General features: G+C 47.7%; 1 protein-coding gene across 1 annotated transcript; it reads right to left on the bottom strand.

The window, feature by feature from the left end:
- Positions 1 to 6,844: 6,844 nt before the first annotated feature.
- On the bottom strand, positions 6,845 to 42,660 carry LOC142563131 (uncharacterized). The gene is made up of 9 exons (XM_075673673.1): positions 42,630 to 42,660; positions 40,134 to 40,415; positions 25,089 to 25,405; positions 22,042 to 22,179; positions 20,443 to 20,650; positions 19,749 to 19,963; positions 16,235 to 16,376; positions 8,869 to 9,027; positions 6,845 to 7,528 (listed from the first exon to the last, which is right to left on the bottom strand). The coding sequence occupies exons 1-9, from the start codon at positions 42,648 to 42,650 to the stop codon at positions 7,154 to 7,156; spliced, it is 1,857 nt and encodes a 618-aa protein (XP_075529788.1). The 5' UTR covers positions 42,651 to 42,660; the 3' UTR covers positions 6,845 to 7,153.
- Between the last annotated feature and the right edge of the window lie 14,167 nt (positions 42,661 to 56,827).

The raw sequence follows: 56,827 nt of genomic DNA, 5'->3' as shown, positions 1-56,827 counted from the left end.
CGACTTTGCACCCGACATGTCGGGCGTCTGCGAGCAACAATTGCACATAGGCAAGCAAATGCTGTTGCACGTAGGCGCTGACGTGTCCAGAGCTTATACACGCGAAATATCGCGAGAAGGCTCGAAATTGGGCACGTGAGCATGCATGGTGCTATAGGTTCACGTGTACCTTCTCGCGTTCATTAAAAATTAAATTATGGGGTTTAACCTGCAATAACCACTTTATGATTATGAGGCACGCCGTAGTGGAGGACACGGGTGTCTTCGCCCCTATCAAGATGCGGCCGCCGTCGCCGGGATTTGATCCCGCGACCTCGTGCTCAGCAGCCCAACACCATACCCACTGAGCAACCACGGCGGGTTTGTCGCGTTTATAGAGCTTCGTCCGGGGTGAGAGCGAAATCCGCAACTAGCGGTTCTGTAACTTTTCATGCCAATTATATCTTAGCCGCGCGCAGTTGCTGTAGGTGCGAGTGAAACGAAAGGGTCACCCGACGATCGCGGCTCAACCTAATGCGCTCAAGGGAAGGGAAGCGAGAAGTAAGCGCCCAGTCTTCCGTCGCTCGAGTCACCGGGGCGGGGGTGTTACTCTCGCGGCTAAAGCGCACGGCGCGCATGCGCGTGCGCCTTGTCCTAAAAGCGATCTGCGATGTGGACAAAGTGCCCCGAGTGCTGCTTGCGGTGCTACCTACGTATGTGCTGTGCTTTCGACGCTTAGTTCGCGTTGACGCGGGACTCAGGAAAAAGGTATATTCACTCGCTCCTGCGGAGGACGCATTGTCATCTACAAAGGCGGACGCGCTCCGCATCGGCTCCGCACACAGACCTGTTCAGCGGTCAGCGAACCCGCCGTGGAACTCCACGGCCTACCTCAATCAACGCAGCAAGGTGAGAGCTTCCCGTGGACCCCACATTTTTGGAGATCCGACGCTCTCCGGCTGAGCCGTCAGCCTTCCTTTCTGGCAGCGGCGCAGCCGTCGCACTAGGCCTCTCCCGGCCACTTCCCGGACTCCAGTATGCAGGTCACAGTGTGCGCAGAGGACTTGAACGCGTCCGAATACAACCCTCGAGACTGGAAGCATGTCCTGTCCATGCACGCGTCCCGTCGGAACACGACCGGAGCCTCCAAACCGTCTCCCGCATGCCCAGGATCCAGCATGGCGACGCCACAGAACGCAAACGCCACGACGTCATCGCCGCCCGCGTTCCAGCCGCGCCAAGAACAGCTGCGCGCTGCGAGAGCAGCAGCGTTCAAAGGTCGCCAACTCGCGCCGTTGCCTGCCGACGCTTACGAAATTGTCTACAGATCGCAGGGAGGGCTCGCGCTTCTCGGCATCCCACCGCGCTCGCTACTCGCCACAATCATGCAAGCAGCGCAGCTACAAGGCCAACAAGACATCCAGATCCGAGTGCATCCCACAAACAACACGTGCACCATCGCCACCACGTGCCAAGAGACCGCCATCAAACTCGTCAATCTCAAGGAAATTACACTTCGCGACCGAAAATATACTATCACAGCCTACATCGCCCCACCTAGCCGGGGCGGTGCGCGGAGTGATCACGAACGCATTTTGGAATGAAACCTCCAGCGAGGTCACCGCAGACCTTCAGGCCCGAAATTCCGAAGTCCCCATCATTGATGCCCGAGGTATGGGGAAAACACGCTCAACCCTTACCACCTTCGCCTACGGACCAGTTCCGAGGAAAATCATCTACGGCGGCGGTGTCCACCTATGCACGATCTATAGATATACCGGGGACACATCGACGCCTGTGCGAACTGCAGAAAACCAGGACATCGAGCAGATGTATGTACCCTGACCCGCTCCCACAAATGCCCAAGATGTGGCGAAACTCATGAAAGAGTGGACCCCTCAACCTGTGCTCCACAATGCATTCTCTGCGGTGGAGTATACCTGACCGGAACAAATGGATGCAAAGCAAATCGAAGAAGTCCTACTACACGCCAGCCGCGGTCCACTTAAAAGAAGACAGAACATCATCAACATCATCGATCCAGTCCCAGCCCGTGTCGATGCTCCGGCAGCACAGCATCTCGCCCTTCGGACACTCGACATCTCACATGGGCCGACCTGGCCGCCGGAAGACATACCCTCCCGCTCAACCAGCCTCCCGAAGCGGTACAACAGGAAGGGGAGCTCCGGGCCCTCAGGGAAGAGGTAAGTCGCCTTGCTTCCCACGTCCATACCCAACCCCGACACATCAGGCCTCCCTAACTCTACTCGAACCCCGAGACGGAATCTCCCAGCACACCTCCCACGAAAAAACAGCGAACCACACAGGAAATACCACCACCTCAGTTGATAGATATAGATGCCAAACTCGCAGCGCTTGAGGCTACATTCGATCGTAAACTACAAGAACTCGAAACACGCCTCGAGACCAAACTCACCTCGTAGAAACCCTCACGGAGAAATTAGAGCAACGCATGGATGTTATACTTAACAAGATGCTCGAAAACATAGAACACCGTTTCACACAAATGCGCCCTTCCATACCCTCGCAACCCACCCCTCAGCCTACACAATTCACCCCTCCTGACCAACACATTCCAATGGACACGGAACTAACCCCACTCTCCCCAACCCCACGCTCCAGTATGGCGGCGCGGGGAAATAATAACCTACAAATTTTAACTTGGAATTGCCGTGGCCTCCGGGGCAAGCGTGCACCTCTGCAGCTTTTACTTCCCACTCTCACTCCTCAGCCCCAAACACTTTTACTCCAAGGCGCTGCACATTGCGCAACACTTCCCAGCTACACATCGGTACATTCGGACGCCACAGACAAACCCAGTGCGTCCACACTCATACTCCGTAGCATCACTCACAGGGTACACCATATCGCTTCAGAGACTCCCTGCGTGATCACTGAAATAATACGCCATAAACACACGTTACCATCCATATTCATTGTCAACATTTATCACCTCACATCACACCCGATGGCGTCTCTAGAGTCCCTACTTCGATCGGTCCACTGGCTGGTAGGAAAGCACCTCCTGTTAGTCGGCGGAGACTTCAACAGTCAACGTACAGACTGGGGATACAAAACAACAACACACCTAGGTCGCAGGCTCTGGCTGCTCCTCCAGAACCTCCACCTCACCATACACAACAATTTCCTGATGCCCACTCGGATCGGCAATGGCGTCAGTATGGACACCAGCCCGGACCTGGTGCTGACCCACTCCCTCCGAGGCGTCACCTGGACGAGAACACAATACACACTAGGCAGTGATCATTACATTATACAGGTCACTGTCCCAAACAAACAACCCCGTCACACTTACATGACACACAAACTCATAAACTGGGGCTCTCTCCGCACCACTTGGGCGGCCCGCTCTGATACCCCTATTTCCGATATCGACACCTGGGTGAAATCACTCCAGGATAACGTCCAACGCAACACAAAAATCATTGATACCCCTACAGAAACCCCTACATTAGTCACCCAACATCACAGCCTCTTAGAACGGTGGAAGAGGAATAAGCTAAACAGGACACTTATAAAGCCGCTGGCTACGCTGCAAACCCAAATCCAAAAACATTCTGAGGAGCTCTGCCGGTCCAACTGGGGCCAGATATGCGACGGCATTGCTGGGAACTTGTCCACCAAGCGGGCCTGGCAACTCCTCCGCCACCTTATAGATCCGACGCAGACAAAAACAGCAACACAACACCATGTGACAAGACTCATCCACGCACACATAGACAACCCTGACAGCCTTATAGACACACTTCAAAAAACCTACACCACCCCAGGCACACCGACTCGCTTGCCTCGCTAATAGGGCAGCCCAGCCCCACACTCGACACGGAAATAATGGAGACGGAAGTCAGAGCGGCCCTCCTGACTCTCTGTGCCAGCTCCGCACCTGGCGCCTACCAGGTAACCAAATTCATGCTTCGTAATCTGGATGATCAATCCATCACACAGATTACGGACTACTTCAATCAGTGTTGGAGGGAGGGCACCCTCCCCCAGTCCTGGCGTCATGCGAAGGTCATTTTCATACCCAGACCCAACAAACCACTTACACTCCAAAACCTTCGTCCGATCTCGCTAATCTCATGGCTCGGAAAGCTTTTCGAACATGTACTATTATCGAGACTCACACAACACATGGCGGAAAACGACCTGTACCCTCATAGCATGGTGGGCTTCCGCCCCGATTTATCCGCGCAGAATGCCATGCTACAACTAACGCACGACATTTTCGACCCCCTTATCCTGGGTCACACAAAAAGGCAGTCTTGGCTTTGGACCTTTCCAAAGCCTTTGATCGCGTAGAACACCAAGCGATCATGACTGCCCTCTCGCCACTGAATGTAGGTGCACGTACGTACACCTACATTCAAGCATTCCTGACCGACCATACGACTGAGATACACTTTGGTCCACTTACCTCCCTCTCTTTTACTTTGCGGAGTGCTGGCACCGCGCAAGGGTCCGTTCTGTCCCCCTTTCTATTGAATGTCACCCTAATCCCCCTGGCCCGACAATTGGCAATCATACCCCATCTCAAACACAACCTCTATGCCTACGACATCACGCTGTGGACTACCCACGGCAGCGACGGCGGCATAGAGGACACTCTCCAGTCTGAAGCCAGCCTGACCCAAAATTACGCTGCCAGTATCGGTCTTTCTTGCTCCCCAGAAAAATCCAGACTACTACTCATCAGACCTCGTAATCGCTTCTCCCCATGCTCCCCCATCCCGATCGAGCTGGACGGACGCCCAGTTCCGGATATTGAAACCCTCCGCATACTGGGACTCCATATCCAGAGTGATGGTAAAAACACCACCACCCTGAAGAAACTCAAGCAGATTGCAGGTGCGATTTCACACCTCATTCGCCGGGTTTCAGCCAATCACAGAGGCATGGAGGAGCGCGACCTATGTCGCCTCATCCATGCCTTCGTCCTCAGCCGTGTGCTTTACACAACCCCATATTTACACTTATCCCGACACGACACTAATGCCCTAGATACCTTAATACGCAAGGCGTACAATGTAGCACTAAAACTACCCATTAACACACCCACAGACCAATTACTCGGTCTGGGCCTCCACAACACTATCGGGGAACTTGTAGAAGCCCACGGACAGGCGCAATACATTTGCCTGACAAAGACATCGACTGGGCGGCACATCCTGGACTCCCTCGGGATCCGGATACCGGCCAACGACCCTACACTACTCGCCACTCCCCGCCACATCCACCGGGAGCTTCTTATTAAGCCGCTCCCGAGGAACATGCACCCACAACATCACGAGGAGCGCCGCCGAGCTCGAGCTAATGCGCTCCATCGCTATTACGGCCCCGAAGCGGACGCCGTGTGGGTGGACGCCGCATGCATGGGAGAGCAAGCGGTTGCCGCCGTGGTAGACTCCTCCCTCTTCCCACTCATCACACTAACCCTCCCCCCAAACACTTCCCCAGAAGCTGCAGGGGAAGCTGCGATTGCCATTGCCATCATCCATACGGAAGCCCGGTACATAATAACAGATTCAAAAACAGCTATACTAAATTTTGCATGGGGCCGAGTTCCGGCTTTTTGCATACTGGACTCGCCCGTTGCACCTCCACCCCGCCATGTGGAGCTGATATGGGTGCCTGCGCACTCCGGGAATCCCGGAAACGAGGCTGCCAACCTTTTAGCTCGAGGTTCTATTAACCGGGCTCAAGTGACCTCCGATCCGGGATTCACGAAGGAGCGCATGCACTCTTTCAGCAATGTGACGCAAGCTTATAGAGCCGCACGTCAGATCTACCCCCCCCCCCTCACCCATCCCTAGACAACAGACATGCGACACTTCGGAGGTGACTCCAGACCCACACACTCCCCTACCCTGTCACCCTATCCCATTACCATCCCTCTGTCCCCACCCCCGCCTGCGCCCTCTGTCCCGAATTGTTCGCATCCGCCATACACATACTCTCGCTTTGCGCCACGGACCTTCCCCCGCGGGGCCTGGAGCACCTGACATCGTGGGAGGACTGGGAGACCGTGCTCCGCTCTGAGGACCCGGCAACGCAGACCATCGCGACCAGCCGGGCTGCCAGTGTTATGGACCTACGGAACATAAACACTTGAGTGGAGTACGGTCGTGCGGGGGCCCAGGGGCCTGCGTGCCCCGAACACCTATGTTTGAATTAGGTTTTTAACATCATCGCTGCTGCTGTCGCGCTTCCTCTCTCCAGCATTTTCACAAGCAGTCTCTGCGGTCGAGTGAGATATGTTCATGTTTGCTTGTGCGTGCGTGACACCATGCTTGTTAATTTAGTGTGTCTATGATTACTAGTCTATACGGCCCATCAAGCTACTACACTTACTTCGTATCGCTAGCTGTCCACTAATGTGCTATCGCAACCGCTGCTTCGGCGAAACCTGACTTTTTGGGAGCAAACTAGGCGAAGCATTTGACCCCGTGTTTCACGCCAAGACGCAGTCTCGCTTAGACTTTAATACCTACGTTGTCACCACTTTGGGCGCTGGCGACTTGCTTTCTTATCTACCTCGTGCTGTCGCTTCACTTCACCTTACCTCCACGTGTCGTTCGGCCACCCAGCGCCCCTGCGCCGTGCACGGAGATGCCCACGTAATGGCATCGACGAGTGGTGTCGGTACAGTGTTGCCTGCAGCGAGCCGGGGCAAGTGCGCGGCTGCTAGTATTGGACATTGGTGAAACGTGTTTTTGCTTTTTGTGGCCGCTGTCGTTTGCAATTCATTATGGTCAGATTCCATTCGATAGCAGCTTGTGTTTTTATTTTCTAACCTTCCGAATCGTGGAGGGCGGCGTAGAATCAAGGCCGGCCTAGGTTCGATTAAATCCGGTAGGCATAGTTAAGAGCCTGAGTTATACTAAGGCAATCAATAGCGTATATTATAAGATCAATAATAACAGCAAATTTACTTTAAACAGTAAAGTTAGCTGATAATATTGCGCAGCCAATTCAAGTTTGCAGGGTCATGCAGCAGGACATTGTTTTTATTTTATGAAACAAAACTTTACGATTACACAAAGTAAACGGGAAGCGAGACTGGATAAAACGTGTAAGAAAGGGCTGACATTAAAGGGACACAGTACACATAACAAGCGGCACCGTGTCTTATTGGTCACCAGTAAACCCAGAAGTTGCACTTCCTTCTCTGATACATGGCGTCCTTGAGCCCGCAGTCGAAACTCCGCGTGAAACGTACAGAGTTCCTCAGCACCGCGTTCACCAAGTCGGCGCTCTGCGGGTCACCGCAGTGCGTCATGGTCCAGATGACGTAGAAGAGCTGCCAGTTGTCGTAGCGATCGTGCATGTAGACCTCCCCGTCGAAGGTCTCGAAGATGGTCTTGCGGTAGACGTCGAACAGTGGGCCGAGAAGCGCGGACTCGTAGATGAGCTCCTTGAGCAGAGTCGCGTTGCCGTCGACGTCCAAGGTGGCGTTGTGCACCGACCGGAAACACTCCGTGACGTAGGCAAGGTGCTGGTCGTGACCGTCCTGCGAGTCGCGGTTGCACGAAAAAATGCCCGGAAATCAATATTTGTCAATGTAACTCACAAAAATGCACTACTTGCATGGCTCGCTTGGTTAAAATGATCCAAGGCGCAAGAGGGAGCTTTAGTGCGAATGAGGCTGATTAGCGTAGATGCATAAAAGTTATTGTCATACTGAAAGCAAAGGCAATATTTGATAGCTTGCCAAGAAAACAATAATTCGTTATAAGTAGTCAGTCATTAGAACGTGTGAGAGAGCACGTTTAGCTAAGCTAAGCATAGTCAAAGAAGGAATCCGGATGATGGAAACAAACTTCTATGCAAATAAAAATGGTTTTGGCGCGTGTGGCAGATAGTGTCAAGTGATTACCGGGAGCTTGCCATTGCCAAAGAAAGAAAGAAAAAAAAACCCAGCAAACCATTGCATTCTTCCAGTGCTGACCTACGTGGTGGAAACTTGGAGGACAACACAGAAGCTTGAGAGGAAGTTAAAGGCCGAGAAATGAGCGACAGAATGGGAAATGACGGGCGCAATGTTAACATACAGGAAGAGAGCTCTAAGTATTCTAGTTAATATAAGGAGGTATAAATGAAGCTGGACAGGTCATGTGATACATAATGAAGATAACCAATGCTGTTATAAAGTTACGCAGCGGGTGAACAGAGAAGGGAAGCACCGTTGCGTGGCGTGATGAAATTCAACTTTCAGGCAGAAGATGGGGTAAGAACGCGCAAGAGAGGGGTAATCGGATATGGCTGGGAGTGTCCTTCATCCTGGAATCAACTTAACATAGGCTGTTGTAGCTTCTCCGGCTGCTTCTGGTGATTATGATCAGAAAAAAAATATGTCATACATGCAAGAAAAGCGAGTCAACAGCAGTTGACATCGAAAGAAGACGAAATCGTATTGGACGCATTAGCGTACCATGTGGTTTAAAGTGAGCTACATTGGAGATCCGCCCACACCGTTAGACTTCGCTATATCCGGCATCGTCCCACATATTTTGCTAAGTAAATCTACACTCCGGTTCCGGTTTTAGGCAGGCGCAGTTTGAAAGAGCAACCTGGGTTTAGTTTCGGTCTTCTTGCGCTAAATACCCCGCCGTATTATTGATCCGTACATAGCTCTACGCTGAAGTAGCGTATCTGTTTTATTCCAAGCTATTCTGGACGCCTTTCTCGTTGTCCTAAGGGCACTAGAATGGCTCAAGTCATCTTACTTGACGAAACGAAAGTTGCCAGATAGCCGATTTCCACGAACCCTAAATCAATCTGAAGAAGACTTTGCTTTCGATAATAAATGGCAGATGCCTCTGTGTGTAAGCTGCAGGCAACGGAGCTCACCTTCCAGGAGTACGGTCCCTCCGGATGTGGCAGCAGGAGACGCATAATGGGCGCCGAAACAGGGACCGCCAGCACAGGCTCTTCCACGTCACTCTCCACCATGGTCGCCATGAGACCGTGAGGCACGGTCAGCACGTTTCGATCATGGTCATACCTGGTCTGTTGCACCACCAGAAAAGCGACTGGTTAGACACGCAGAAAGAAATGACTACACTCCATTTCATACATAGCTGGCGACTCTACGAAGGCTAAATAGACTTGTTTCATTGTTCGCATCCGCGATCAAAAAGTAGTGTGTCGACACATGAAAGAACCTAATCAGGTAAGGAGGAGGAGGAATAAACTTTATTAGTTGAAATGAGCCGACGGTAAGCGCCATGAAAATAAATGAAAAATTACGTCTCGTAGCCATACGTCGCAAAATGTGACGTACTTATTGCATAAAAGGCCTTGGAAGTCTAAATCTATTTATCAGTAAGCGAGCGGGGTAACATGTTTCTGCGTCCAACGGCCCCAGAACTTCGCGTACGCTCGCGACCAAAACATAGTTTGTGACCTGCCAGATGCACAAATAAACACAATGAATGTGTATTTCGACGCAAACTTGTGTCCACAGTTAGCAATTGTAATAAGTGAAGTGGTTATATTCAAAAGAAAACGTTGCAGACCAATGAGGACTGGGCTTCGGACTACGCGGAGTAACACATATATGGCCGCACTACTTGTGTAGCTCCCTCAGCGTTGGTTGCTAAAGTTGAATCGGAGTAGACGTGCGCTATTTGGGAAACGAGAAATATTTCGGGTAGTCGAGTTTGGGAAATCTCTTGCGAGTGAATTTTTTTTTTACTGTAATGTCAATTATACGGACGCGGCAGGCGTGTTCATGCCATCACCGCAGCTCTGCTTGTCTCTTTATGGACGGAGCATGTGCGGTCCGTGCGCGGTTAGTTGGAAATCACGTGATTTGCTGTGAGCGAGAGAGTGAGGGCGAGGAGTTCAAGCGAGAGCTGCGGGTGCTCTGTTTGAAAAGCTCATTAGAAGGTCTTCCGAGGCGCCAGCCAGGTGCAGTTCGTTTGCCTGCAATAACGACGAAGCCACGGGCTTTCTGAGGAGCCGGAGCTCAATGTTAAATCTTGCTTGCGTTGTGAGTGCTTCAACTTTCTGGCGCAACTGCCATTCAAAAATTTTGTTGCTGCACCGTTGGTAGTAATTCGTCCACTTTGAAGGCTGTTATCGTGGGGGCTCGGCACGAAAGTCAAACGAGGAAACTTTGTTGCGTTTCAACGTGTTTCGGCCGTGACGTCACGGCGTGTCGCTACGTCGCTTCAATGCTGCTCGTATTAAGATCGACAGTCGTCCTGAGATGGTTTCTGCCATAATTTTTTTAAAGGGGGTTGCTAACCAGGCTTGGACATTGCAGACAGAAAGGCGTGGTGCATAGGTCACGCACTAATGGTCGTTTCTGCAAAATTTCAAAGCACCGCATGGCACGACAACAGCTGAAAGCTCTCCAGACAGATTTTACTTCCTGCTGAAGAATCGAGGTGACACGCATAGACGCCTCTGCGACTCGCGAAGTGTCGGGGATGCCGGCAATTATACCCCGATAACTTCCGTGAGTCGTCGGATGTGGAACGTGCAAAAGCGCTACGGGAAGTGCGCCACGCAGCAGCGAAGGAAGATAAGAGGACAGATAAGAGAAAAGAGGACGAAAGATAAGAAAAAGAGGAAAGTAGACGGGGCTCGTCATGTGACCCTGGCGTGTTCCGTCGGTTCTGGTATAAGAGAAAGGTAGGGAAGCAATGTCTCCTTGAGCGTGCCATATTCGAGCACCACTTTCTGGGGCGACAAAGAGAAGACTACGGAGACAAAGCGTTCCGAAATGAGATTCCATTCTCTGACCCCGTTGGTATATACTGGGGAGGAGAAGAATCGAGCGCCTTAATTTACGACAGCAAAACGAGACAAAATAGACGACTGAGCGTTGAGTAACTTATTTTCTTTCTTTTCTGTTCAGCGCTTGGACAACTGCGAAACTTTCCCACGTGGAAGCCATTGCTGCCGACCTCGGAAGCCAGTTTTTCCCTAACTTTCACGAAAATTTTCCCTAGATTTCCATAGATTTCTTACCAAAAGTGGTTGTTAATCATTTTGTCAATATGACTTCTGCAAATATAAATTTTTGTTTTTATTATGAAAAAAGACTAAATATTTTGTGGTTCAAATGTATTTCTAAACTCGTCTTAAAATGTTCGCATAAGAATCTCGCTCATGCACTCAAGCTTAACTGGTGTCGCAGTGCAAGTTTTAATGCTAACAAGAAGGCTGTCTGCTTAAGTAATAGCAACAGAACAAGACGTCAGCACGTATATATTTTGTTGTTGGCTAAGTCGTTTTTCACATGGAAGAAAGTGCGACAATTGCCTGCAACTTTACTTGAACTGCAAAGAAGTCGAGCGCCGGACCTCCCTTACATAATGTAACCATGTCAAAACAGTGTGCCATTTGACGACACCAATGTAAAAGAGGTGAATAATATTTTCGTTTGCTTGTCGTATGCCCATGCAGCAGCACCACACTTGCGCGCTTACACATCATTTGCAGTGAAGCACGCAGTGACGCTGTCCAAGGTTGATCTACGTATAGATGGTTCCCGGTGAACTTGAGTATTCGGGCTCATAGTTGGCTGTATTAGAGCTGCAACCGCCTAGCAGTGCTTATCGCTCGGTGTATGTGTGCGCTTAGGCCGATTCGCCAGCGTTGCTCTGTTTAGTGTTGCAGCATACGTTTGTTTCTTTGTTTACAGGCAAATATTTCATTCTGCCATATTCCCCCACTGACTTGTCTCCAGCCTGCTTCTTGCCTACCCTGGCATTGAAGTTGAAGGGGAGAGTTATTAGTAGAGTTTGCAGAACAGAATAATGTGCGGATAATTAATGCCTTCTTCCGCAAGCGGGTTAGCCGAAAGCGGACGTGGAGGAGCCGAAATGGCGAGTCTAGAAATGAAATAGACTTCATATTCTTCGCTAACCCTGGCATCATACGAGATGTGGACGTTCTCGGCAAGGTGCGCTGCAGTGACCATAGGATGGTAAGAACTCAAATTAGCCTACACTTGAGGAGGGAACGGAAGAAACTGGTACATAAGAAGCCAATCAATGAGTTATCAGTAAGAGGGAAACTAGAGGAATTCCGGATCAAGCTACAGAACAGGTATTCGGCTTTAACCCAGGAAAAGGACCTTAGTGTTGAAACAATGAACGACAATCTTATGGGCATCATTAAGGAATGTGCAATAGAAGTCAATGTTAACTCCGTTAGACACGATGCCAGTAAGCTATCGCAGGGGACGAAAGATCTGATCAAGAAACGCCAACGTATGAAAGCCTCTAACCCTACAGCTAGAATAGAACTGGCAGAACTTTCTAAGTTAATCAACAAGCGTAAGACAGCTGACATAAGGAACTAAAATATGGATAGAATTGAACATGCTCTCAGGAACGGAGGAAGCCTAAAAGCAGGGAAGAAGAAACTAGGAATAGGCAAAAATCAGAAGTATGCGTTAAGAGAAAAAGCCGGCAATATCATTACTAATATGGATGGGAGTTCAAGTGGCTGAGAAGTTCTATAGAGATTTATATAGTACCAGTAGCACCCACGACGATAATGTGAGAGAGAATAGTCTAGAGGAATTTGAAACCTCACCAGTAACGCCGGGAGAAGCAAATAACGCCTTGGGAGCTATGCAAAGGGGGAAGGCAGCTGGGGAGGATCAGGTAACAACAGATTTGTTGAAGGATGGTGGGAACATTGTTCTAGAAAGACTGGCCACCCTATATACACAATGCCTCATGACCTCGAGCGTACCGGAATCTTGGAAGAACGCTAACATAATCGTAATCCATAAGAAAGGCCGGGACGCCAAATTTAAAAATTATAGACCGATCAGCTTACTGTCCGTTGCCTACAAAGTATTTACTAAGGTAATCGCAAATAGAATCAGGAACACCTTAGACTTCTGTCAACCAAAGGACCAGGCAGGATTCCGTAAAGGCTACTCAACAATAGACCATATTCACACTATCAATCAGGTGATAGAGAAATGTACGGAATATAACCAACCCTTATATGTAGCTTTCATTGATTACGAAAAAGCGTTTTATTCAGTCGAAAGCTCAGCAGTCATGGAGGCATTACGGAATCAGGGTGTAGACGAGCCATTTGTAAAAATACTGAACGATAGCTGTAGCGGCTCCACAGCCACCGTAGTCCTCCATAAAGAAAGCAACAAAATCCCAATAAGGAAAGGCGTCAGACAGGGAGATGCGATCTGTCCAATGCTATTCACAGCGTGTTTACAGGAGGTATTCAGAGACCTGGAGTGGGAAGAATTGGGGATAAAAGTTAATGGAGAATACCTTAGTAACTTGCGATTCGCTGATGATATTGCCTTGCTTAGTAACTCAGGAGACCAATTGCAATGCATGCTCCCTGACCTGGAGAGGCAAAGCAGAAGCTTGGGTGTACAAATTAATCTGCAGAAAATTAAAGTAATGTTTAACAGTCTCGGAAGAGAACAGCAGTTTACGATAGGTAGCGAGGCACTGGAAGTGGTAAGGGCAGGTAGTGACCATGGATCCGGATCATGAGACTGAAATAATCGGAAGAATAAGAATGGGCTGGGGTGCGTTTGGCAGGCATTCTCAAATCATGAACCAGTACAAGTCTTACCAAGTCTTAACAAGTCTTACCAGTACTCACGTATGGCACAGAAACCTGGAGGCTTACGAAACGGGTTCTGCTTAAATTGAGGACGACGCAACGAGCTATGGAAAGAAGAATGATGGGTGTAACGTTAAGGGATAAGAAAAGAGCAGATTGGGCGAGGGAACAAACGCGGGTTATGGACATCTTAGTTGAAATCAAGAAAAAGACATGGGGGGCATGGGCAGGACATGTAATGAGGAGGGAAGATAACCGATGGTCATTAAGGGTTACGGACTGGATTCCAAGGGAAGGGAATTATAGCAGGGGGCGGCAGAAAGTTAGGTGCGTGGATGACAATAAGTTTGCAGGGACAACATGGCCACAATTAGTACATGACCCAGGCAGTTGGAGAAGTACGGGAGAGGCCTTTTTGCCCTGCAGTGGGCGTAACCAGGCTGATGATGATGGTGGTGATGATGATGATATCATTCTGAGTGCACAGAGATCGAAAACACAGTTAGAGGTACGAACGACCAAATAAAGTAGCCGCGCGTCGTTAATAGGGCAAGTATGTCGTTTACGTTCAATGTGCTGCTGTTCCTTCAAAATTCATGATTGGCATGGTAATGCGAAGGCAATTTGGAGTGACTGATATCAAAACATACTGGCATATCAGCCGCTCCGCTGTCTCATCGTCGAGTTCCGAAACGTCTCTAGATTTGGACAAATTTCCCAATATCTCGAAACAAGGCTTAAAATTTGTAGAGCTACAGAAATTTCCCTAGAAGTGGCAACAGTAGTCGAAGCTATAAACTGATTTAGTGCCTGTTTCAAGAAATTCAAACGAGCTGTGGAACGCTGCCAACATAGTGGTCGCGATAACACACGTGTAGAAGCGTGACCCCCGTAGCTTTCCTTTCAATGCCAAAGAACTTTGTGAGTGTGTGTAGTCTAGGCAATAGAAGAATGTGTCGTGGCTGTTGGTAGTGAAGCTCGCCTCCTGGTGCATCGTGGCAACGCAGCATTTACAGTGGTGTTAAATCACTCCTCGAACTTAGTGAAAAAACATTCCGCAGATAGCATATGCAGCGCTGAACATCTCAGCCAAATTTCGCACTCGTGGGCGGTGCGTGGGCCTCACAAGCGGAGTGCGAAGTCGCCTTTTTCTCAAACGCTCTCCTTTCAACAGAAGCCTTGCCATCTCCTTGCTGGTACTGACGGCGGCTGTCATATTTCACCATATAGCAGATTTGAAAGCGCGGCTGTTATTGGCCAATAGCCGAAATCAATCGAGCAGCGTGAGACGACTATCGTCTGCTCACGCTTGGCCTCGCCAGCGCTCGCAGGAGTCAAACTTCAGCCCCTCTGCTGATCGGGGTGTCGTACCCGTCAGTGCTCGCTAATTTCGATTAGTCTGACACGCTCAAATAGCCTCGAAGTACGCGAAATTTAAGCCCGGACCACACGTACGCTTTGTCTGCCGGGCCTCGCGTTGAATAGCGTTCGCATCTACAAGCGACGCGCCAGTAGGCGCTCACACCGGGCAACTCCTGGGTAGACCTGCTTTACGCTACAAAGTGCGTCTGTATTTGCCTACTTTCTGTGCAGGATAAAGCCGCTCCGCGCCGCGTAGCATGCCTAGGCTGGCGCACGCGACCGCGTGCGCCAGCCTAGGGGGCCGCGACGTGACCTTATCTAGTAAAGGTCCCTCAGAGACCTTATTATCTAGCACTAACGCCGTAGGCGAGGCACCGCTAATCTACCGCAGCTGGCGCTCCTCGCATGCTTCGGAACTGAGGACGTTGAAGGCAAATGAGAAAATTAATTAACGCGCTCAAAGTATTTACGCTCGTACTAGGTTTTCTTGAAAAACTATTTCGGTAATACATTCCTGGGAGCTACCATATTCGGAGATGCCAAGACGATATTGAGGATTCAAATGAATGTGGTCCAGGGTCCCCTCATGTTGCTCCTATCTCGTCTAATCACGAACTAGTTGGAAAACTTGTTGCGGTACAACAATCCCTAGATTAAACTTAACAGATTCCAGCGTGTAGTAGTAATTGCCGGTGGGGCCTGACGAGGAGTCCTTGAAGGCCGGCAGACACTGCGAACGGTATCAGTAGCGTTAAATATCAGCTGCAATGCTGTGTCCTGGTTAAAGAGGACCCAAGGCGGCGTGACAATTCCGACATACGGAATACTGTCAGAACTAAAGACCGGTCCAACTACTGGTGATAATTAAATCATTTTTTCGTATGTCGGCGCTGTCGCCTTGTGATCTTGCAAAGTTTTCGTGTACGTGAAACGCGCTGGAGGTTATTGGAGGCTACTGTACATTTTGTTCTGACGAAAGAAAAAACTGCGTTGTCTACGTTTCGCCACATGGGACACAAATTCGCACTTAGTATTGCGAAAACTAATTTTCTGTAAGAAATAGAAATGCTTTGAACTGACGAGCACATCTTTCAATTCCATGGTGCATGCACAGTATAGGCTTATGAGTGGCGCGGGGCACTAGTTCTGCAGGTCCACACAGTCAGGGAGTAATTCAAAAAGGTAATTTGCGGAGGACTATGTGTTGTTAGAACATTCAAAGTGTCTAAGAATGGGAAGTCAAATGTTCTCTAAGCATTCCGTGTATACCATGAGGTCGCACCTTCCAGGAGAAGACTGACGTTCCAAGGTCAGAAGCTGAAGGCTCGGATAGTCCTGCCAGCTCCACGTCCACTGCCTTCAGCTCGGCCAGGTATGCCGGTCTCCGCTTCTCCTGGTAGCGGAGAAGCTCGTCTTCTTCGTGTCTGGGTGCATAGAACGCAGCATTGTTGGTTCGCGTTTGCAAGCCACAGTATGTAGCATCTGAAACAGCATCAGGATTTTCGTACAGCTTAAATGCGAATGACGCTTAAATGGCTCGAAATCTTAAGGGAGGGGGGGGGGGAGAGCCTCGTCTTTAGTGTGGCGTGCAAAATTCAGTGTCATGATATAATCATATGGATTGTAGTATTCCATAACAAAAATCTATGGACACTTTGCTGAGCTGAACTGCGACAGGCTTTCGCCTATCGCAGGCTGCCTCTGTTGCTGTTGTCTGAACTGTTCTGCGAACAGACGCCGCTGTGGCCGCGAGCATGGGATCCTTAAACTTCGTAAAGTAGCGACACGCTTCGAAGAATGCCGCCTCCTCCTCGCGTGCTCTGGCTGAGGCCAAAGCCGCGTTGCTATTGGCCTAATAGCATCACGTGGCCCTCGCGCCTTGCTTCGGTGCCATTTTTGCTCGAGAAGCGCCTACGGAGTGGCGAGGAGCGCATGTTGCCGCCGTTGCTACGCTCGAGCAGTGTAGGTGGCGCCACGGGCGAGGAAAGAGCGTGAAAGAGAGGAGAAACGAGGAGGAATGAAGGCGGAGGAGGAGAGTGTAGCTACTTTACGAAGTTTAAGGGGCTTTAATATGGCTGCGAGGTTTGTCGCCGATGTGCGCGCACCCCCACGCGCATATCCGCGCTCTCCCACGTGCCCACTCGCGCAGCGCTACTGGCATGGCGCCTCCTCTCCTTGCTTCCCTCGCCGGTGATCACCGCTTTCCTGCGTCCACCACGGACTGCGCCCGGACACCCATGAGCCACTAAAGAGTTACGCCTTAATAGTGTCTTATACGAAACGTCTATACTTATAAGAACCGACTGTAGATGTAGGTTCGAGGTAGCCCTAATTCCCGCATAATTTTCAAGCTTTCATTATTAAGCGCCTTCACAGTGGCTGAAAATCCGCTGAGCAACAAGAATTTTGCATTTGAGAATACACTTTCGCATACCAAAAGAGACATAGTGATACAGCTGCAACGTTACATGGAAAACCCATGTCTACATCGGTTCTTTTCTAGCGTTATACCTTACAGTTCTTTCGGGGCGTTCGTTGTGTCCTTCATGAAGGAAATGTGCGAGCCTTAAATTCTTACAGAAAACGCAGTAGCCAGTAGCGATTGGAGTTTTCGTGCGTGCGTGATATCGCTGTAGCTACGTCACGGCTAGGCCATGGTTGCATTTCGAATGGAGATTCTGCCTTTGGTGCTTTGAAAGACCCTAGTTGCAGGCGGGAGCAAAGTGAGCTTGGCGAACCGGAATACGTTTGCTCGAGAGGCCGCGAAGGAGCGCAAAAGGCAAATTTACTGAAGAAAGGAACTCACGGCAGGCCGCGAGGTGGTCGTAAGAATGACGCCTAATAGGCACTCGTGAGTCCAACGCTAAAAGTGGAAAGCGAATGCAGTCGAACACGCTTTCAGCGACCAAGTTCGTGGGCTCGAAATAGTTCGATACGTCAGCCAACTCACCTGTAACGAACTTAAACGAATTTTTATGATGTGTTCCGTTATATACGGATTGTTTTCTCTAGTGTAGAGAATAATCAAAGAACCCATCTTCACTAAAAACGAAAGTACGCGTAGTAGCCACCAAGTTTTGCTTGTCATCTTGCCTTGCTGTAATTCTGCAGTGGTGCTCTCGATGATGTTGTAACTATACAGATAACAGGAGAAAAAAACAACAACTGACCGACGATTACGATACTCCATAATGTGAAATTTGAGCGTAGTTCCTATGCGTGTTTTCATTTCGCGATATATTAACTGCCGCATACCATGTCTCGTGCGGAACGTTGGAAATGAAGCCAAGTGCGGCCCGATTGCCTCGCTAATCGGGAGATCGCGAGAGCCAGCGCGTGGGTGTCGCGTGGGCTCGATTCAAAGAAGCCGCCGCCGGCATACCTCTCAGACGACGCACACTACTCTGGCGCCATCTCGCAGCCATCATTGCCATATTGATTTTTCCTTCTCACGCTTTCGCCACACCCTTCTCCACTTTCCGCCTCATAGTTGCGTTGCACCCTTCGCTCTACCTTCCTACTCGCCTCTTTCATCCCGCGTTGCGCTCCGCGTTCGCTTTAAAATCTCTCGCTGCGCTCGTTCGCTCGGTTACGCCGACGCTCACCGCAGGAACGGGTGCCTAAGAGCTGCGCTCTAATAACTCCCCTGAATGCTGTGTTCGCGGCCTCCTGGCAGCTTTATGGGGCTGAAAAAGAACAGCCCTAGTTCGATACATTCAATTTCTTGTTCATTATGAGGGAGTCATTTTACGTGGCTTTCGGTCAGTAAGTTTTGTGCGTTCGATATGGACAATAATTACTTTAGCTGGGTCCGTTATATCTGGGTTTCACTGTACAGCGGATGGTCGTGCGCATGTACCCTAGGGCGTTCATAAGGGCTAAAGTTTTACCGACTGTTTCTAGGTGGCCAATTCTTTTAGGAGTGTACTATGCGCGACCATAACTGGTTTCGGCAGCAAGTTAATCGCTGGGTGCAGAACTTCCAGGCGAGGCCATTTTTGTACGAGGGGGGACTCACGTGACAACGCGTCTGCGCGACAGCGATAGCAGCTGTCTCAAACTTAAATTCTGTGATCTAGTGTGCGGTGCACCTTACTGGCGTAGTTCACGTACAATAACAGGCCGTCACTTTTCTTGAGAACTGAGAACGTCATAGCGCCCTCCGAACAGTGCAGGGTGCAGACAGGCTGCTTTAAACGCTGTTATTGATCATTTATCGACACCCTTCACGACTTCGGCATTGACGTCTCATCACTTAGATACGTAAACAAAATGTAGCAAGAGAAACTTATTTGAGCTATAGCGCAAACGGGGAACGTAGGATGAGAGAGGAGACAAAGACTGTCTTGGTCTCTTCTATCACCCGAGTGCTCCGTTTGCGTTATGCCCCAGGTAATGCAATACATTGTATTGCCCGTCAGTCGATTCTTTTACCTAAACACAAATAAATACGTATCGTTTAAAAACAAAGAAAAGAAAAATGAAGTCATTAGTAGCGTGAACAGTGCCGATCAACATACATGAACATCGTTCGCACAACGTCCTCCGTTATTTCTCAACCCTTGGCAACAACTTGGCAACAACAACAAAACCGTAATTTATTGACTAGTTCATCTAAAAACTAGCATTTGATGCCGTGTGCTTAGTGTTTTGGGTTTGTGTGTTCTTCAGTGTTTTGTTTTTGCAATTTTGCGCACAGATTTAAGTACAAATGTTCGCCATGACGACACATATTGCTCGAAGCGTGGTCGCAATGGCTACAAGAAACAAGACAAAAGAGATGCCGTCGGCAATACCTGGAAAGCCAGTACGGCACCCGCTGACTCAGCATGTGCTGCACGGTATCCAAAACCCGCACCACCGTCTCCTGGACGTCGCCCATCCTCTTGTCCAGCACGGCCGTGGCCAGGTTGATACTTTGCACCCTGAAGAGCCCCTCGTGAATGAGGGCGCAGGCCCGCTTGCGGGCCCTCTTTCCACCGCCATGCAACTCCCACAGCGCGCTTTCTTCCTACATGTACAAACGAGCGAGAAAATTAAGAGATGTCGGAAACAGGGTGCGTATGACGTGTTTCCGGCTCCCAAATAGGTTCCAGTGCATGCAGTCTGCAAAATTGTAGCTTTTGTAGCCTAGATTATCCAAAGAGCCCTCACTCATGCCGTCACTGCGGCGTGGATTCGTACTCAACAAATGGTTTGATCGAGAGGCTTACTGTTTTATTAGTCACAATGATATGAAGAAAACAGACAATCAAGTCAGACATAACAATAAGGGAATAATAGTTATGTTGAATTGAAATGCAGAAACAATAAGGCAACGGTTTAGAAATGAAAGAGGACGAAAAGATAACTTGACGCAAGTGAGGACCTGCTGTCAGAAATCAACGTAAAGAAGTTGTTATATCTTTTCTCTACGTGTAACCGCATTTTAAGATTACGAAGTTAATTAGCCACAAGCATGCCAATAAACGAAGAAAGTACAATTCTTACCTTCGCCTCAAAGAGAGGTGCAAAGTAGAGTTCATTCCACAGCGTCTGATAGTGGGTCACGACGTCGCCGGTAACACTGAATTTTCCCCTGAGGTGGCAGCGCGCTGAATCAGCTAGCCACCTACAGATATCTTCTATACGGCTTTCTTCTATGCCTTTAGGCGTTTTGTGTTCCAGTGTTATGGGAAGTTCGAGTTCTCGGATGGTACTGAAATACAGAAAACAAGCACTGTCACATCCACTTCGAATGAGCGAAAGAAAAATGTCGATGATGCAACCAAAAAAGTCTCGCACAGGTTAATTCCAGATATCTTGACGATCACTGAAGTCAATAAAAGGATACAAACATTCATGTGTTCTTCAGTATAGGAATTGAAAGAGACAGAAGTTCAGAGAAGACGGCGGCCTGAAGTAACAAAACTGCAGCAACTGGGATAAGTTGCTTTCTTAAAGAACACGAGTCGCCCTGTCTATTCGTTGACTCTAGCGATATCACTTGTTTGATCACTGTTGATGATTTTTTGTAATTATTATTTGGTTTTGTGTTGACAATCGCGGTCGGTGAGGGGCAGTGAGTTTGGGCACAAAAAGAGAGAGAAAAAAATACGACACTGCACTAGAGGCATCCGAACATACATCTCCCATTATAACTATCACCATGCTCTACCAATAATAATAATAATAATAATAATAATAATAATAATAATAATAATAATAATAATAATAATAATAATAATAATAATAATAATAATAATAATAATAATAATAATAATAATAATAATAATCAACAACAACAACAAGAACAACAGTAACGACATGAGCATATGCTGCATGTCGGTTTTCCTGTTTGATATCAATCACAAGACTATCTCAAATGTTCCTGAAGCCTAATTTTTGCATCCAATAACCTCACACCAGTGCTGTGTGTCATGGTGCTAACTACGCCTTTCACGTTTATTCAACCTTTCACGGAAGAGCGACTTAGTGGCAATGGGCCCATGCCATTTCTTTTTACTACAAGTGGAAGTACGCCAGAGTACATGACATAATAAAATATTCATGATTTCGCAAAATGCGCAGTCCAACTGGTCAATTCTTTCCTAGATTGAGATGTAATGTCTTCAATATAATAATCGAAAGAGAAAAAAAGTGCCTCGCCTTGGAACCTAAGATGCGTGCAGCCAACTTTATTTAGCTTTTGCTTCAATTTGTTAAATTAACTGAACGTCGACTATATATATTGTGCCAGCTAACGTTAGCCAAGCTGCTGAAGGTAGGTAGGTAGTAAACTTTATAAGGAAAAATATATGATGCAAAATAGGATTATAATACCTATTGTATTCGGTTGTAAGACCTCTGACAGCTTTTAACAGCCTGGCTAATGTTAGCTGGGGCACACAGCAGTACTTAAGCCCCATGAGACGTCATATAAATACTATTTCCCTTTGGGCGCGTAAGAAACAAAGAAAGGAACAAACAAATGTTAGGCATGGTTAAATTTGTAGTATAATGTTCGGCTTTGTACATCTAATTTTACAGCGTCCGTAATACATTTGTAAATTCATCCACTCCGGAATCATGCGCTTCAAGAGTGCTCACCTTTCCACGTGAGACAGGAACTCTTCGACAGTGACGTCACTGTCGTGCTTAAAGACCAGCTCGGACAGTGCGCGAGGAAGGTGTGGATAATCCGTGGGACAAGGGCGTGAGGAGGTGCCACCATGTTTGCTGAAATCACTGCGGTAAGAAAAAAACAAAAGAAAGTCGAAAGTTGTTCAAGCTGAGCACAGTTCGCGTTCATCAAACCAGCCAATCGAATCATTCGGCAACAAACACGCACGCGCACACGAACACACATATGCACACGTACACACACGCACACACACAAAGAAAGCTTATTAGACTAACGTGAATGTGACGGGCAAAAAACCGTCACACTGACGGCTGCACATGTAAATTTTAGCAATGGAGCGTTTTAACCTTCTTTCCTGCACTTCGGCTGACTTGCTAGTCCGGTCCAGAGTTTCAAGCCAAGCGTGCTCGCTGCGGCAAATAACCGACGACCACATCAAGAGTACTCTGTAGATCGAACGCGTAGCAAAGGGATCGGGAGACGCACAGCGATTTTTCAAGCGTGCAGACTTCATGACTTATTACCGTATTGAGGGCGATATCAAGGCACGCAGCCATAGCTCATGCGCGGAGTGGATGTTCAACCCTGCTCTACGGCTACGGCTCACGCGGGCTGGCATGTTTCCTATCAGTCTGGTTGCCTTCTCAGCAGTCTTCTTGGGAGAGAACACGATGCTGTTGCTTCGCTGATTCAATTCAATTCAAAAGGGTTAAACTACGCTCCTCTAAATTATAGCCACAACTTCCTACGCAGCGTTGAGCATCCTTAACGTGCGTGGGTCGTGTGGTTATGTGCCTCGTGCATTTGCTAAAAGGAGCGTCAATATTGTCGTGAGGCTCGTCCGCGTCAACTGTAAGTGGTCACAAAATATTTTGCTTTCACAAGGCGTTGAATCTTGCACCTACGCAATCAACTATGGGATTTTAGACGGCGATTATGGCGCTTGATCTCTCGAGTGGCTCTATATGTTCATTAATTTTGCCCGAAATAGTGTACATGTAACTTCAAGTACGAAATTTATACTTTTCGAGTTGTACAGAAAATTTTGAAAATTGCAAAAGTTGAAAAAAAAAGTGCTCAAGTATTCAAATTCTTAAAAAGATGCACCTATTCAGACATGTCAAGTGGATAAAGTTGGTGAATCATAGACGCCATTTTGTAAACCGTTGACTACAACTGATTTGTGAGTAGGTGTTTTGAAAAGTAATCGTAAACGTCGTAAGAATTTCACGCACAGCTGTAAACTCATGTATCGCACTTGGGCACTTCAGATGCTCGAACAGAGCCTTTTTAACGAGCTGCGATATTTGTTTCTGGTGCATACTTACAGGTTTGAAAACATTGCCGTTGAAGGTATTTCTTAAGCTTGCGAATTTCTGACAATTAAAAAAATTTCTTATTTAAATCTGCTGATAAATTCTTGCTTCCAGCAGTTGGAATAAATTTTTTCTCTGTTAAATGCGACAATTTTCACTGAACTCAATGCCACTGTTTTAACGCGATAGCCTTAAGTAGCCCGTGTCGCAAAATATCCGGCGTCGGCGTCCCGCGCCAGCGTCGGACGTCGCTTCGGCAAAATGAATTTCGTACCAAATTTCGAACCACGCATAACCAACCTCTTCTCTACAACCAAAGTTGCTCATACCTTGTCTTTCATTCTTTACAAAGATATTCCTCGGTATTTTGAGAACGGCAGCCCACAAACAATGTAATGAAAAAAAAAAAACACACCGACAGCGCATGCTCTTTATGTTAGCTCTTCTCAGACTGAAATATTAAAAGTGCGAAACAATAACAGGAGATCGACCCACGCAAGAGGTCGCGTTTCTATCAGAAAGCTCGCCTCCGTGCACAGCGTTTGCAGCCAGTGTTTTCCAGTAAACGTTACGGTTGCATAAGCTGCACTTGCCGGGGAGCACGAAAAACAGTAAGGGGTCTATGAACGCTATCGCGTTCCACTCTTAAAGGCGAAGCTTAAGCGTCCTCCAAATTTTTCTGATGAGAATGTATTTCTGTTTGACATGTATTTGAACAAGAAAATCTGAGTTGGTGCCAAGGGGAGGCTTCCTCTTGAACCTCATTATATAATTTAATTTGCTGAAAGGCATATATGCCGCAAGAGAGGACACGCGCGAGAAGGAAGCCAAATTGACGATGCACTGGCGCTTCTCTTAGGACATTGTGCGTACCGCGAAGAGATAAATGGAGTGCGCGGCATTCAAGACAAGGACGTAGTAAGGGACAAAGACAGACGCTAACTTTCAACTAACTTTATTCCAGGTTTCAGAAAAATAAAGATCTCGCGTAAAAGCCAAGGTGCCACTGCTCGGGAGCTGATGGAAGCTTTCTACATATCTCTTAGGGGGAAGCCTGGTGAAAATGACACATCTATTTAATAATAATATTTGGGGTTTTACGTGCCAAAACCACTTTCTGATCATGAGGCACGCCGTAGTGGAGGACTCCGGAAATTTCGACCACCTGGGGTTCTTTAACGTGCACCTAAATCTAAGCACACGGGTGTTTTCGCATTTCGCCCCCATCGAAATGCGGCCGCCGTGGCCGGGATTCGATCCCGCGACCTCGTGCTCAGCAGCCCAACACCATAGCCACTGAGCAACCACGGCGGGTACACATCTATTTCTTTAATGGATAGTGAGAAGGGTTCTTGAGCGGCTTGCTCTACAGTCTGTGGCAGTGACAATGTGATTACATGTTTCGCGCATGTGTGACTAGACATACCGACGAGCGACGAAGAAAAAGTTAGCTGAAAGTTTGCGCTTGTCCGTGTCCCTTGCTACGTCCTCGTCTTGAATTCCGCCCAGTCCACTGTTTTTTCCTAGCATTATGAACCAAACCGCACGACGACAAGTCTTATTGCGCCTAACGCCGGTGCACCGTCGATGTAGCTCCCTTCTTGCGCGTTTCCAGTTTTGTGGCAGCCACGTACTTCAGCTAAATACTCACTAGAATGCCAACATTTGCCCTAATTTCGTTGGTAAGGCGTACTCACCAAGCGAAAGCGAAGTCAGAGGCGCCGCGGTCGCCCTTGACGCATTTCCGGAGCATGCGGACGTGCTCGGACGCCTCGGAGTCCTCGCCTTCCTGGGGCCTCGTGGCGTTCTTGAGGGCGTGTTTCACCACGGCCACCATCAGGTCCTCGGAGGCACGGCGGTAGAGAGACCCGCGACCGTTGCACACGTGTCTGTAGAAGTCTGCGCAGGCTTTGGGTCTCCGTTGCACGCCTTCGGACGTCTGCTTCTCGAGCCACTGGCAGCCGGATGTGACGCACTTCACGCTTGGCTCGACGCTGGCACCGAGCACTTCCTCCTGGAGACCCGTCAGAATGGATACTCCTCTTACTCACGAATGAACTCTTCCTGGAGACCCGTCAGAATGGATACTCCTCTTACTCACGAATAAACTCTTCCTGGAGACCCGTCAGAACGGATACTCATCTTACTCACGAATGAACTCTTCCTGGAGACCCGTTAGAACGGATACTCCTCTTACTCACAAATGAACTCTTTCTGGAGACCCGTCAGAATGGATACTCCTCTTACTCACGAATGAACTCTTTCTGGAGACCCGTCAGAATGGATATTCCTCTTACTCACGAATGAACTCTAAACATCCAAAAAAAAACGATGGCGACATTAAAAGGAAATGTTTCTTTCAGCCATGAATTATGATGCAGTGACGAGAAATACGTCAGTACTAATCAACTTTACTCCGAGCTGCTCCAGCCTACAACGAGAGGAAGCTACGGAGGCCTAATATTGTCTTCTGCGTTATGTAGCGAGTGCTTTGGCGTAATCAAGCAATGATTTATTGCCCAGGCAGTGATGCGGCGTTTCTCCTTGAGAATAATTAGGTCACCTGCTACTCGCTGCAGGAGCTGCGGGGGAGGAACATTTATACCTTTAAATATGATAGAATTCGGCACATCAGACATGGTAGCGCCTTCCGTTATGTACTCGTGTGTTGCAGTTGTATGTACAATAAAGAGAAATGTAGCCAAATTGGGTCAGAGGAGTGTTCAGCTTACCAGCAGCTTTATGCGCGTTGTTTTTTTTTCTCTGTCACGGATAAACAGAACTTAAGAAGATAGACCAGGTATAAAACAATGCGTGCATGATGACTGAATGTGACGTTCTTATAGCGCATACATATGTGTGCTTGTTCAAGTTCTTCACAAGTAGAGAGAACTGGGCGTATTGGAACACGTTCATGATCTGTCAAAGCAACGATACAAAGACTAAAAAGATGAGATGGTCACAAGCGCCATCTATCTACTGAGGCTTTATTGCAAACACGTGGTCAATATAAACAAAACATCCGTTACAGGAAGTTGATGGTGGACCCCGTCGTAAAACACTTTCATGTTAATAACTTCAGGAATTTTACTTGAGAGGCGTCTAGCGTTAAAGAAAGAGCGCCCTTGCTTCGCTGTCGCACTTGGAGCTGGAACACTTGTCGATCGCTGTCAAGAGCACAAAACTCGGTCAGCATGAGTTTTTTTTGTTTGCTACAAATACCCACACAACGTTCATACCTTTCAGAACTGTAGGTTCGGAGCGCGGCATGCGGCAGCACGCTGTTTCAGGTTTGCAAAGGCATTTGTACACTGTTTCCATTTTGTATGATTTCCTACTCGATAATTCGCTGAACGCATTATCTTCGTTACAAGATTCTAACCCAGGTCCGTGCAGTGCGTTTAGCATAGATCTTTTCCATTGTCTTCCACATGACGATTTAAGGAAGAGCTCTGAGAAACCGATAACTTATGAGTATGATGAGTTTCGATTGAAGAGTGATTGCAGAATTTCTGCGGATCTTTCCTAGACCTTCTCTCTTTTTATCTCCTTTCTCTCCTTTTTTATCTGTTTACGCACAGAGATCGGCGTACGCGATAAAAAGCTCGTCATTCACATTCATATGCATGAGCACGAATGCATAAGTCAGCTCCTCCATATTTCAAGCACATGATGAATTAAACTTTTTGAATAATGTTTATTAGCACGCGATGTGTGTAGTGTGTCAGTACGAGTGTTGGCTTTATCAATATTTTCCAGCTTCGTGGGCAGGAGGGGGGCAGTGCAATCTGCGGTGAATATGTGGGCCACGTGTTTGTAATAAAGCTTCAAGTGATAGACAGCGCTTGTGATATTTTATGCGAAGCATATTAACGTAGGTTTCGGGCCTTCGCGCGACGCCCGGCGGTGGCCACCATTGACCCTGAAGCGGGGTCAGGTGACATGACGTCACGTGATGACGTCACACAGGCTGCAGATGGGGCCTCATATCGCGCCGTCGGTCGCCTCCCGGCGGTGGCCCCCATTGACCTTCAAGTGACCTTCAAGTAGGTCACGTGACATGACGTCACGTGATGACGTCACACCGGCTGCAGATGGGGCCTCAAATCGCGCCGTCGGACGTCGCCCGGCGGAGGCCTCCACGCTTCGGTTCACGCCGTCGCGCGCGACGCGGCGGCGGCGCCACCATCGCTGCATCACGTGATATGTGACGTCACGCCAGGGATGAAGCGGCGCGCGCCCGCCGTCGCGTCAGTCTCTGTGCCCGCAACCGCGCCAGCGTCTTTGCGCCGGGCGTGTATGCGGTCAAGATGCCTCCAAACGCTAAGGATACGCTAAGGTTAAGCCCAGTGGATACTTCGCATCCACTGGGCTTAACCTTGATAAGCTTCCAATTTTATTTCTTTTTCTTTTTAGCCTTTATATCATCGTTGCGTTGACAGACAATGATGCAAGACTCTTAGACTACGCCCGAGGGAAGAATTAATTAAAATAAGATCCCTCCGTGTTGAAGAGGTCATACAACATCCAGTTGAAGTCGATGAAAGACAAAGTCTTGCTGATCGAGTCGGGAGTGAGCTAGTGGTGGAGTGACTGCGCATTGCATTCTATCGCGTCACCAATCGCGGAAGGGGAGTGGGAGGGCGTCGAACTCGTTAAATTTCGATGCGAAAGCGTCAAACGGCGCATTAAGTAAAAAAAGACAGTGACGTCAGAAGCAGCGAAACGGCACCTAGATTCCCATTGGCTGCGACATCACGTCACGAGCGTGCCTCGGGACGCAAACTCGCGCTTGCTGGCTCGGACATAGAGAAACCAACTCGACAAGAGGGGACGCTCGGCGAAAACTGGCAAGGGGGAACACGTCACGCTTAGCGTTCGCCCCATCCGTTAGCTGACGCGAGCATCGAAAGAAAAAAGAAAGGGAAATGAACTTACAGAAAATGACATTTTTTTGTTCTTTCCCGTTAAACTAAAGGAGTTTTGCGTATGAGTGAACTTATACTTTGCGACTTATTTTTTTTTTGCGTTACCTAGCAATAAGCTAATGGCACGCCAGACGCGCTAGATGCAAGCTAAGTATATCTGGTAGCGAAGCTTCCATAGAAGCCCGTGCGTTCAAGACATGGCGGACCGTAGGGCTTAGCGCCATCTGTGTGAAGGAGGAACACTTGCTATGGGCGCTGAAAAAAGGCGTTTACTGATAAGGACTAAATAACATAGAGTTATCTTTTATTTACTCGACATGCATATATAAGATTGCTTAGGAATTAAATTTTCCTTCTATTAATATGTGTCTCTGTTTAATTAAAAACGCTGTTTTTTTGCCTGCTGTTCGTTCCCTCCATACATAATCGTGCTTCAATCGCTGCTTCAATAATCACGCTTGCTGATGTCGGTGACAATTTGTTCTGAACCGCTTTTCGCCCGAAGCTTCGCAATCTATTTGGATCGACCTTGCAAGATGCATGCGTCATGCGCCGGACACGCCACCGAACCGAGCGAGGCCGCCTGCGCATGTGAAGTTCGCGTGTTCGGTGACTCGTCTTTTTTTCTTATCTTTTTTTGGATGTAGCCCTTTTGTTGGGCTCCTGGCGTTTTCTTCCGTTCCTTCTGCTCTACGACATGGCACCACTCCATTATTGGACTGTGGCAAGGTAAGAAATTTTGTTTGAAAGTCTGCGACGCATTTCGAGCAATTTAGGCTTTTACGGCAGAAAACCGATTTTGATGCAGTTAGCGAAAAACAGATCGGCCGTGCTGGCGCACTTAATTTGAGTTAATGAATCGCACTGGGAAATGTTTGCGACGCTTCCCATGGGCTCCAACCTTATTTTAACTTATTTCGGCAGTTATTGGGCCCGCTCGCCACACCCGGCTTTGTGACGCAGTTAGCGAAAAGTAGCTCGGCCGTGTGAAGGAGCTATTTTCGCGTGTACTGAAGCTTACTGGGAGAAGTTCGTGACGCTTTCTCTGACCACCAACATTACTGTAAATAATTGCCATACTTTTTGGGATACTTTTGAGGCATACTTGCCGCGCCTGGTTTGTGACGCAGTTAGCTAAAAGTAGCTCGGCCACGTGTCAAAGTTAGTTTGGCGTGTACTGAATATCACTGGGACAAGATCGTGACGATATTTATGGCCGTGCAACATATACCTTCTTGCATATCGATGGGGCAAAATGCTATAACACCAGTGTACTTAGATTTAGGTGCCCTTCAAAGAACCCCAGGCGTTTCAAATTTCAAGGTGTCCCCCACTATGGCGTGTCTCATAATCAGATCATGGTTTTGGCACAACCCCACAATTTAACATATACCTTATTTCGCTACTCACGCTTGTCGAAAACGCGACGAGTGATTGCCAAGAGTGATAACGCGGTAGTTGCTTTCGCCGGCAGAACGCCCCAAAGATAACGCCGAGAAGCTCAACAACCGGGAACTCGTAACCCAAAAATTCTGTCTTTTGAACGACGTGAAAACAGGCTTTGCACCCACGCATTTGTCTTGAGTAGGAGGCATTCTGCGGGCATCTCATCTAGCACGGTCTGGCTGAGAACCTCTGTTGTGGCCACCTTTGTGTACAGTCGCGGCCACTGTTAGCGGAAGCACGAGAGCCCTGGCATCACTCTGAGGAGAGCCCCGCCACCGGCGCCACATGGTCTTGTGGCGCCTGCGCAATCAAAGCGATTGGTGAACAGCCCGACGAGTTCTCTTCTATGGCGAGTCGTTCACCGAGACTTCATGAGGCGCGGTTGGTGGAACTCCGCGGAGGGGTCCCACAGGTGTTCCCTCCAGCAGTAGTCGCACCTGTACGTAGCGTACCATCGCGTCGGCTGAGGCCAAGTTATTTTGGAAACGCGCAGTCGCCCGTGTAGTTATGCTCTTAAAAGTGTAGGAAATAATACCCGAAAGTCGGGGTGTGCTTCGAAAGCAGATCTTTATGAAATTGCACGTGGTACAGATTCCATGGAGGCTTGTAAAGATCGTTCGCGATCATTTTTAAAACAATTCCGCACTAAGACTGCGCGCGGTCAGCAGTAGAAGCAAAAAAGTAAAAACCAAAGCGCCGCGCTGAATCAACGCAGTCGGCCTAACATGTGCCCCCTAGCGTCAACAACGCGCGCGCCTAAAACCAAAACCGGAAGTGTGGTTCAGGTGTTAATCCCATCCACTTGGGGCGCTACAGTCAATTCGGGCGCTAGACTATATGAGAGTGTCCGTTCTTGTTGAATGACTTTATCTATGGCTCGGGCCTCGACGGAGCCGAGCACGCGAAGCTAGGGGCTCCATTCCAGACACGAATGGCGACTGCACGGCCGCCATTATCCACAATGTTGACTCTCTGATTGGCTGTCGAGAGGTCACCTGGCTTAAAATTTGTGCTGGCAAGCGGAAGTCTGACAAAGTGGGATTTTGTGTTTTCGTCAAGACGGCCAAACGTGACGTAGAGCTGCAAATTTTATCGGCCAATACTTTTTCTGGTCCTTGGCAGCTATATTGCGACGTTAGCGCTTCAAAAAGAAAGTGAGCGGTAGCATGCAGAAGTCAGTGTAGTGCATCTGCAATTTCGCGAATATGTGGTGGCGATAAAAGACAGCTGCCATGCCAGCTTGCTGGTTGGCAGGAGGAATCTGCCGTGAGGAGCGTCACAGGAAGGGCTGTTTCATAAACGTCAATTTGACCTTGCGTGGCGCTGCGCTGGGCCGCCATTGCAGAGTTTTTCCGCCATAATTTGTGGCGAGACAAGCCGCAAGATGTATGCTAATGAGCGGCCGTATGCAATGGCAGAAGAGAGGCATGCGTATCGCCGCATTTTCCCCGTCGTTTGGTGCCACGAAAATATTTTGTTCATAACGCGCGCTGTAGCATTTGCATCACTCTCCTAGGGCGTTGACATTTGTGTTTCGGTCCATCATTAAAAAAAAAGACGTTTATTGGTTGAACATTAAAAACTCCTCTGCAATTTTTTTTGCACTTTTCACTGTGGTGTTTCTAATCAAGAATAATGACTTTGCGCATCATGAGAGGCCATGACAACGGCGGCTTTTTAATTTATAAAAAGAATTGTATGCAAGGCGGCGCCTTGAAGTTTCCTCACACGTGGGAGTAATTAAGGTGTAAATATAGTCCGACGTAACGCGCGCGCGCTCGCACACGCTACGTTACGTTGGCGAAAACAACTCCTTCTATTAGAGAGTTTTAGCTCAGCGGGTTTACGTTTCGCTCCGCTCGCAGTCTCCACCGTTGCGCCAGCGGAGCGGTTCGCGAAAAAAGAATTTTAGCCCGGCGGATCACTCACCCGCTCGAGCGGAGAGAGCGGGGCGCTCTGCTTCTCCACCTAGTGGTCCGAATAGGAGTTACTGAGAAATGAATTTGAATTACGCTTGCTTTTATAATGCAAGAAATGTTGAATAAAGATATATCCCATGTTCTCAGTACATTATTTGTTAATAATATACTGAGTACTAATGTACGGGTCAGCGCCGCAGTCGCCGTCGTCGATGCAGAACTGCCGGCGTTCATGTTCGTGGCTGCCATCTTGCATTTCCCATACACGCCCGCGCGCGCTTACGCACGCTCGCGGGAGTGCTTTCCAGCGGGCGTAAACGCTACTCCGCAAAACCGCTGGCCGCCTCAGCGTTGTGCGCATGCGCAGTCGTGCCTCCGCTCGGCCGCTCCGCTCCGCTGGCCGTAAACCCGCTGGGCTAAAACTCTCTATTTATAGGCACGTTTATAGTCCGACGTTATCGGCGCGCGAGCGAGCGTCGTTCGCGGTCAGTCACGCTACGTCGGTTGTGCTGCGCCGGCCGAGATGCCATCCCCTCTATACTTCAACGCGCGCGCCGTCGGCTGCTATCTTCGGAGCATGCGCAGAACGTTCGGCAAGTCGCGCGCCGTCCTCAAAAGCCGTCTGCAGAGTTGTGTTGGCGCCTTTCTCTTCGCGCGCAATGCATTGTGGTGCGAGAGTTCCGCCGACTCCGACGCGCGAATGGCTCAGGAGCCATATCGGCGCCGGGCCCGTAACCAGCGGCTGCCAGCGCGCTCCGACGTGTCCGGCGCAGATTTGGCTCCTGCTCCATTCGCGCGCCGGCGCCGCTGACCGCGTCGACCCACAGTGCATCGCGCGGAGGAAAATGGCGGATGCCTGTGCGAACAGCATGAGTGGCGCCAGCGGCTCAAACTTTGAACTTGCATCGGATATCGTGGTGGAGAGGTTTATCGAAGCCATAAAACAACGCCCCTACGTGTACGACGCTAAGCGACTCGATTTCAGGGACCAACAGCGCGAAGAGAACGCGTGGGAACAGGTACGGCAGAGCAGCGGCCTCTCTACAGGTGAGCTGTGTTCGGCTTCAGTTGCACGCTTCTCGGCCGAAGCATGCCACTTGCTGCATGCACCGTACTGTTTGATCGATATTTTTTGTCCCTCCTTTCCGTTTGTAGTTGAAGAATGCCACAAGTTGTGGAAGAAGCTCCGAGATCGCTTTACCCGTGAACTCAAAGCAATCGAGCTCGCAACGAGGAGCGGCAGCGCCTACGTCGCGAGGCAAACGTGGGAGTTTGCCGATGCAATGAGCTTCTACAAGAATTGTGGTCGTCCCAGAAAGTGAGTGGTTTTCTCTTTGTTTTGGAATGTTTGCTTTCGCTGCCCGAGGTACGTGGAGGTACGTGCATGAAACGTGTTCGTTGTACGGCATGAATAAGGTGCTACGTTCACGCACATGTTGTGCACTGAACTTCCTTTGTTAATTTATGCTTTTGTACCGTGACTTTCGCCGTCCGTGCTGGAGGATTTAGAATCGTTTTTTTTTGCGTTTTCTTTTGTTTCATGTAACTGCCTATGAACTGCTGTGCTGTGTCGCGTTTAACAGCATGGCTTCGGGAGAAGACCATGGAGAAGTCTGCCAGCAATTGCTCGTCATTTCGGAATGTTTCACAGCTTTTATGCGGCACTCAGATGAGGGGACCGAATCCGTAGTAAAATGAGATGAACGTTTTGCCAGCTTTCGAAAGATAGAGTAATGCCGAACATGGCCATCAAATAATCTTGCCGGACGGTCCGACATCAGTTGCGAAAATTCTGTGAATCCTCATGCTTCCGATTGTGCTTTGGTGTTGTGTGTTCTTGCATGTTTGGTTTCACGAGTTCGGTCCGGCTGCATTCTTGGAACTGGTGTAGACTTCGTTTTGGGCTAACATGACGTGTGCATTGGCTTTTGGTTGTTTGGTAGTTCGGCTTGCGGCTTTGCTGTTAGTGCTGAGGGTGGGTCGAGGGTTGCAAAGGGTCAGGATATGGGTCGGGGAGGTGGCTCCTGCTTCTGGAAGGCTTTATTCACCGAAGTTTCACAACACCAGCATTTTCGCTTTGTGAAACTGGTACCAACGTGGGCAATTGGGGCAGTTCGTTCAGCATTTTGCGTATTGGAACAGCGCTACTCACAGGCACGAAAACGAAGGCAAGACAGTTGCGTGGGTCCTGAATTCAAACTGAATTGCATACATCAGTTGTAGTTAGATCTCATGTGTTTGTCTTACTTTCGTCTTCATCTCTGTGTGTAACGCTGTTCCACTCGACAGACATTGACACTCTTTTTGCAGTAAAACAAAAAGGAAACGAGAAAACTGAACTAACTAGAGTCGAATCTGTTTTTTTCAGGACTACCTGCAACGTGGGCTCAGGTGCCGTACCAAGAGGTGATGACAGCGCCTGAACAGCAGAAGAAATCTTTAACGCAATACAAGGCAATTCGTCAGCACCATCGCCCATCGCCAATGCTGATGACTTGGAGCCTCCAGCAGCTAGTCCTGGTCAACCTGCCAGTCAGGAAGGCTTCACAGTGAGCGAGCCGCCAACAAAACGGTCAAAGAAAGGAAGGAGTTGTGACTACTCCGAGGAGCAGCTCCTTTCACAGCTCGGCAAACACACCACAGAAAACGAGGCTTTCGGGCAGTCTATTGCCATGAGCCTTGACAGGATGTCAACGAGAATTGCCTCTCGCTTTGAGGTTAAAATAATGGAACTCTTAGCAGAATTTGACCAGTATGAGGCCTAATAATAAGGTATACCTTTTGAAGCGTAGGTGACAGCTAATACATTATTTTCGCTTTGTTCTTTGTTTCTTTTGATAACCTGAAAGACATTGCAGTTACTTTTTTTTCCATTTCCTGCCATGCAGTGCAGTTTCCTGATATCATTGTGTTCATGTTCCTATTGTTTTAGTCAGCTGCATAGCTGTGATATATTTGTTGTTTGACTGTTGACCTGTTTCACTGTAAGTATTGCAAGCTTTAATGTAGTTAGTAGTCTCCTGCCTCTTTCACCGCTTCATTTCTTTGCAATGCAAGGTGTGTGCGATATCCTTGTAACTTGAAAGCATTTTTTTTTCAGCGCAAAATTAGACAGGACACAGGAAAGGGACACACGCAGCAGAAAGCCGAGTCCTGTGTTTGTCCTGCTTGTGTTTCTTTCCTACACACTAATTTTACGCTGGAAAAATGCTTTCGAATCACCGAGACCAAATAGCACATCTTTATACTCTTACAAATGATCTCGTGCTTTAACATTTCTATTGATGGGAAACACGAAGGAAAAGAGGCCCCCTGCTGAAATTCCACCATATGTTTACTCACAGAGCACATGTTGATTTACATGTCAAATGCCTTCCGCAATATAATCCTACACACCTTGATGTGTTCAAACTAAACGTTATATACGAAAACAGTTCAATAACATGGTACTCGAAACAAGCACACAAATTTATGTGACGTGCCTGTACTAGAAGCAGGAACACAGGTGTTACAAGAACCGTCGCAACAGGCGTGTTATATGTCACTGGTGCAAACCATGTATAACTCCTGAACTCACCGATCACGAGATTCATAAATGAAGTTTCACATTTGGAGCTGATGTGTGATTTTTGGTGGCCTTGCATGGAAAAGAACGCAGTTTACAGACAGAGGGGCAACAACTTCATGCTGTGCATTAGCATCGCCTTGGGGACATGAAGCACTCTGCAATGGCGTCTAGAATTCTCATGGCATCTGAAGCTGAGCGGCTGCCATTGCCAATATTCTGCTGGTTTATGCACGCTATACTCTGCCTCCCAGCCGCCTTCTTGCACTCCGTCGCCACTGACCCTATAAGCATAATCATTAGGGCAATAGGCATTGTCCAACAGCAGAAAATTATGTAGGCACACCGCCGCACTAACCATGTCCGTTAGCAACTCACCACTAACCACATCACCACTAACAGTTCCCAGGAAGCAGCGCCACCGGGAAACCAAAATTCCAAACGCGTTCTCAACGCAACGGCGTGCCCTTGAGAGCCTATAGTTAAACAGTCTTTTCGTGTCATTCAGTTGTCTGCCGGAGTAAGGGCGCATTAAGTAAGGCCGCAGGGGAAATGCTGCATCTCCGACGATGCACAATGGCCACCTGTTATAACCCGAAGGCAAGTTAAGTGTGTTGTCTTCAAAGCTCTTTATGATCGGGCTTTTTTGAAAAAAAAAAGAGCCGTCAGAGAGTCGGCAATTGGCACCAATATCTACCAGTATAAAGCGGTAGTTTGCGTCGGCAACTGCCAGCATCTGTAATGAATAAAACCCCTTGTAATTATAATACTCCGAACCACTCTCGTTAGGGTACGTAACTGCGAAGTGCTTGCCATCTATGCACCCGACAGCATTGGGAAAGTCGCATTTCTTGTCGAACACCTCTCTGATGAGCTCCCATTCTTCTGAGGTCGGCTCTCGCAGCACAAGTGGGGAAAGGCAGTCCCAAATGGCAGGCAGGGTCTCTTTCAGAATGTCGGAGGCCGTGCTTACATGCATGCGGTAGCTCGTAGCAATGTCGATCATAGAACCGTCAGTTACCAGAAACCTGTGAAAGGTAGAAACAGAAATGTTCAATTATAATGCAACATTGCTGTTCGTTTCCAGAAACAGAATTCGTGGGACTCGTGTTACACGTGCGTAAAGTGCCACTCAGTTGAAAAGAACTGTTAATATAGAGTCAAGCTGCAAAGGAGGAGGGGGGGGGGGCACTACAGCTCTCTTTAGCTATGTTCAAGCATTCAGTCATTTGTGAGGTGCTGTTTTTTCACGGGAACGTTGACTTAAATGCGAGGCATTCATGTGGAAAGAAAATGTGCGTTTGGAAAGACCAGCGCGAGAAGTGGTTAAACGACACACAATCGTTTTCGCTGCTATTGCGCTGCATAAAGACTAGATCGATCGAAAGAATGAAACTTTTCTAAACCTTATCCGGAGGCTATGTGCTCACTTTCACGGGGAAATATAGGAAATACTATTCGCAGCGAGAAACAGACGGTAACCTCTTAGGTAGAGCGCTGTGACAGATAAAAACAAGTGGATCTCGGTTAATAGGCTGCGGAACACAACTAAAGGTACCAATATTTACCGCAGCGTGACTGTCACCCTTTCTCCTGGGCTGATTGGTTCTTGTGGTTCGACGGATGGAGAATGCGGTCGGGGACAAGGCTCAGGAGTTTATCAAAAGAGGCCTTGGTCATCCTGTGCGGGAAGTCGTTGGACATAACGGTTTTCAAGCATGCTCTAAGCATGTTCAAAGCAACACCTGGTACCATTACGACAGGTTACATACAGTAAAGCCATACTTTAAAAATTGTTGCCCAAGCAGCGTCACGGAGTGTGAAAGCATTCGGCCCTACAAAGCATAATACAAGGTTTCACTTTCCTCCGTGCATTTTTACAGAAATAAAAACATCTGCTCACACACTTCACAGCGAGATAAAATCTACGCAAGAATAAAACGCACCCTTTATGCGAAGTCTATTTACCTGAAGTACTTGAGATGGTACTCTGGCTCCTTTTGACGTAGTTCTTGCACAAGCTGGTGGTAGTCGCCTGTGCTTTTCCGCTAAGCGAAAATCTCTCGCACATACATTGAGCGCCTGCGCTTTCGCCGCATATGGTGCACTAATAACGCGAGAGAAAGTTTCTGTCGCGCAGATAAAATCCTAGCCATGGTTCGTGGTAGCCGCGATGCCTGATGGAGCGAAACGGATGAGGATACAAAGAAAAAGGCGCGAACGGAATGCAGACGACCCGCGGGTCGGCGAGCGGCGCACGCATGCTGCGCATGCTCCGAAGAGAACCGCGTACAGCGCGCAGCGCCAAAGTATTGGCGGCGAGCTCCACCACTGGAAAAAGCTAGCGCCACCGCCGGTGTGACGTGGCATGAGGGATCACGTGGACACAGCGGCCGCGTAGGCTCCTTCGGAAGCGCCGAAGCGAGCTGAAAACGAAAGTTTAAAGTCCCACCTGCGCCGCGGTTCTCTTTAAGTGGTGAGACTTTAGCGCCTTCGGTGTCTGCTTGACCACATTTGAAAGTACTATAATAGGTAGGTGGCTGCCTTTGGAGGCGTGCAGCATGGTAGGCTACTGCTCGGTGCCTCAGTGGCGGACGCACGCAACGGATCCCGGTGTCAGCCTTATTCACACGTAGCCACAGGGCAAGGAGCTGCGTGAAGCTTGGCTGGCGAAACTTACAACCGGCAGACAGCCATCGGCTACAACTCGGGTATGCAGCAAGCACTGACGCGAGGAACATTTCTGCTACGGCGCCGGACTGCGCGATGTTCGGTGAGTAGCAGAAATCGCGCACTGAGACGCTCGCCCGCTGCCCGGCTAATGTCATGACGGTTTGGTCTATGAACTTGTTGATGCTAGATACTGGCAAGTTCACTGGAAAGGAAACGGAGCGGTAAGACGCACATTATAAAAAGGCACGGCATATGGTCATGTTTGTGTTATGAATTAATGCACTGGATTACGAAAATCAAGCAGAGGGAAATCGCACGCTGAGAATACCGATAAACATACAGTGCGACGCAACTTGAGAAATACTATTGAAATGTTCAAGAATTTAGAAGACAAAAAAGATTGAATCGTCGCGACGGCACATCACAGTCGCCGTAGCGAGGCGTCGAAGTCTCTATAACGGAATTATTTTTGAACAGTTCTGATAGCGTCCACGCAACAATGGTTGCTAGTGTACTGTCAAATGCTCATAAGCTGCGGCCTAAAGCTCACGGCATCGTGCGAAAACGCGCTCACAGCGAAAGCAAAACATTGTGCGCGGGCATGCATGCAGACGCGCAGTCGGTCGATGCGAACCCGTGCGATCGCTGGATTGAGGCTCCATTCTGTTATGCCCCATTTGGTTATACAGACAGCCGACTATAAGAACATATTTCACATATTTTACTTTCAGCATCTGCCTACCTTTCACGCAAGAAGCCGGTTCGGGAGACTCCGTCGCGGCGACAGCGCACAGTGGCGTTCACGTACTGTACGTATTCGGTAAAGGGATAGCGACTGTAAACGATTCTGTGCTTTCAGTTTGCCCAAGATTATTATATCGACAGTAAAAAACTTCCCTCCTTTTGAGAGTACCTGCATAAATGTCCAGGAGGGCTGCCGCATGGTGTTCTTATAGAGCGCCGTAAGCGAAACCTATATGAGGAGCGCGCCGCGTGATCCCTCATACTACGCAAGTGGGGCGCTTCCGACAGATGGCGACTCCGTAACTCCTCGCTGCCAATAGAGGGGATCGCATCTGTTTGGCGTTGCGTAAAACCGGCGTAACGTAATTAACGTAACTGACCGCGAGGGACGCTTGCCCGCGCGCCCAGCACGTCGGCCTATAAACACGCCTAAATTTAACAACGAAGAGGTGGCAGCGCCTGCGCTTGCGTCGCGCTAGTCGATACATGTGGCGCACGCAACGCTATTGGTGAAATTTAGCTGCTCCGACGCCAGCCGGGTCGGGCTGAGTCACTTGCGTTCCGCGAGGTAGCGATAAGGCGGCCCAGAACGTGCGCTCGTCACCACTGGCTGGTCGCGCACGTTGTTTCCAGGTAGAAAACAAGCTGGCTGGCGCCAATATACGATGATTCGTTCCATTTCTCTGGTACACGCGTCCCAGCTAATGAAGCAGGCGATGGAAGCGAGAAGCGTTTTCGACGGAGTAGTTGTAGGCTTTGAGCTAGCTGCTTTATTTTTTTACTGAAAACGAAAACTGCTTTGCCTTACCAAGAACGTTAGGCTCGGTGCCTTCATTTCAGTTTCATAGGCAAAACGTCAAGTTTACGTCACGTTACGAAAGCAAAGGTACTTTTCTGCACATACAAGCACCAGGGCACCTAGCCACTCATGCGCTTCATGCAAATGCAAGGCTATCTTCCACAAGACGGTGATTGCACTGAAAAGTGGGGACCGAAGAAAAAGAGAAGGCGTGGAAGCACACAACATCAAACTGGACCCACTGCGCTCTGCGTCAGCGCGCCGTCTATTTCACCCCGCAATAAGGATATTAGCATAATCACTGACAATAAGAGGCGTTGATAGATTGGGCAGAGCACCCCTGCAAATGCGTGTAGGCTATATGTACGCTTCGTACGCTCAAAAGTAAACCACGTGATAGTTTGTGCTCAGGTGTCGTGCGTCATTTTCTCGCCCAAGTCCAGTCCCTCCGTTGCTGTGCGCAGCAGTGTTAATTAAATGTAAATAGAAGGGAGGAAGGAAACATGAGGTTTGATAGAATAAGTCCTGTGTGAAGTGCACCCTACACGTGGATGGGTGTGAGGGAAAGAGTGAAAGAACATGGGAGTCTAGATTAACCGCACGGACTAGACTGGCCTACTCCAGTCGGACTACCCCGAAACCTTAGGATTAGAAGTGAAATCTCTCACCAGCACTTTCTCGGTGTGGTTGTCGTCCGGCGAGTAGCGGTCGAAATCCTTGAGGAGCTCTCCCCTCAGGATGCGCAAAGGTGGTTTCGGGTGGCGCACCTCCCACCAGTAGATGAACAGGCCAACGTAGGTCAGTAACAACAGCGCGATCAACAATTTCAAGAACAAGACGAACGGCCGGTTTCTTTCAAGCCTCGCCATCGTCATCCAAAACCGTTGCCTCCGAGACGCTTGTGCAGGGATGCCAGGCGATGACTTGGTTGGCGGCGGAGCCGTTTTCTGCTGTGCATGTGCACGTGCGGAGAGAGAGAGAGAGAGAGATAGATAGATAGATAGATAGAGAGAGAGAGAGAGAGAGAGAGAGAGAGAGAGAGAGAGAGAGAGAGCTACGGAAACTAGCCAGAAACTGGCTCCTTTGGCTCAAGAGCCCAAACGCAGTTTTTTTTGAAGAAATTAGACATCTAAGGAGCCCAAATTTACGCGACAAAACTGGTTGTACTCACACAACTACGCCTTGCGCATGCTAGAGTATGTTTTCTTGGCTTAATTCGGTCTAAAGAGTATCGCAGAATTTCGATAGTAAGAAGCTATAGAAACGTTTATAGATTAGCTGGAAATGGAGGAAGCATTGGGTATAGCGGTAAATGCAGCTTCAGGTACTTGCATGCCTGCTGGTCAAGTAGTCATGGCTGGTGTTTTGCACAGACCAACATGAATAGGACACGGACTATCGATGTTTTTATGGTAAAGTATCGCATTCGGCGGGTTATGTATGGCGGCGGGTATGCATGTTTTATTTGAGAAACATCGTAGGCACGTGCAAAGAAAACGAGAAAGCTCAGCTGACCCATAACTTCTCAGGAGGCTAGATTGTATACACTCTAAGAACAGTTTACGCCCTTTGGCATGCCCCTTCTGCCACACAACGATAATCGTCATCTGCCTTGATGCGTTTCCTTTCTTTAACGCTGCGAGCCCGGAACTTTCCAGTAACGAACGGCACGTGCGTTATCAGCATAGAACAGTTTACACCCTTTGGAGTGCTCCTTCTGATAACGCGCGTGCCATTCGTTACTGGAAAGTTCTGGGCTCGCAGCGTTGAAGAAAGGAAGCGCATCAAGGCAGATGACGATTATTGTTGTGTGGCAGAAGGGGCACGCCAAAGGGTGTAAACTGTTCTTAGAGGGTAGCGAAGCCGACTGTATACCGGTTGTGGACAGTGCATTGAATAAAATAGTTTTTCAACTGGCATTTACCTCTGCAAATTATTCAGGGGGTGGCGACTATCTAAGACCGTCACTATGAACCACTCTTTGGCCCCTGTGAACTAGATCAAAATGTGAGCAACGTAACAACGAAAGTGTACGATACGGCTTAGCGCCCCAAATCAAATCGCGCGCCGCGAGAGGCATTGGGGACTACGTGTACCCATTTCGATCACCTGGAGTTCTCTGAGGTGCGCAGAAAGCACAGCACAAGCGCTTGCATATTCATATTCCATCCAGCACTGGATTGCGTCCCCCTCAGCCGTGAACCGAACCCGCGACCTCTAGCTCAGCAGCAGAAAGCCGTTGCAACAGAGGCACAGCGAGGGCTTAGAATCAGAAAGTATACAGAGCAGAACTCGCGTAGCTTCTAGGGGACCGCCATCTTTTGCCACGGGAACTGGCGGAGAGAACGACATGCCAGGCGCGATGACGCTCGTCCGGTTCTTGTCGCATGCTCGCCACCAGTGCTCGCAGTTCCTCGCAGAGCTTCGCGCAATTACGAGAGGAAACTCTGGCGCTGTGCTCCTTCTGCCACCATCGGAATGATGGTGCTAGTATACGGATTTGTCTGGTATTTGGGCTTGGGGCTTCAGGAGTCTTTGTGGCTTCGTTCGTTACACCTTGTCCAGGCTAAATTGGCCTCAATTTCAAAGCAATTTATACCATGGTTAATGCCGCAGGAAATAAGACTCTGCGAGCACGCGCAATCGCTGCCAATTGCAGCGGTTCCGTTTGTCCACGCGCCCGTGGAGCAATTTTAATATCGTGCTTCTGTGCTAGAGGTCCCGTGCTTGAATCCGGCCGCCGGACGATAACATTTATTCATCTGTAGTGCAGTACTTTCGTAACGAATGATCACGTTGCGAAGTCGCGAAGCCATTTAAGGCCAGAACGACGAAGTTCACGCAAATTCCTGCAGCACCCATCACTCCCACGCGGCTCCCGTCGACACCAGTGCCACTGCTCCGTCTGGTAATTTTGTGAAACTCCACGCAATCCACGGCTTTGTCGTCAGCTGTCACGTCGCCATATTGGCGACGTGACATGGCGACTGGGGTCGAGATTAGGTGCGCCTGCTCGAACGGCCGCGCGACAGAAACAGAATCTCGTCTTAAACAGCTCTGCTAAACACAATAAGGTCTCGCACGAGGTTACATATGCATAAATAGTAGCCGAGAATCAGCTCGCGGTAGAATCCAAAGAGGCCATTAAGGCACGGCGTCCTCACCCGTCTGAAGAGGAACCACATCTTCGAGATATTCGGGCTTGAATCCTGGGCCGCTAAGGCGTGCGTAGGAGGAAGCTAGACCAAGCGAACCAGCACAGCGATGCAGCTCGCGAGAATGAGGCAGCGAAATTCGGAATGTGGCCGCTGGCGCGAGGCTCGAAGGGTCAAAGATGATGATGACGGCGAAGAAGAAGACAACTATTTAAGCTGGACTGATGATGTCCGCTCTGTGGCATACGTGTAGTGAAACTGAATCGATAGACCCCTTCTTTGTTTCGTTCCGACGGTGTTAAAATCTGAGAAAGAGGCTACTCGAAGCTCCACTTCGCAAAAGTGGTTTAGGAATACATATTCTGGTAATACTCGACGCTAGAATATAATCACAGGGATGTTTCTTGCCACGTGTTCAATTTTTTAATAAGAACAATACAGTTACCATGCTGTCTTATTTATTTTTTTGCAGCGATAATCTTCTTTGTTCACTATTGATTACATTGAAATTGATTCTCCAAATTCTTAATAATGTGGTCTTTATTGTCTTCTTTCTAAATACCACTTCATTAATTTTGTTTGATTAAGTCTGACTGCTCACTGGCGTGCTATTTTGTTTTTCTGACCTTGTCTTTGATTTGTCTCTGACTTATTTTTGACCTTGCTTTTGACTTTGTTTCTCCTCTTTGAGAAATAACTTGTCTTATTACTAGCTACTGCCACCCTATTCCTTATCTATCCCACATAGTGGGTTGACACCATAAGTAAACAACAACAGCATCATCACCAACGTTGCCTTGCGCTTGCGGTGTTGGTGAATAGTGATCATGATTCCTTGAACAGCGGCACAAACATACTGGGGGCATATAACCGGGCGCTATTACCATAACAAAAGGTGAGCACCAATGAAAACATGAGAGAAGTCGACCATAAATAAAATATTGCACATTCTGGTACAGTCGGTGTCGTGTAAACAACAAGAAATAAGAACTCAGAGTAATAACAAGCGTAAAGCAAAGGAATGACGGAAAAGGCACCTCACGAATTTCGAATTTTCGGTATTGATTATGGAGTGATAATAACACGACAGGTTATTATTTCTATGCCGCCATTTCTTATCGTTACAGACAATTATTTTAGAAAGTAGCGTTGAGCTGGCGCTAGAATAAATATTTCCGTTTTTATAGCATCATGTCTTCGGGACTCTTTTCTGTGAGACATTATAAAAGAGATGACTGGGCAGGCCTTGAAAAAAAGAAGTTGCTTTATAAAACGATTTCAATGTAAATTCGCACGATATTGCTTTACAATGTTAAATTAACGCTTGACTAATTATCTTTATAATCCTATCTGATTTTTCGTTATTATTTGGTAGCGGCCACATTTAGGGGCAAACCAACCATCCAACTAATAGGGCTTCTTCAATGTATCTGTTTCTTTTTAGAATCCCCCCCCACTGATCTTTAGGGCGAGGAAAGCTTTTACAAGGTTGATTTCACCAACTTTGGCTGTCACTAACTTCGCCAGCCATTCTCTCCTACTGGGCATTTTCGCTGGGATGCAACCTCAAGGAGGTTTTGATTGCAATAGAAAATTATATTGCGCGCAAGAAAGGGCAACTTTCCAAAGTAGCCCTTTCTAAATCAAGTTTCCAAATTTTCCAAATTGATCTTCGAGCGCTTTAACTTTACTTCTTCATGGCATAATATTTTATCTCAAACGTTCTTGTAACCTTCTTCTCACTTCTGCATTCTTTCTCCACTCGCTAATATTACGTGTACTGTAGCTGCAATGTTATTTCAAAAAAGAAACGTAAAATGTTCAATTTCGCCCGAATGGCAAAGCATTGACAGGAATTGCAAGGTATATCGTCGTGCTTGAACTCGAGGTGTTCTAACCACGAGGGCAATCCGGAAAGTAATGCCTCCAAGCCCACTACTTTTCGAATAGTACTGCTGTAGTATGACGACTAATTCCGACACTAGACACAATTGAGGTGACACCGGCGTTACACGAACACTGATCGTGCGCACAGCAGACACAAGGGCGTTTTGTTCGTCCTCTTCTTCTCTACAATGGTCCCCGGCAGAGAAGATGATTGATCCTGGTGACTTACGGCGTACGCACGATCAGGGGTGCATAGTACGGCTTAAGTCTGTTGACGTGAACCATGTCACGCCCGCAATGTCGAAGGTCGAGTGATAGCGTCACAGGTTCTAAAACGTAGGTGACAGCGAAGGTGCGGTCTATGACGCGGTAGGGACCATCACAGCGTGCAAGAAGTTTGGTTGAGAGTTCAGGGCTGGGAGGTGGGACCCTTAACCAAACAAGGGAACCAGTCCGAAAACGTGCTTAAGCGCGCCACTGCCATGACGCAGCTTTCGACGGCCTTGAGCGGTGGTCGTAAGGGTTCCAGCGAGCTACCAACAATCCTTTGCGTATTTGGCGGCTTCAGTCACGCGCGTGGATCAGAAGCGTCGGGTCGGTATGGGAGCAGTGCGTCCATATATAGTACACGAGGGCTCTCGTCCATACAGCAGAAGAAAGGGCGAAAAGCCAGTGGTAGCTTGTGTGGCCGTTTTATAGGCATACGTTACGAACGGCAAAACAGTGTCCGAGTTACTGTGGTTCGAGGCGACGTACATAGTCAACATATCACCGAATATACAGTTGAACCTCTCTGCAAAGCCGTTCGTTTGCGAGTGGTAGGCTGTAAACTTGCGAGGAACGATGCTGCATGCAGCGAGAGGGGCTTGGATTATTTCGGACAGGAAGACACGTCCCCTGTCGCTGAGCAGTTCGCGTGGTGCGCCATGTCGAAGAACGAAGTTCCGCAAGATCAAAAACGCAACTTCGCACGCAGAGGCCACCGTGAGTTCGGTAGTCTCGGCGTAGCGGGTCAAGTGATCGACACTAACAATTATCCATCGGTTACCCGAGGGGCTGCAGGGAAGTGGCCCGTATAGGTCTATGCCGAAGCGATCGAAGGGCCGAACCGGACAGTGCAGCGGCTGTAACTCACCAAGAAGGCACCGTTGAATTTTACGCCGTTGGCATGCCGTGCAAGCGCTTACGTGCTGGCGCACGAAGTGATACATGTCGTGCCAGTAGAAACGCTGCCTTTGCCGAGTGTACGTTTTCAGAAGGTTGCCGTGACCATTACGAGGAGCAGCATGAAAATAAGCGCATGTGTCAGAAAGCATGCGCTGTGGTATCACAAGCAGCCATTTGCGACCATTAAGCAAATAATTTTTGCGGTAAAGGACGTTGTCGCGTACAGCAAAGTGAGCGGCTTGGCGAGGAAATGTTCGAGAAGAGGGTGTCATGCAAGGATCGTGGAGGCAATTCAGCATTGTTAAAAGCAGGGATTCCTACGCTGCTCGTCCGGCATATCAGCGACGTTGATGGGTGACGTGGATGCGACGGGTGAAGAAAGACACTGAAGCCACATCAGAAGGTAGCGGTGACGTAGCGGGAAAACGCATCGGTGTCAGAGTGCTTCCTGCCCGATCGGTAGACAACGCGGATGCCATATTCTTGTAAGCGAAGTGCCCATCAGCCTAGACGACCTGACGGATTCTTCAGCGAGGACAGCCAGCAAAGGGCGTGTTGGTTGGTGACTCTGTCAAAAGGGCAACCGTATAGGTATGGACGAAAGCTGACGAGAGCCCAAATAACAGCCAAACACTGCTTTTATGTTGCAGAGTAGTTGGCTTCTGCCTTCTTTAAAGTGCGGCTCGCATACGCGACCACGTACTCGTGATAGCTGTCTTTCTGTTGTGCGAGGACAGCACCAATCCGGTGCCACTGGCGTCCGTGTGTATCTCTGCAGGCGCTGTGGTATCGTCGTACATTATATATGTAGCTATGTTCAAGGATATCGGACGCCTTTTCTTGATCTAGTTAAAGTAAGAGACCACGTGAAGCGTTGGTTCCCACTTTTACCTTGTTCTCGTTTTGCTCTTCGTCTACTCCTACTCAGCCCCATACGGGAGGATCCAGGAGGTTTCTGTTGAGTGCTCGGATGAAAAATTAATGCAGTATCTGAGCTACCAAGGAGTCAAATCTGCTAGGAGGAAAGTTCCATAAGCCCCTAGCACTGATGGAATAGTAACTGAGGCCTGTAGATGCTCGGTGATGCTCGAAGTTTCTAAGGACACCCCCAGACCAATTATTGAAATAAATTCTGGGGTCTTACGTGCCTAAAACATCCCATGATTACGAGGCAGGGGCCCCCATATACTAAAAGCGAGTGTCGTTTGAATTCTTGAGTTATCTCGTGACGAAATATATGACGTCTGCAAGTCAATGTTTGAGATCTTGGAGGCATGATTACACACTTAAGTATGGAACGGCCATATCAGCTGCAAAATATTCGCTAGTTCCCACACGCATTACGCGTGTACATCATCGTCCTACATTTTTTTATTGATATGATACAAGGAGATGTTCACTCGCAATTTAAGGCGCCGGCTACTCTTTAGCTCTTGAAAAAGTCTGGCTTGCAACATACAGGGCACAAGATTACATATCAAATAAACTTTTCATACAAGCACCAGGACTTCTCAAACAAGGTTTCCACAGTAACAATATGACGTAAGAGACGCATGGTACATACAATATACAAGTTAAATGACTACACAGTTCTGTAGAAAAAAGTATCAAAAATACAGATGATACTGTCGCCTAATAACGCAGTCTATAGTCAGCGGGTGCTACGTACATCGTTTAAATGCATTATCACATGTAGTTACAACAGAACAGTCAACATAACATAATCCACAAACACATAGATATATACAGCGACATTGAAATGAAAGGAACACAAAAAGCATTAATAACGGCCAACAATGCCGCTGTCATCGAGAAAAGTCTCGTGCTTTTAAAGTGCTCTTCTGCAAGGACGTTGTTGACCAAGGACCCGGATGTTTTTTTAAACTGAAAGGTCAGCGGTCTAATGTAATTAGGGCTGATCTAAGTCGTCACCTTGGTGTGTCGTGATGTGGGCAATCTAGGAAGAGGTGATGTATATTTTCGTCTACAAATTCACAGTCAAATTCAGGGGTTTCAGCACGGCCAATTCTGTGTAAGAAATGTTTTGTGTAAGCAGTGCCTAGCCTTAATCGATTAATAAGTGTTTACATATTTCTGACAAACGACAATGAAAATTTTAAATAAATAAACGGATCAATAAGATACAATCCAGAGCGCTTAGAATTCTGGTCAAACCACCTATTTCTACATATTTTGAGATACGTTGTCCATATAATGCTGCCTAATTCCCGCTTCGATATTGGGAGCTTGTCGTGATGCTCCACCGGCTGCTGTGTTGGCAGGAATGTTACGATGCTCTCGTATCCACTAGAATGCTATTTCATGCTTCGCTTGGTTTGCCTTTGTGAGGTCTTTAAGTGCTTCGTATATTATACTATTACTGATTGTTTCTCCTTTTGTGCTGCAGAGTGATGTTAGAGCCGCCTGCGAATTGCTGGAAATTAACCATTTTTGCGCATCTCTTTCTGACAATGTAAATTTTATCGCAGATAGGATTGCAAACAGTTCAGCCGTTATGGACGAAATCGCAGGAGACAACTTCAACGATTCTTGTTTTTTGAGGTGCGGTTTAATGAATGCTGAAGTTCAAGAGGTTGCTGTAGTGGAGGCATCTGTATAGACGTGTCTGTATCCTGAATACCGCGTATATGTCTATATAGACCATTTTCATGCTTACAAACAGTCCCCGGAAGACTTCCGGTTAAGCCCTCCGCAAGAACATGGTAAAATAGCCTATACATATATAGAACCATCCAGCTGGCACCAGTTTTGTTGGGAATTCGGGTGTTTGACAAGTGAATTGTATTGTTAAGTGCAACAACAAAAAAAGCCCATACATGAGTTCGACGCACGATATCTGAAAACATGAAAAAATATGCGCCTGCAGTACGCTATGCTACAAAACACAAATTTTTTCTTCGCTAACTGGACAGTCAAAAATGGCTCACTCTAACTTCTCTGGGATCACGAACGCGCTGCTGCCACAGCGCGGATGCAGTTGCTAGTTGCTAGTTGCAGGATTCAGTTGCCAGTGCTAGTTGTTGAGCAGCTTGTATGAACATGTCTCTTTTTCTGAATATCCCGTCTACTGACAATTCGATTTTTGGAAGTGTAAGCAGCCTGGAGGATATTCGACGACTGAGTTGCAAAATTCATTTTTAGACAATATATGAAATTTTCTCGAATTTCTTTATGAACATGAATTCTATCTCGTTTCATTATGTCTACAGCCAATGGTTGGCTTTTATTCTGTATTTGAAGACGGAAATAGTGTCTGCATGTTTCTGTTGTTCTCATAACTGGAAAGGCTGATTGGCGAGCCTCAGCTATTACAATACAGCTAGAAGTCGCTCGTGGAACTCCTAGACATATGCGTAGTCCTCTAGCTAAAAGTCTTTGAAGTCGCTCTGCAGACGTGTGGGAAAGTCCGTGTTAGATGGGCGCAGAATACGGAATTTTTTGTCGTATTAGTGCATTGTAAACAGTCAGCACGGACGGCACTGATCCGCTCCATGATGTGCCTGCAAGCCTGCGAAGTGCAGTCACTGTCGCATTGACCTCGTTTTCGAGTTTTTTTCATATGGGGTGCCCAGGATAGCTGCTTATCAAGTAATATGCCAAGAAATCGATGCTGTGTGACAATAATTAGAGGGTGTCCTTCCAGATTAAAGTGAAGGGCAATACAGCTGTGTTTGCGTGTGATAGCTCCATTCCTCCCTCTCTATCATTCTATCTCTCTCTCCCTTTCAAAAATTGGTTATTTATATTTATGCCGTTTTGCAATGCCATCTGAAGTAATTGAACATTAGTCCAGGATGTCCAAATACACGCATCATCTGCATACAGTTAAAACTTCAACTGTGGTGGTAGTCTTTTTGTTAAATCAGCCATGCCGCAGTTAAAAAGAAAGGGGCAGAGTACGCTTGCCTGTGGTACTCTCTGTTTGACAACATGTTCAGCACTCTTTCCTTCACCCGTGTGAACAATTTTTTTGCTACCTGATAAAAATTCAGACATCCATCGCAAGGACCTGCCAGACATTCCGAGTTGCAACATGCTTAGCAGAACATGAACGTGACTAACAGTGCCAAAGGCCCTCTTTATATCTAGGAATACTGGAATCGTCAAGCTTCCACATGCACGCTCGTGCTCCACAAAGGTTACTATATCCAATATTGCATCCATTATGCATCTCTGTTTTCTAAGACCTGCTAAATAGTTGGACAACACGTCTGTTTCATTCATGAAGTCGTGCGTCGATCATGTTCTCCATTACTTTGCATAAGCAACTTGTCAAACTAACTGGGCGGAAGGATTCAAGGCACAAGGGCGTCTTACCCGGTTTTAAAATTCGTATGATTCCAGCGACTTTCCAAGAGTCGGGTACAGTTTCCTCTATCCATAGATTATTATAGATGTCTATAAGAGAGCATTTGTACCTGTCGGCCCGAGGTTTCTTAGCATATTGTACGTAATTCCGTCCGGCGCAGCAGCAGACTTTTGGCGGCATGATGCGATTGCACATTGAAGCTCGCTTAATGGGAAAGCATGATCTAATTGTGGATGTTGTGCCCAATAGCAACCAGTCATTTCCTGCTTAGCTAACACTACTGAATTATGAAATTCTGCGCATTGTGATGAAAAAGCAGGTCTAGGAATAAGTTCAAAAATTTATCTGCAAATATTATCTCACACGTATCCAGAGCTACAGCGAGAACACGAAATGGGAAGCTCTGTATTACAGGTCCGCTTAAAGAACCAATTACTAGAAAAAATCGTGGGACAGGCGTGTGAGGAGACCGCGTGCTGCAGAAATCACGCCAGCTTCGTTTGCCTAAATTTTCCATGCGTCTGCGCATTACACTGTGTATTTTCTTAGGCTTTCTGTATGCTTCTAAACTTGCGCTCCGTCGGTACGTTCTTTCGGGTGGGCGTCTGATGGCTCTTAGGTGTTCATACTCCCCGTCAACCGGCAGCATAATCTTTTGGAATTGAGACCTTCCTTGTGCATATGTTCATATTATTCAACGGTGGACATTGCATATGTCCACCGTTGTATGTTGACTAATTTGATCTGTTAGGCGGTACCAAAAAGTTTGCATTTGGTTAGTCTGCTGTAACGCCTGATGTCATAGTCCATGCTAGGGACGATTTACAAGGATGGGAAAATGATCACTTCCGCGCGTTTCCATATCTGTTATCCATCCCACACCATTCACTAGATTATGTGAACACAGGGTAACATCTATGCAGCTTGAATAATTATATCCACGAAGAAATGTTAGCGACCCATCGTCTAAAACAGTCAAGTTGCATTTATCTATGGCGCACTCATTAACGTTACCACGTGCATAACAATGATCACTGCCCCAGATCATGTTGTGTGCATTGAAGTCTCCACATATATATACATTAGAATGAGCTATGTTGAAAATATGCACTAGCGCTTCTACTGAAATACAGTTTAGAGGTTGTAATATAGATTAATCACTGTTATGCAGAGCTTACCAAAGAATACGCTACATGCGATGAATTCTGGAAAGTCAGAATCACTGGACTGAATTTGATAAGATGGTAAGTCCTTTCTGATGCATAGGAGCACTCTGCTAGCAACACTTTGACGAGAGATGTTGTATATCACATAATTTGAGAGGCGGAAATCGTCACTGGTTCCCGCCTCTTGAATGCCAATTAATGGAAAGTTGTATTGTGCAAGGAGTTTACGAAAGTCGGAACACTTCTTTCGGAGACTTGGCATTGCACCAAAATATGGAGACATTTTTGTAGAAGTTATTCATGTACTCCTTGCCGCAGTTTTGGCTCGGACTGTTGACACAATAGTGCTCCCAGATGCAACAAAGTCTTCACTTCTGGTAGACTGTTTACTTCCGGCAGAGCAGATAGGATTGCCTTAAGAGTTGCAAAAAGCGTTGGCACAACCAAGTGCGTCATCGACGCGGTGGTATGGTCACTATTAACTGGCGTTACTTCTGCAGTAGGTGCGTAAGGTCGCTGAGAATAATGTGTGCGAATATTGGAGCTTTCTGGTGTATTACTTTCTGCCTGTTGTCGTGTGGGTTTCTGTAGTATTATCGCATAAGATTGGGCACTTGGATGTGATCTTTTTGGATGGTCTCTTGATTGCTATGTTGGTTGATCTCTTGAGGAGGCATAGCTTGTTGGTTCTATTGATTGCGGGGGTTCCGGTTTCCGCTGAGGTGGGTGACCTTGCACTTAATCAACAATCTCAAGGTTTGGGGCGGGTTCATTGCGTCGCGGTTGTCTTCCATGGATAAGTTCATGTCGATGCATTTGTGCCGCTGCCTTGTTCGGAGGGCAGCCTGAGTAGGAGGCGGCGTGGTTCCCCGCGCAATTCGCACATTTAGGCTCAAGGAGTGACTTGCACTCCTTCTTATCATGATCTTCTGAGCAGATTTTGTATCGACGTGTGCTGCGGCAGTTTTTCGCCATGCGCCCAAATCGCTGGCAATTATAGCAGCGAAGTGCTGGTCCTAGGTATTCCTCGACAGGATGACTGGTGAAACCCAAGTAAATTCTTCCTTGAATAGGGTGATCGTGTCTAAAGATCAGAATTACTGTGTGAAGTGGATGTAACTTTACTGCACCACCTACCTGATGGTAGTACTTTATCTGTGTGCGTGCCTATATAACTCCTGCGTCTTTCAAAAAGTTTAGCAGTTGATCGTCACTATACTGCAGAGGCACATATCTTACTTTCTCAACGTTTCGCGTGTATGGCTATATGATGAAGGGCTTGGCTTCTAGGCCGCCTACACTTGAGAGCATCAAAAGGCGTTTTGCGGATACTAAGGAAGGAACGCTGACATTGAAACTTCCATCTCCGGTCGTCCTGAAAGACTGTACTTTTTCTTTGGCAGCGGAAACTATTCCGGCAGACACTCGATTTGGTTTCACTTGCCAAAAAGTAGTGCCTTCACTTGTTGGGCGAAAGGCAACCGCAATGCCTTCTGCTTTTCTCTTATACGTGACCGAAGTAAATGGTGCATCTTCACCCATCTCTTCTTCATCACTTAGCTCATAATTCGATGTTGTATCATCATACTTGCTGTCCTCTAGACGAGGTTTCTTGCTCTCGGCTTCACCATCAGAAATTATCCCTGAAGTCGCCGATGCTGATTCCCAGTTGTGGAGAACCAAACGAACGGGCTTTATGAAGCTTTGTGCCGCCTGCAAGGCCCCACGCTTTTCATTACGGCTTGTAGTATCATTCATATGGCTTGCTGCAGTTGCACGAGCCTAAGGTTCGTGACGATGTTCTCGGCTTCCGACCACCGTAGTGGCAGGGCAATAGCCACGTCCCCAAAAAGGAAATGTCGTACCTGTAACTTCACCCGACGTCTTGTTAGTCAGTCGTCGTCAATGCTGACCGTAAATGTCCAAATAACCAGAAAAATCAGCACCGCACAAAGACAGCGACCAAACAGATGCACTTCTTCTTCCATGATGTGCAAACTGCAAAGCCAAGCATGCTGCACCATACAGCGTGTGGTACAAAAAAGAAAGCAGCTGCCCTTGCACAGACAATAGCGCAGATCTAGAGAAAACAGCGAAAACGATGGGAACGAACACCTGATCGCTATATGGTCTTTACATCTAGGAACCAGAATCAACAAGACATGCTACAGGGCGATGGTATGGCTTTAACAAATGGCAATATAGTTTAACAATGGTAATTTGCCCAAGATAATGGTAATACGAGGTGTCGTGTAACCTTAGGTTCAAGTCTACATGAGTATAAGTAAAATGTGCAGAAGTCGAGAAGGCGTAGCTGCCACGCCGAGTGTCATGTGATTTGTGCAACAGTGTCTATTGCCGGGCAACGTTTAGGAACATCAATGCTTCTAGCTTCACGCCTAATTAAAAGTAAGAAGAACATCCGCATGGAAGTTTGCTGGGTAGGTGCTACGTATTGACTTGTTCGGTCAGCAAAAGGGTGCACGAAGGCTGCAGCGATGTTATTGTTTACTTTCTGACATTCCTTGAGGAACGTTAGACTGGCGGAAGCAGTCGAATATCAAAACTAGTGCTGCTTCTGCCATAACTTACGGTAATGAGTGCCGCTTATCTAAAAATATGTAAAAATACGAGACCTCTATAAAGGTTGCAACCCTATTGCCACGGTTGAATCCCTATTGTCATGGAAGAGAAATGACGTACCATTCGCACACAAGATTATCGATTTGCTTCAGTTCAGTTGGCATCATTATTGCTGGGTCCGCCCGGTGCGGAAATTGTGTAGCGCGGTGTGCAAGCTCTGTCCGTTTGACGGGTTCGTTCGGACCCAATCTCACCTGAGCGGGACCTTATTCGGCAGCACGGCTTTGGTCTCAGCGACATTGAATAGAGCGCAGACAATGGTTCAATGCCTAACGGTAAACTTTGCAGGCCTCACTCTTTATCCACTGTCCGAACAATCAGCAGCCTACACGCAATGACACACGTGGCGGCAAAGTTACAAGACTCTGAAGCAGCTGATGAAGGTCCAGGCCGGAGGTCATACAAGGCAACTAGCAAGGGAAAGGGTGTTGCTCGGGAGGGCGCTGATTGAGATGTCGCGTAGAGTCGTAGATGCCTACGCCCTTTGTTACCGTCTGTTTGGCGGAGCTTTCGGGAATCCACCGTACAAAAAAAAGGAAACAATGCAGGAAAGCAAGAAAGAAGAGCGAGAGCTTTCTCTTGATGTTTGTTTCTTGTACGTTTTTCTGTGCTATCATGGTGAATCATCGAATGAAGGATGGCGAAGTAGCGCTTTCACAATGCTTGATGCAATTTTCAGCAGCCATTGGCCGCAGTGGCTCTGCGGCTATGACGTTCTGCCACCTAACACTAGCTCGCACGTTCAATTACTTGCTGTAGTGGTGAAATGTTGATGTGGGCTAAATGCAAAAGCGTATTCGTTTACCGTAATTTAGGTGCAGGTTTTTTACTCCAGCTGGTCCAAATAATCCGAATCAATCAATCAATCAATCAATCAATCAATCAATCAATCAATCAATCAATCAATCAATCAATCAATCAATCAATCAATCAATCAATCAATCAATCAATCAATCAATAAAAAAACCTTTATTCCAATCCACAAGTATGTTCTTCTGTGGAAGACGAGAACTCGAAAAAGGTGGAAGTTGGCATTCCCACGTGGTGTGATACAAGATGGGCTTTTGACTGCACATGTATGCAATACGACAACACTTTGGTGTGACAGGAAAAGCTACGAAAAGCACATATTTTCTATGAGAAAAAGGGGAACAGAGGCCGATCTTTATTAGTCACAATCATAAGTGAACCGACAGTGACGCCAATTGATGCAAAGAGGAATTGTATTTTCAAAATTCGAGTGAGCAAATGATAGATAAATGGAAATGGAAGTGGAGGAATAGACAACTGGCTGCGGGTGGGATACGCACCCAAGCCCTCGCATTACGCGTGCGATGCTCTTACCAGCTGAGCCACCGCGGCGTCGTTTTCCCGTTATCTTTCTGGGCTCTTTATGTTAATATCCTAAAGTAACCGTGGTAGTGTTGCAGTCAGCGCCGTCACCCACGAACAACTTTCATTTTAAATTTTCATTTTCATTTATTCATAATTTGTTCACTCCAATTGAAACTACAAATGATTTCGTTTCTTCTTTCCTTGGATTCATTCAGTGTTGGCCTATGACTGTGACGTGTTATCTCCGCATTTAAAATTTTTGCATCTCCAAAACTGTAATAAAACACAACGTAGTTTGCGTCACACGCATCAAAATGCATGGATACGTTTTCTTGAGCGTGAGACAACCTTCCCGTCGAGTTTCCAAGCTTCCTGCTCTGCCGCCGTCTTGTTTGGACAGCGGAGTAGCCTGCATTGTTTTCGGCTTTGACGCTGTATTCTCGAGGCGTATATATCGATAGCTTCATCAGAACCGGAAATAAACTCAAGATGACCTCTGCCAGCTTAGCCTTCTACTTTGGCGGCCAGCATGTGATGTATGCGGATGCGAGGAGAACATTGACCACTTATTGTGCCATTCTCTTCAATTTTAAGCACAAAGACAATCTTTGTCCAAGACATTGAGGAAATTAGATGATCGTCCTCCGAGTGAACAGACAGTACTAGAGCACCGTCCCCACCGATCATCAGCTCAGAAGGTAGTGAAGGCACTTTTGTGCTTTCTCAGAACGTCTGGTTTGCGGGAGCAGCTTTTAACTCAAGTACTGTCCATACACGTTTCTACACCTTCTCTCTCCCTTCTGTCGCTTCCCCTTCTCCCTTCCCCCAGCGTAGGGTAGCCAACCAGACTCTTGACTGGTTAACATCCCTACTTTCCTATAATCCTCTCTCTCTCTCTCTCTCGGCGTCAGGGGCGAGTATTGAAGCACAGCCAATGCAGCAACTGCGTTCCGATTATCTTTGTTCAAGATTGTTGGCAGTAGGCTTTCGACCACCGAAATTGTTTCCTGCAGGTTCCTTGAGAGAGGCAATCTCACTTTTTCATTGGTTGGTCGCCAAGCTGAGGTGAACAGTGCGCGCATGGGCATGACCTTGTGCCAACCGACTTCCTGCGAGCATACAAGAAAGACAAAACAGTTTGACTTTTGAGAATTCAAATCTCCTCGTCCGTGGTTATTGCACCGACGTGCCACGAAAGTAATCGACGATGTGCGTTCGCTAGCATCAATGATGCGACAAAAATTGCAAGTCTACGCGAAAAGCGTGGGTTGTCATGAATACGCAATGAATTTATTCACCCTCCGGAAAATCGCATTTATCGTGCGAAATGAGATAAAGAAAAAATAAAAAAAGTTGACTTTCAAAACAAGCGCATATTCAGTAGTTGTCGTGTTGCTTTGTTCTAGAGTGTGAGAGGGAAAACTGCGAAGCTGTAAAACAAAACAAAAACAAAGAAAATAACAGCTGGGTCGCTTTTTGCCTCTCTCCATCTTTTAGAGTTTTACTTCTCTGTCGATAGACATCCTGGGCGTTTTGCATATTTTAAAGATTCGAAGCCACTACACAGGCTCAAAAGAAAGCGTACGTGGAGCGAAAGTGGTTTCCATCGACGCCTTCAGAGTCAGGCAACAACAGTTGCAAGAAATATCTCACGAGACGCCAGCGATTTACCGAAACCT

Source organism: Dermacentor variabilis, chromosome 11 (assembly GCF_050947875.1).
Source record: "Dermacentor variabilis isolate Ectoservices chromosome 11, ASM5094787v1, whole genome shotgun sequence".
Classification (NCBI taxonomy): Eukaryota; Metazoa; Arthropoda; class Arachnida; order Ixodida; family Ixodidae; genus Dermacentor; species Dermacentor variabilis.
This window is presented reverse-complemented; position numbering and strand designations above follow the sequence as displayed.

Coding starts and splice junctions, on each gene's coding strand:
- LOC142563131 (XM_075673673.1), bottom strand. CDS start 42,650: ATGTGGTTCCTCTTCAGACGG. Junction 40,416..42,629: donor TGTGGTTCCTCTTCAGACGG/GTGAGGACGCCG, acceptor GCACATGCACAG/CAGAAAACGGCTCCGCCGCC. Junction 19,964..20,442: donor CACCTCTCTTTGAGGCGAAG/GTAAGAATTGTA, acceptor TTGTACATGTAG/GAAGAAAGCGCGCTGTGGGA.